General features: G+C 38.6%; 1 protein-coding gene and 1 non-coding gene across 2 annotated transcripts; both read right to left on the bottom strand.

Annotated features, from left to right (window-relative positions):
• Positions 1-47,936: 47,936 nt before the first annotated feature.
• Positions 47,937-49,344, bottom strand: LOC136203242 (transcription factor MYBS3-like). Its single transcript, XM_065994346.1, has 3 exons — positions 48,989-49,344; positions 48,710-48,906; positions 47,937-48,385 (listed from the first exon to the last, which is right to left on the bottom strand). The coding sequence occupies exons 1-3, from the start codon at positions 49,272-49,274 to the stop codon at positions 48,065-48,067; spliced, it is 804 nt and encodes a 267-aa protein (XP_065850418.1). The 5' UTR covers positions 49,275-49,344; the 3' UTR covers positions 47,937-48,064.
• A 19,945-nt stretch (positions 49,345-69,289) lies between these two features.
• On the bottom strand, positions 69,290-69,396 carry LOC136204960 (small nucleolar RNA R71). Its single transcript, XR_010675770.1, has one exon. It is a non-coding gene; the product is annotated as a small nucleolar RNA R71 (small nucleolar RNA).
• Positions 69,397-72,089: the final 2,693 nt, after the last annotated feature.

Genomic DNA, 72,089 nt, shown 5'->3' with positions numbered 1-72,089 from the left:
GTGTTCCCCACGTGGCGCTTATTCAGGAGCTTCGAAAAAGATAAAGGGTACGCGGGGCGTGGTTGGAGGGACGCCCCGCGTACCGTGTCTGTTTATTTAAGAATTAGGATCAGACACGCAGATACGCGGGACGTATAGGTGCGTACGCCCCGCGTATCACAAAATTTTTGGATTAAAGAGGGATTTGTTTTTCTTTTGGTTTTATAAAAATAATAGAAACTAAGCTAAAAATAAAAATGAAAGTAAAAATTAAAACACAAGCCAAAATAAAATGTAAAACAATAACTCAAAAAGGAAAAATTAAAGAGAAGAGAAAAGAACAAAAATTTATAATACATATAAACAAAAAGGTTCGAGTAATTCAAACCGATGCTACGTTTATAGTCGAAGTAGCTCGACTTTCTCATACGGTGGCTCATTGCAAGACGTCCGCGTTGGAGCTTGACAGGTCCGAACTTCCCCTATTCATGAGTGTGATCGCTTGTCCGGATTCCTGATTCTTACCCCTCGGGTTCTGCCCAGTGTTCGCCGGAAGGGTTCCTAGAGGCCTTTCCTGTTGTTGACGGTTCAGGTGGGCTACTTGGCGGCTAAGATCCCTGCAAAACACTTCGCTATCGGAAAGATGGGTTAATATGTCTTTCAATAAAGACGTGACCGATTGGTCGTGTACATTGTTGGAAGGTGGAGCGTTCCGATTACCGGGCGCGGCTTGTGATTGCCCGAGCCCGTTTTCCCGATATTCTTGCTCAAAGCTGGATGGGGGCCTCAACACGTTATTATTATTGCCATATGACAAGTTCGGGTGTTGGTACCGAGGCCTCCATCCGCCATTATTATTATTGTGGTGGTGATAGGAGTTCGGATTAGGATTATACCTTGGATTTCCTTCTACGTAACTTACACTCTCGATGTCGCCGGTGAAAGGGCTACCGGCTTGGCAGTTGAGTCCGTCGTGGTCTCCACCACAGTGATTGCACATCAGGACCTGTGCACTTTTGTTGAGGCTTAGCTGGGCAATTAATGAGTCAAGTTTCTTATGCATCTCTGCCATGGAGCTTTTCAGAGCCTCTTTCTCCACAGCAAACATTTGGTGTCGCGACGGGCCGGTAAGCCGATCCTTTTGCCATTGCACGCTTTTCCTCGCAAGCTCATGAATGAGCTCATAGGCCTCACTAGCTGACTTCCGAAATAGATCCCCACCTGCAGCGGAATCAACAGTCGCACGGTTAGTGGGGGTTAACCCGTGGTAAAAAGTGCTTACCAAGTCGTGCTTCGGGATGTCATGGTGGGGGCAGTTTCGGAGCAACTTCCGGAACCTAGCCCAAGCTGCATGAAGGGCCTTGTATTCCAATTGCCTGAAGGACGTGATATCGGTCCGTAACTTGACTGTTTTGGATGGCGGAAAATAGTAGGAAAGGAACTCCTTTTCGAGCTCCTCCCATGACGTGATGGATCCCGCCTCCAATGAGTGTAGCCATTCCAACGCCTGTCCTGTCAATGAAAAAGGAAACAATTTTAGTCTCACAGCCTCAACGGGAACACCATTTTGCCGAGAGGTATCGGCACACATAAGAAATTTATCCAAATGTTCGTTGGGGTTCTCATGGAGTTCCCCTCCGAATTGACCACATTGTTGTATCAGTTGGATCATGCCGGTTTTGATCTCGTATGTGTTGGCCGGGATCGTGGGAGCGACAATGCCAATCCGATTTTGGGGACGATGCGGAGCAAGGATCTCCATTATCGAACGCGTATCATTGCCCCCACGGATATTGTTCACGTGCGGCCTTTGGTTTCCGTTGGGTTGGTTGACCTCGGCGTTGGGGTTTGCCATTCTTTCTCTACGTAACCTACAAAGAGTACGTTCAATTTCGAGATCAATAGGTGCGAGAGGATCACTCTTAGATCGGGTGTGCATAAAGTAAAACAAGTATAAAAGAATTATCAAGAGGAAAGAATAATGTTAGTAAAAGTATATATAAACAATTTATACAAAAAGAGTGCTTAAACTAACAATGAAACGTTTTTGTCCAATATTGTAGGAGATTATAAATCCCCGGCAACGGCGCCAAAAACTTGATGGCGTGCGCGGAGCCTAGTGTAGAGCTTTTCTAATAACGACTAAATGTGTATTACGATGATTGTGCTATAACTATGGATATGATCTTTTGAATGTTCTAACTCCACTAGACACTACGACTGCTTAGGGGCAATTGTACCCCGTCGTATCAAGTAATAATCCGGTTAAGACCGGGTATCGAATCCACGGGATTTATAATTACAAGTATTAGACGACTCGGTTTCGTATGTTATTTAAGCGGTGATTACTTTGGGGTAAAGTAAGACACAACTACACACTATCCCTAACTATTGGCGACACAGATTTATGTAGCTAAAACCCCATGAAGTAGGATGAATAATGATAAGTTATAACCACGATAAATAACGACTCTAAATGTATACAGATAATAATTTACTCTTGTAAAGATGACTATGTGTAGTAGGACCGACCCGTGAAGCACTTAGACTACGTGTTTCCTAGTCAAGGCGTGTCTAATGTTGGGGAATTAGGAACTAGGGCCCGTAAGTTCCGTGGCTTGTCAATTCCTACGGTTTCCGGTTTGTCACTTCCGGTAAGGCAACACCTATATAACTCCCTAAGGATAGCCCGAATGGCGTCGGAAATAACGTTCTCCTACACAATAATCCATTACAAATATCAAAACAAGTAGCAAACACTAACACGTAAAGGGAAATAGAGATTATAAATCATGAAATTATAAATATGGAATGTATATAAACGGAATACAACCAAGCCTAGTACATTGGAAGAGTACAAGCTAATTAGCACGTAAAAAGGGGAGAATCCGCCCTTGAAACTAGCTAACCGGACTCAAAGTCGTCTCCTAGGTCGTGGAGGTGGAACTCTCGAGCTTGGTGACGAATGGTGGAACGAAACTTCGATGGAATGCCGGAACAACCGAACAAGCTCTTGAGGTGGAGAGTTTAGCTACAAAAACTGAATCTATACTACAACAATAATCAAAACAAGTATAGTTTGCTCTCTAGTGTGTAAATTGGGTGTGTGTCAAATGAAGTTCAAGAGCTTCCTATTTATAAACATCAAGCAAGGGCAATGTTGTAACTTCACAAAGCACAAGTATGGAGCAACATTATTTGGTGCAGAAATCCCATGATACGCCCCGCGTAGGGTGGTCTACGCCCCGCGTAAATGCCCATTCCGTCAGAAATCTCCTGCATGTGGACCAATTCCATGTCTTGTTGTCTCAAGAACGCCCTACGTAGCTAAAGTACGCCCCACGTGTTTGAGTCTCTGAAGTTTTATTGCTAGAATTGGAGCTTTTACGCCGTGTGTAGCTGAAGTATGCCCCGCGTAAAAGAGTCTCTGAGCTTTTATCATGGAAGAATTTGCCTGGTACGCCTCGCGTGTAGGATAATACGCCCCGCGTATGAAGAGTTGACTCAAGGAGACATTGCAGTCTGACTTTCAGGATTAGGCCAATTATTTCCGACATGTGTCATACGCCCCGCGTAGGGTGGCATACGCCCCGCGTATGCTGAGTCAATTCCACATGGCGTCTGCGGATAAGACAATTATTGCTGACACCATGTTTCACACCCCGCGTAAAGGATGATACGCCCCGCGTATTTGAGTAGATTTTTGCTCCTTGCTCGTACCTGAAATACAAATCTTGCGAGCCGAGTTAGCTTGACGTTTTTATTTCCTAAACTAATAAAAAACACAAAAAATTAACTGAAAGTATGAAATTTATTTTTATTTCTTTATTTTATCAAAACGCTTTATTTTTGTAATTAAACTTATTTATTTTATCTAAAATCAACCCGTAAATCACGCTAAAAGATATGGGTAAAATACCCCTATCAGGAACCTTTTAAGGTGAATGGGCAAAGATTGAAACCCTACCTAGAGAACGATCACTCAAGGAAGATCGATACAGTTCACTTCCAAGACCCCCCAAGCCAGTAGAAGCACAAACAAGGTGTTCGCTACAAACACCAATTGTAGCACAAGTAACTTTGCATTGAATTAGTTTGCATTTTAAAATTTTGTTAAATTTTGTTAAAAGTAGTTTAGATCCATTTTGTGTCGTGCAATGGTCCGTATTATGTGTCTCCGGCGCAAGCAAAGATGTAAAACTTACACCTTTCCACAAGGGTTAAGTTTTACGTTTTTACCTGTTCAAATAGGGGGGATGATTTACCTTTTTGTGGAAAGGCTATCCTTGGAAACTGGGAGGCGAACTAAAAGTCTGAAAACGTGAAGTGTCTCATCATAGGTCACTAGGTACTTCTTTCACATGCTCTCCTTTCCTCGATACAATCCAACGGATAGGGGAGTCATAAATTCAAATTTTGAAGCGTGACCGTTCGTCGCCCTAGGGTCTCTACAGAGAAACGCGCCTTTTGCCAACCACTTGTCCAGGTGGCGTCCTTTGGACCGCTCTCATAAAGGCGGGTTAGCAACAAGAAGTTTCATTCCTCTCCCTACTTAAGGAGACCAACCAAAAATACGGCCCCTCGTTCGACTTGTATTATTTTCACACTTTTATTTTACGATTCACCACATGCTCTGCGCTCTTTATCATTGGGAAACCCTATTTAGGCTTGAGCGCAGGATGAGAACTCGGGGATCTGGCAAGCAGGTAAAAATCGAAGGATCAACGAAGAAAGAAAAAGCTAAGGGCAAAATGACGGGAACAAGCACAGTTGCTTTCATTCCGGACGAAAAATTGGTGAAAAAACTGTCTCAGTTCAAAGATGCAGCAGTGTAGACATACTACGAGGAACTTGCGCAACTTGAATTCGGGCTTGTGAGAACAGTTTGCTGGGAGACCTTGAAGAAGCTCAAACTTGACGTGCGTGTGCGGAGACTCATGGAGGCAGGCCATTTCGGCTGTTTCTTTGAAATAACGGAGCCGACCTATAAAGAACTCACGTTGGAATTCCTGGCTACGTTTAAGCACCATCCCGAGATTACAGACCCGAACGAGGAAGGAAAGTTTAGTTTCAGGCTAATGACTCACACCCAGCGGCCTTCATTGAACATGTTCAACAGTCTATTGGGTGCCACGGATGACGATGACCTTGAGTCGGAAAGTTACAAGGAGGCGTTCACTCAAACCCCTGATGTATTTGACCCATAAGCTTTCTGGCAATCTATTTTGAACCAGCCGAGGTATGACGGTAGTGTTTCCAAGGCGTCGAATATTGATGACTATGCCGTTTGGTACCTCCATAAACTGGTCTCTGGCACCATCTTTGCCCGCGAAAACCAGGCCACTATTCCCCATGCCGACCTTACGGCTTTGTGGAGTATGACAACCGGGCCCAGAATGAATCTAGGCTATTGGTTTGGGGAGTACATTGCCAACTTTGGAAAGAAGAATTCCTCGGTCATTTGCTGTGGGAGTATCGTGACTCGGATTGCAGCCGAGATTGGAGTTTTTAAGCCTGAGGACCGCACCCGGCTCACTGTTATGAACCACCCTGACCAGATTGATTTAAGGAGCTTACAGAGCATGTTGTTTGGGAAAATGGTGAATGGGAAGTGGGTCTAGATGGCAGACTTTGTTGAATCAAGGAGAGTCGAAAGCCGAAAGAGAAAGAGTGAACCTACTGTCTCTGTCTCCTCTGAGTCTGAGCAAGTTGAGCATGAAAAAGACCTAGCCTTTTACATGAAATGTGCAAAGCTCACCAATGATGATATTGTCTGTAAGTTCAATGCCCTATTTGCGCAAAATGTAGCTAACCGAGACCAGATCCATGCCCTTGAGCATAAAACTGATATTCTACAAAGTGAGGTGGATATGCTGAAGCACCTCTCTGTAGAAGAGCATGGGTGGGAAAGTCCTTCGGGTGCCTCGGTCAAAAGTCCGGTAAGAGCGAAATCTGCTTCCCCTGAAACACATGCCGCTACCTCCTCGAAAGGGGATGGTACTGCTCCTGCTAAGGATCGAGAGGTTGAGTCCTCTCATTCCCCACTTGTCTAAACCTTCACACTTGTCGCTATCTAAGCATCTGGTAACACTTATAACCCTTCTTTGCATTTATTGTTACACTCCAATGCGATCATGTTATGATTTTTGTTTTTCTCCTGTTTTTAGTGTAACATTGGGGACAATGTTGATTTTTATTTGGGGGTGGGATGCATGCGTTTAAACTGCAAATTTTTTTGTGCATAACATGATAAAAAGATGAAACATGCTGCTGTTATAGACTGATATGTTTAGCAAATACCCTCTAATAAATCTCGACGTCCGCTTTAAGCAATTTGTCCGTTATTTGTTTTCTTGTAACTATCTTATTCTCTTGTCTTATTCCTAGCTGTTTATGCTTTTGTGATTGTGATTTGAGGTAATAGCTTTGTGTAATTATTTAAACTCCCAAATCAAGAAGTTCTAAATTTTTTTAAGTTTTAACTCAATCTTCACTTAAAGAATCTCCTGCTCCAATGCAAAAGCCCTAAAATGTGAGAACTTGAGCCTACATTAGCATGCAAATGCATTGTTTCTTCATCAGAGGGGTAGTGCATATTGTTCTTAGGTAGGTATTGCTTTGGTTGCCTAGTCAAAATGGTAAAATTGTGGAAGAACATAGGAGGAAAAAGGCATTTAGATCCCAATTTCACTCCACAAAAAGCCTACCCGTGCTTTGCACCCACATTTTTAGGATATCCAACTTGAGCCTTAGCCTATTCTTTCTTGTACACTACGTAATGGAACCAATTCCCTTCACTGAAATCCCAAAATACCTTGAATTTGTCTCATGCCTCAGAACAAGCTGCGTGAATTAAGGAAAATTACAATTTTTAAGAAATTCTGGGTGGATAAAAATAAATTTGTTGAAATGGTGACATCTGAGGAATGATGATTGAGTGAAGTTTTGTTGTATGCTCAGAACATATGTTCATATCTTGAGCCTGAAATGAAATGTTTGAATTGGTTGTCTCTTGTGTGTCTGAAGTTTAGCTTGGGCAATGTTGTAAAACAAACTGTGCAGAGTAATAAAGTGAAACAAGTTCACTAAATGTTTAAAATGTAATTAAGTTGAGTCGCTTGGCATGTGGACATAATTCTTACACTAAATAGACATTCTTTTCCATACCCTGGCCTTAGCTTAACGTTACAACCTATGTGTAAGACCTTTAGACTATGTTTGGAAAACTTTTGATCCATCGAGATAGGGCCGATAAGCAATATCATAACCTAACGATGATTGTACTAAGCTGAGGAGTGATGATCCCTTCCCTTTATGGCAACAAAGGCCATTTGAGAGTGAGTGAATCCTCCTGAACTTAGTGAGGCTTGGAGCAATTCAGGTGGTTTAAATGATGATTGAGGTTCAATTTGAAGCTTTGAGCAATTTCATAAGAAAGGGATAAAATTTTTAACTCTAGCGAAAAAACCTCATTAGCAATCATGATCTGCTCAAAAAGTCTTCTGTCGTAAATTCTTTCTGTTTCTGTTCATCTTTGTTCTATAAATATTCTTCCATTATTCATACCTAATCCCTTGTGATGTTCTTATCTTTTTGTTTACTTGAGGACAAGTAAGGATTTTATTTGGGGGTATTTGTTAGGCTTGAATATGACTACAATTAAACAGCATGTTAATAACAATTTGTGAGTGTTTTAGGCGAAATGTTCCTAAATAAAGAGAACTTATAAGTGTTTTATGCAGATTTGTATTGATTAAGTCAAAGGGATACCACACAGCCTGTTTTGCAACGAACCTTGAGGAGAAGAGCAACTTTTGATCCAGCGGATCTCCGCTGCGTACCTGATGACGGATAGCGACTGGACAAGTGGCAGGAGTGGCGTGGCAGTGGCAGCAGGTGAAGGAAAGGTAGAAAGCAACATGATGACAAGATGGATCACCCCCTTGAGTGTTCAAGGGTCAAATTAGAATTAATCATTTCCTAGTATCATTAGCTGTAGAAAAACAATCTTTTTGTAATATTTGGTGGTACGGCTCATATTTCTTCCTATATATAGACGTAGTGGACGGAAGGAGAGCGGTACACCTTTTGACTTGGGATAATAGTTTAACTAGAATTTTGGGCTTCTTGAAGAGAGGAAAGCTCTCTAAGGAAGATGGCTCCATCAATGGAGGTTTGTGGAACTAGCTCAGGCTGTTCACTCTATACCATGAGTGAGTAGTCATTTTGAATGGTTTTGACTTGGGATAATAGTTTAACTAGAATTTTGGGCTTCTTGAAGAGAGGAAAGCTCTCTAAGAAAGATGGCTCCATCAATGGAGGTTTGTGGAACTAGCTCAGGCTGTTCACTCTATACCATGAGTGAGTAGTCATTTTGAATGGGTTTGGCCAGTTAGGGCCGGTTATGTAAGTCTTCTATTATCTTATTTATGAATGAATGGTGATATATTATGTTGTGCTTGATGAATCTTTAACTCCATTGCTTAAGGCATGTATGTTAGTGTTAGATGCATGATAGGAAACTGCTTTCATCTTCATGGAACTATTTGTCAAGCATTCAACCCCGAAACAGAGATGTCAGGAGGTTGTATCAAGGGTCTTCTTAATAGAAATGTTGTTTCGATCGTAATGCAAGAAAGAACCAACTTTAGGGACGTTTAAGGTTGTAGTACGTCTTAGAATCTTAAGAACACACGAGAGTTGACTTAAGTGAGCATTAAAGTAGAGACCTTGACTTCACTTTACGTCATTCATGAATAAATAGGGTGTTTAGAGACTGAAAGTAACCAGTTCCGCTGTGCTTGACCTGTTCTGCCTTTTACCATCATTAAATACTTCTTTTAATCAACTAAATCATTGACTCTGTTACTGTTCAAACAACATCTCTCAATTTAAAGAATACACACACTACGAACACCCTGTTCTACAAAGTATTCCTCATAAACTTTGGTCCTCAATCCCTGTGGATACGATACTTGACTTATCACTTCATTACTTGTATCTAGTACACTTGCTAGAGTCCATTCAGGAGACAACAGGCATTGCTAATTATATTCTCTTTACTACAGATCAATGATCACATTGCATCTCTTTCCTTGCACCAAGCAACGAGTTTGAAATAATTGATGCCTTTGGTACGCCTCAACCTAATTGGATATTAACAACCTCCTCACTACGTGCACAACATGGGCTTCATCAAATTCCCCATCATCCTCCTTACAAATAAGCTCATAATAAACCTTATCATCATCATCATAATCATCCTCGTATCACTCAACAACATTGGTACTTCGCCTTTTTGGACATTCATTTGAGTGATGACCCGTTTCCTTATATTAGAATCATTTAAAAGGTGTCGACTTAGTAGGGTTGTTTTCCCTAGGAGGCAGTGGTGCTCCACTTAAATGGCCTCACATCCTTGGTTGATGCCTTACTCCTAATGGAAGCCTTCATATGAAGCCAAGATCGAATCAGCTCCTTAGCATCCATTCTTCTCTCCTTCCTCAATTCGTCCCACCAAACTGAAGCACCTCCCTTCAACCGATAAGTAACTAACCAAACCTTCCACTATTTCAGAATACTTATATACTCATAGAACCATTCTAGCTTTGATAACCAATCTAAAAACCCCTAAATGTCTAATTCACCCACAAATGAAGGCAAATTGACTTTCAGTTTAAAAGTATCACCCCTATCAAAATTACCCACATGTACATCCCTAGCACAATCAACACCACCATAGGGATTTCTCCCAACCAACTTAATATTTCTATTATCATTATAACCAACATGCTCAACATTCCCGACATCATCATACCCATCATTATCACTCTCTTCATTATGCACTAATACAAAGTTGGCTCTTTTACCTTATAAGTTCTTGGGCCCCTTTGATATGGGTTTGGTGGCACCGGATTCCTCCTTGGTGGAGGTGACTATGGTGGTGATAGTTGTTGTTGGGGGGTGAAGAATCAGAATCTCCTCATTTCTCCTTTGATGACCTCTCATGGGTTGTTGGAAATATTTTTTATCCCTATTTGGAATCCTTCCATTGATGATCTTATCTCTTCCACAAACACCCTTAGTTGCTCCCTCACTAAGGTTTTTCTGAAATCCTCAAGCTTCTTGTCAACTACTTCCATTGCTTCTTGTGGTAATTGATGCGCCTTCCGTAAGAAGGCTCACTAAGGGATAAGTGTACCCCGTCGTTATCAAATAAATCTGGAAAGTCCAGGTATCGAATCCACAGGATTTATTTACCACAAGTATCGAGCTACTTGGTCTCAGGTGTTATCTAGGCTTTGTGGGTTTTGAGTTTGTTTGTTTAAGTTAATCTACTCCTAGGTTGAATTACGCTACTCCTAGCTAAATTATACTAATTCTAACTAAGTTATTCTACGCTTAATTAAGTTAAACTACTCCTAATTAAGTTATACTACTCCTAGGTGATCTTTCAGTAATGCAATTACCCGAAGGAACATGGTATGAACGATAATAATGAAGTTAGGTTATTAGGTCTATTGATTAAAAACCTAATCTAAGTCACTTGTATTCAAGGCGATTAACCCTACTTACCCTCCTGAAGTTCCTAGTGCGTGATTCCCTTGTAAGGCCGAAACTAGGTCTAAGGCTCAGCAATTTGGGCTTAATCAACTAAGAGGTCGTCAATCTCCTAGGCTATGACTAGGTCAGATTCAGCTCACAATATGTGCCTACTAGATTTTGGGGCTTTTGAATGAGTTAAACCAATTGAATAAAGCGTAAGACAAAGATTAAACAAATAATCATAGAACAAAATAAGAGCTAAAATAAGGACGGACCTTGAATAATCCTCGGTGGAGATGCGGAGCTCCGGAGCTTCTTCAATGGAGGTTGGAGAAGATGGAAGAGGTGGAGAGGATTTCTCAAGGGGGAAAAGCTAAAGTAAATTACAATAATGAAAGATATCTTATTTACAATGGAAAAGTTCTATTTATAGATGTGGCTTGGGCCCTCCTTTTGACCTATTTCGTGTCCTTATGTAGGTGGGAAGTCGTGGGACCGGTCGTGGAGTCATGGGGGCAAAACTGATATTTTTGACCAATTCCCGCAGGTCAGCTCGCCGAGCAGGGCGCGCTGCTCGGCGAGCTGGCCTAAAAAGGCCAGTCCGACGAGCGGTTTTGCCCTGCACGCTTCTGCACGGTTGCTCGATGTCCCATGATGTAATTTTTGCCCGAACTTATCCCTGCGCATGCATGAAAACTCCAAATAGCATTAGTCTCAAGGTTAAATTGACCCGCCAATCACTCATTTTGAGCAAACGCTCCGTTTGGTGCGACTTTTGGCGGATCAATTAGCTATAAAAGATAACGGAATTATAACATACATGCCATTTTGGCCTTATTTGCCTAAAATGATCAGAAAACGAGCCTAAACAACGAAAAGTTAATAAAAAATTTCCAATTCCTAACTAACTCACACAAAAGCATATAAATGCGAGAATTGCTCGCTTATTCATGAAATAACACTAAAAACCGTCCTAAAACCGTACCCAAAGATAGGGGTTTTTGACCCCTATCAAACCTCCTCGCACTTAAAACTTTACTTGTCCCCAAGTAAACTAAAAAACTAAACCCGCAATCACAAGCAAGTTAGAAAACCTCCCGGTTTGATTAGGTGCTTGACACAATTTCGAGCATATGTAATCACATGCATTCGGAAATACAAAGTAGAGACACGATATCCAAAAGCCGCATTTCGATTATCATAGGTCATATGTTTTAAGAAAAAGGACACATGTTCAATTAAACGAGCTTAAGGGGATAGCTAAGTAAAACACCTCACCATAGGTAGTTCACTCATTTCACACAATTTTGGTGGCTAAAGTGTTTACTCTCGGCTTATGTTCTTGCTTAAGATTATGTTGATTTTGCACGTTCATCCGAGTTCCTCTACTATGCTATATGACTCCGATGATATCAAAAACAACCTCGAATTTAGGTTGTAATGTGGTTAGAGGGTTAAAGGTACAATAAGGGTTAGGAGTTCTAGCGCTAGAAAAACAAAGTTTAAAATGGTTTTAGCAAATTGTGAAGTGATTGATCTTTTTATTTACATATATTTTTTTTCTGAGACGTTCTGATTTTAAGAACTGGGAGATAGAGTTCTCCTTCTTTTGTTCGTCTCTTTTCTTTTCTTTTTCTGCTTTTTCTTTTTCTTTTTGGATAGTAATGCTCATTCACTTCTTAGCCTTTTGACTTTCTACTATGATGCCATAAACAAAGATGAAGCGCTAGAAGAAAACAAAGGCTCAATGTGAGTCTTGCAAAAACTCGGGTTAAGTAACAAACCAAGTGATGGTCTGCAAAAATTGGGTTAGAACGAAAGAAAAATCTACAAACTACAAAAATACAGGCTCAAAGGGGCTTCGTAGAGTGGATGAAAAAGAGAAAATAAGGTAAAGAAAAGGGTTAATTCTAGTGAGGCTGATTCATCGTTTACCATCTCAAATCATTGCATGTAGGCTCAACTCAGTATTAGGTGCAAAATCTGTAATCTTTCCACAAGTCAAAGCATTCACACAAAAATGTCAAGAAAAAGAGCTTTTTGATGTTCGCTCTTGGGCTCAAATTCAACTCACAGTTCTTGGGTTTCAATTTTGTGCTTACTAGTTCTCCCCCAAACTCAAGTTTAACATCACATGCCTTCAATTCTTAAGTTATCTACCTAAGTAATGATTTTAGCATTTCTTCAAAAGTAGGGTCTAAATGCAAACTTTAGCTCATGCTTTTACAGATACAAGGATTGTGTCCTACACCTAAACTAGTTGTCATGCAATCTTAGATTCGGTTCTCAGCCCTCAAGGACAAATAACGAAGTTTAGATTCGAAGGAGGTCCACGGTTTTAGGTCCTAAACATGCGAAAACATAGATAAAACCCGAAAGCGTTTAACTAAGCTAGACACGACGCAACAAAAATTTAAAAATTATACAAATTTTTGTAAGTTTGTCTACCCCTCCTCCTCACACTAAAAATGTGCAATAAGTTCCAACATTGCATATAAGACACTAAGCGCAAGTGAAAGAAGTTAGGGTGGAGAAGACAACTTACTGATCGGTCGGGGGGTATGTAGTTGTCTGCAGGCACAGAACTTGCACTTCCGAATTATCTTTGCCAAGATAAATCTTAAGGCGGTGCCCGTTTACTTTCTGGGTGATCCCATCCTTCCCCTCGATTTCAACCATTTGGTAGGGGTGCACGTTGATGACTAAGAATGGCCCATACCTATTTGAAAGGTTTTATTTTGTACTTTCCTATCATGCACCCTTTTGGTCCGCTCTTTGTATAGCTTGGCGTTCTCGTAGGAATTGTACCGGAGCTCATCCAGTTTGTGCAACTGAGTTAACCGTAGTTCACCTGAAAGCTTAGGGTCAAAATTTAGATATCAGTGCCCAGTATGCCTTATGTTCTAATTCAACAGGTAGGTGACAAGATTTTCCGAAAACTAAACGATAGGGGGACATTCCTATGGGAGTCTTAAAAGCTGTCCGGTATGCCCAAAGAGCATCATCCAGCTTAAGGCTCCAGTCTTTTCTAGCATTCCCTACTGTTTTCTCAAGAATACGTTTCAGTTCTCTATTCGACACTTCTACCTGACCACTCGTTTGAGGGTGGTAGGGTGTTGCAACCCTATGAGCTACGCCATACTTTTGGAGCAACATGTCAAATTGTCTATTGCAGAAATGGGACCCCCCCATCACTGATGATGGTCCGGGGGTTGCCGAATCTGGTAAAAATATTCTTTTTCACAAATTTCATCACCATTCGAGCATCATTTGTAGGTAGATCTTCTGCTTCTACCCATTTGGAAACATAGTCAACCGCCACAAGAATGTATTGGTTGTTGTGTGACATGGGGAAGGGTCCCATAAAATCTATGCCCCAAACATCAAATGGCTCACACACGAGTATGCCCTGTTGAAGCATCTCGTTCCTCCTAGAGATATTCCCTACTCTCTGACATGCATCACAGTATTTAATATAGTTACTAACATCATTATGCATTTGTGGCCACCAAAACCCACTTTGGAGGATTTTTGCCACTGTCCTATCTGGCCCGAAGTGGCCACCTGGTTCCCTAGAATGACACATATTAATCACTGAATCTACCTCCTCTTCAGGTATACATCTCCTAATTATGCCATCAGTGCAGAATCGAAACAAATATGGTTCTTCCCAAAAATATTGTTTGTTCTCAAACATAAACTTACGTTTTTTGCTTGCATCTAAATTAGGGGGAAGAATGTTACCGACTTTGTAGTTCGCGATATCTGCAAACCAGGGGAGAGTTCGTACCGAATTTAATGTTTCGTCCGGGGATACCTCTTTGATTGTCTCATGTTCTAAGGATTGCTGATCTGACTCTAACCTGGATAGGTGGTATGCTATCACGTTTTCCACCCCTTTCTTATCTCTGATCTCGATGTCAAATTCTTGGAGTAGTAAGATCCAACGGATCAGCCTAGGTTTTGCATCTTGCTTGCTCATCAAATATCTTAAAGCTGCATGGTCAGTAAAAACAATTACCTTAGATAGCACCAAATAAGATCTAAATTTGTCAAAGGCAAAAACCACGGCTAGCAATTCCTTTTCAGTTATTGAGTAATTCTGATGTGCATCATTTAAGGTTTTGCTAGCATAGAAGATTGGGCGAAAAAGTTTATCTACCCTCTGCCCAAGTCAGGCTCCTACAGCTAAATCGCTGGCATCGCACATCAATTTAAAGGGAAGGGACCAATCCGGGCTTACCATGATAGGTGCTTCGATTAATTTCTTTTTCAATAATTTAAATGCAGACATACATTCTTCATTGAAATTAAAATCATCATCTTTCAGCAATAATTGAGTGAGGGGTTTAGTGATTTTTGAAAAATCCTTTATGAACCGTCTATAAAACCCCGCATGTCCTAAAAAGCTCCTAACCAATTTTACACTGGTAGGAGGAGGCAGTTTTTCAATCACCTCAATTTTTGCCGGATCGACCTCGATCCCCTTTCCCGACACCTTGTGTCCTAGCACTATGCAGTTTTGGACCATAAACTGGCACTTTTCCCAATTGAGTGCCAAGTTCTTGTCTTCACAACGTTCTAAGACTCGGTCCAAGTTTTCAAGACATTGATCAAAAGTAGGTCCTACAACATTAAAATCATCCATGAAAATTTCTAGGAACTCTTCGACAATGTCAGAAAACATAGCCATCGTACAGCGTTGGAATGTGGCAGGGGCATTACATAATCCGAAAGGCATCCGCCTATATGCGAAAGTTCCATAGGGACAAGTGAATGTGGTTTTCTCTTGGTCCAAAGGGTCCACAGGAATTTGCATATAACCGGATAGCCCATCTAAAGTATAGAAAAATTCATGCCCTGCCAATCGTTCCAACATTTGATCAATAAATGGTAAGGGAAAGTGGTCTTTACGGGTGGCCTCGTTCAATTTCCTATAATCTATACATACACGCCAACCCGTAACCTTTCTAGTTGGGATTAATTCTCCTTTTTCATTTTCCATTACTGTTGTTCCTCTTTTTTTGGGCACGCATTGAACCGGGCTTACCCATTGGCTGTCAAAAATTGGAAAGATGATACCTGTGTCGAGGAGTTTTATAACCTCGGCTTTTACCACCTCTTTCATGTTAGGATTGAGCCGTCGTTGAGGTTGGGCAGATGGCTTAATCTCTTCCTCAAGGAAAATCCTATGCGTGCAGATTTTGGGGTCGATGCATTTGATGTCGTGGATTGACCATCCAAAGGCCCCTTTATGTTGCTTCAGCAACTCTACCAATCTTTCTTCCTGTTCAACTGTCAATAAAGAAGAAATAATAACGGGTAAATCTGTGGGAGGTTGAAGAAAAACATATTTCAGATTGTTGGGCAAGGGCTTAAGCTCCAATTCTGGAGGCTCCTCTAGTGAGGTTTTGGGTTTAGGTTTGATCTCACGATCAAGGTCCTCTTTTCGACCCTTGACCCAATAACATTTTTCAGGTGGGAGGTCTTCGAATGGTTCATTCGAGTTTTCACATTCCTCGCCACCTAGACCGAGTTCTAAAGAGGCATTTCTTATGCTAAGGTCAACTTCCTCAATACATTCGTCTATTAGTGCATCCACAAAATTACAGCTTTTGGAACGCTCTTGAGGAAATTTCATAGACTTGTAAACATTAAATGTTACCTCTTCGTCCTGCACCCTTAGGGCCAATTTACCTCCATAGATGTCTATCAATGTCCTACCGGTTGCAAGGAATGGTCTCCCGAGAAGAATGGGGACGGAGTCATCTTCTTCCATGTCGAGGACCACAAAATCAATCGGGAAGATCAGTTTGTCCACCTTCACCAATACATCTTCAACTATCCCTCTAGGCCGTGCGATTGACCTGTCCGCTAGCTGCAGTGTCATGTTCGTTGGTTTAGGCTCTCCGAGTCCCAATTTCCTGAAAATTGATAAAGGCATAAGATTAATACTTGCTCCTAAATCACATAATGCCCTATATATGTGCATGTTGCCTATCCTACATGGGATGGTAAAGCTTCCTTGATCTTTAAGCTTTGGGGGGCAATTTATGAGTGATTATGGCCGAGCATTGTTCTGTTAAAGCCACTATCTCATTCTCCCCAAAATTTTTCTTTTTCGACAACATGTCTTTAAGAAATTTTGCATAGTTTGGCATTTCCTCTAGTGCCTCCATTAATGGAATATTGATTTCTAATGTACTAAGGATTTCTGAAAACCGAGCAAATTTCTTATCTAAGTTGGCCTTTTTCTGTTTCTGAGGGAATGGCAGTTTTGGTGCATAAGGCCTAACTACTTTTTCTACAGCTACTCAAGGAGCTGGAGTTTCAGATACGGGACCGGGGTTGCTTACCACTTCCGGTTCCTTACTTACCTGTGGTGATGGTTGTGTTTGTGATTGAGGTGCTACGAGTGTGTCCACTTCCTTGCCACTCCTTAGGGCGATGGCTTGAACCGTTTCCTCTTATGAGAGGAAAGCCTCTTGGCATTCCCTTTCTTCTTGTCTGATTGCGGCGAGTTGGTTGCTCAGGGTCCTACATGCCTCCTCGTTGGCTGCTAGTCAGACGGATATCTCTCTTAAGAGGGTCATTATTCCTTCTGAACGCTCTGTTTGCCTGCCATAAAAATCAGAATCAGAAGGGGGGTATGGAAGGGTATCCATGGGTGCCATGTATGGCGCCGGTGGATATCGTGTGTGCTCCTGATCATAAAAGTTGTAAGTTGGGGGTTGAGAGTTATACCTTTGACGATTACCCAAATAACTTACATTCTCACCTCTAGGTACATAGTAGTTGACATGGCATACCTCACCGGGGTGATTCTGGCCACATGTTACGCAAAACGGTGTCCTTGTTTGGCTATCACGGCTGAGTGAAGCCACAAGGAAATCCATTTTTGTGTTGAGATCGGTCATGGACGGTTTTGGAGCTCTGTTGTCCATAATTGCTGGAAGAACGATTTTATAAGTACAAAAGTGTAATATTACAGAAATGAAGTAATAATATATCAACAAGTATTTGTATATGTAAGTATGAATATAAACAAGTATAAATGATATAGACAAAGGATATTCACAAAGGAATGCCTAAACTAACAAATCGACCTTTGGTTCAATATTGCAGAAGAAATAAATCCCCGGCAACGGTGCCAAAAACTTGATGCGCCTCACGGTAATCGCGCCGCAAGGCTCACTAAGGGATAAGTGTACTCTGTCGTTATCAAGCAATAAAATTCTGGAAAAGTCCAGGTATCGTCCACAGGATTTATTTCTGCAAGTATCGAGCTACTTGGTCTCAGGTGTTATCTAGGCTTTGGGGGTTTTGAGTTTGATTTGTTTAAGTTAATCTACTCCTAGTTGAATTATACTTCTCCTAGCTAAGTTATTCTAATTCTAGCTAAGTTATTCTATGCCTAATTAAATTACTCTACCCCTAATTAAGTTAAACTACTCCTAGGTGATCTTTCACTAATGCAATTACCCGAAGGAACATGGTATGAAAAATAATAATGAAGATATATTATTAGGTCTATTGATTAAAAACCTAATCTAAGTCACTTGTATTCAAGGCGATTAACCCTACTTACCCTCCTGAAGTTCCTAGTGCGTGATTCCCTTGTAAGGCCGAAACTAGGTCTAAGGCTCAGCAATTTGGGCTTAATCAGCTAAGAGGTCGTCAATCTCCTAGGATCTGACTAGGTCAGATTCAGCTCACAATATGTGCCTACTAGATTTTGGGGCTTTTGAATGAGTTAAACCAATTGAATAAAGCGTAAGACAAAGATTAAACAAATAATCATAGAACAACACAAGAGCTAAAATAATATTAAAGGCGAAGAACAATGTCACAGGATACAATTAGCCTAGGATTCATAGACTGTATCAAAGAGTACAAACAAGGAAAGATAAAAGGAGATACGAAAATCCCTTTCAGGGAACCTATCTACTCTGCAGCCGGCTTCCTAGGTCTTAAGGACGGACCTTGAATAATCCTCGGTGGAGATGCGGAGCTTCGAAGCTTCTTCAATGGAGGTTGGAGAAGATGGAAGAGGTGGAGAGGATTTCTCAAGGGGAAAGGCTAAAGTAAATTACAATAATGAAAGATATCTAATTTACAATGGAAAAGTTCTATTTATAGATGTAGCTCGGGCCCTCTTTTTGACCTATTTCGTGTCCTTATGCAAGTGGGAAGTCGTGGGACCGGTCGTGGAGTCGTGGGGGCAAAATTGAGATTTTTGACCAATTCCCGCAGGCCAGCTCGCCCGAGCAGGTGCCAGCTTGGCGAGCAGTGCCTGGGCAGTTCGGCCGAGCAGTGCCTGGGAAGCTCGTCGAGCAGTGCCTGGGCAGCTCGCCGAGCAGCGCCTGGGCATCTCGCCGAGCAGCGCTTGGGCTGCGCGCCGAACAGTGCCTGGGCAGCTCACCGAGCAGCGCCTGGGCTGCGCACCGAGCACCGCCTGGGCTGCTCACCGATGCTCAATTCGTCGAGCGACTGCCGGGGGTCCCCGAGACGCGATTTTCACCCGAACTCGTTCCTGCTTTAGCCTGCACATGCACGAAAACTCCAAATAACATTAGTTCCGAGGCTAAATTGACCCGCCAATCGCTCATTTTGAGTAGACACTCCGTTTGGTGCGACTTTTGACGGATCAATTAGCTATAAAAGATAATGGAATTTTAACATACATGCTATTTTGGCCATATTTGCCTAAAATAACCAAAAAACGAGCCTAAACAACGAAAAGTAAATAAAACATTTCCAATTTCTAACTAACTCACACAAAAGCATATAAATGCGAGAATTGCTCGCTTATTCATGAAATAATGCTAAAAATCGTCCTAAAACCGTACCCAAAGATAGGGTTTTTGACCCCTATCAGTAATCTCAGTTGAACCATTGTCGAATAAGTCTCGTGTTAGGAAAACAATCAGTTCTGATACCAACTGATATGGATCAGTAGCGATGATGAAGGTTTTGATCTTAAACCAACAAAGAAAATACTCTTTACTAGCCTAGATAGAAGGAAACAATCTCATTCAAGCTCAAAACCTTAGCTCCGATTGAGGAAAATATGTTTGATTGAATTTTTTTTTGTATCTCTTTATAAAAACCTAAGCTTATATACCTCCAAACCCTAGGTAATAAAAGACTAAGTAACCCCCACTAGGTATGACAAAATTATTCTAAACATTATGGGTAAAATGAGAGGAAATAGGATAATGGCAAACAAGTAAATATGACCTGTCGTAATGTCTTGAATCAGTATATCATGTTTCCTATTCAGAGTAGTATTGTGTTTCAGATTTCTACTTGGATTCGGAATCGTGGGTTCCTAGTTGGATTGGGATCATGGGTTCCTAGTTGGATTAGGTTAGATTGGGTATTATAAATACCCCATTATGTAAACCTAATCATGTAATCTGTTTTTCTGCCTCCTTATAAATACTATTCTCCTTCTGCCCGTGGACTAGCCAACACAACATTGGTGAACGACGTAAATCTGTGTTTTTTTTTATTATTTACTTATTTATCTTTCGTTAATTCTGCATAACAAACTGGTATCAGAGCCAGGTTTTCGATCGGTGTTTTGTTTTCTAGAGAGAAAGATGTCTGCGATGAACGTAAAGATCGAAAAGTTTACTGGGAGAAATAGTTTCAGCCTATGGCAGATCAAAATGCAGGCTTTGTTAAAATAACAAGGTCTATGGATGTCGTTGAAGAAGCCAATGGGAGACGTCACTGCTAAGATGGAGATTCTGGAAGAAAAGGCACATTCGACAATTATGTTGTGCCTCGCAGATGACGTCATCACTGAGGTCTCAGACAAAGAGACTGTTGAAACACCTTTCCACATGATTTTTATTTGACAAAATTATTTAACAAGAATTAAAATCTCCATGATAAAAATATTCCAACACATTAAATTTAAATGCTTTGATTTATTTATACTAATGTGTTTGTTCAATGTTGAGTTATTTAATTTATAAGAAATTAAGTTGTAAGGCCCAAAGGCCCACAAAAGAAAGTCAAGCCCAAGTCAACGAATGAAAGCCACTCGGCCCAAGCAGATCAAAATGCAGCTCAAGACTGAATGAAACGCAAGCCTAGCAAAAAGAAGGATCGAGAAGCCCTCGTCCAAAAGCTTCAAGACGAAGCTGTTGAGTTGTGTGACAAAGAAGTCAGGTCAGCAGCTGACCTGAATAAACTTGAAGACAAAGTATTTCTACTTTGGGTAAAGTTCAGAAGACACAGAAAGCTGTCTGGAAGACTTTTCCATAAATGTGGAGACATTCTGTCTAGTCTGCCGAAAAGCTGATGAGCACTGCCGAAGACAAGAGATACAAGAATTTGATTGGCCAAGGACGTTGAGCACGTACTGAGTGAAAGTGATAGGAAGCTGTTTCTCTCCAACGGTTATTTCGAAATTCGAAATTACCGGTGCATCAAGTGTCACTATAAATAGGCCACTCAAACGCTTCATTCGATGCAGATCTTCAATCAAGTCGAAACGCTGACCAAATTGATATTCGAAGTTCTGTGAGAAAAGCAAAGGAAATCTTACACCAATTCCAATCTTGTGTAAAAGTCTAGAATGATCTTATTCATCTAAAGTGTCTTAGCAATTGTTGTTTAGGACAAACAAACACTTATCATTTCTAGAAGTATATAAAGGAGAAGCTGAGTACTCGGTCATAGTACTCAGCGGTAGAAATAGGAGTGAGTAGAGGAATAGAGGAAGGTACTCTTGTATACTCAGCTTTCTATTGTAAAAGGTTTGTGCTCTACCTTTAAAGAGCTCAGTAGAGGATTCTGAAAAGCTCGGAAGGAATTCTGGGGACTGGATACGTCTACTGAGTAATATCTTTCTAACCCTTATCTCCTTAACTTATTGCTTGCTATAACACTGCCTAGTTAAAATGCTAAAAAGAACATAAGCTGAGTTGAGTGAACTGAGAAGCTGAGTTCAGGAATAGACTCAAGTGCTATCTCCTGACTCAAGGACAGATTCAGACTTAGTCACCTGTTGACTAAGCTTGTATCTAAAACTTACTTAGTATCACCGTGCTAAAAGACTTCGAGAAAGTCTAAGTTAAAAATTAACAGTCAGCCTAATGTGAAATTTTTTAAATAGTTCCTAACCCCCCCTGGAACTAATATTGTCACGTTACACGGGACCAACAATTGGTATCAGAGCTTAACAGCTTATTGAACAAGATATAACTATCTTGAGCTGATCCCCACAATGGCTGAGAACAGCACTCATTTCCTACGAGGAAATCAGACAACTCAGATTCTTCCTGAGGGACTATCCATTACTAGGCATCCTATGTTCTTCGGGTCTAACTATACCTTTTGTAAGAACAGAATGAAAAACTTCATTCAGGCAACAAACATGAGTGCATGGCTTTCTATAGTCCAAGGCTCGTTTGTTCCTATTGAAACTGTTGACGGACAAACATCTGTCAAAGCTGAGGCTAAGTGGTCAGAGGATGACCTCAAGAAACTACAAAATCATTCTGCTGCTATAAACATGCTTCACTGTGCGTTAGATGCTGCAGAGTACAATAAAATCTCAGGTTGCGAGTCAGCACATGAGATTTGGAAGAAGCTGGAGGTCACCTATGAAGGAACCAGTAAGGTCAAGGAATCCAAGGTAAACCAACACATGAGGCTGTACGAGCTGTTCGAGATGAATGATGGTGAAGGAATTTCTGACATGAACTTAAGGTTCACCAACATTATCAACGAACTCAAGAGGCTCAACAAAAACTTCATTGAGGAAGAGCAAGTGAAGAAAATACCGAGGAGTCTTCCCCAAAGCTGGCAAGCAAAGAAGACAGCCGTTGAGGAAGCCCAAGCCTAACCACCTACAAATATGATGAGCTCATTGGATCTCTGCTGACCCACGAGATATCAATGAAGAACTTTGAGGTGAAAGAGAAGGCTGAGGATAAGAAGCGAAAGTCTCTTGTCATGAAAGCTGACTCCACTGATGGTGACTCATCTGATGATGAAGAAATGACCATGTTCACAAGAAAGATGAAGAAGCTATTTCGCAAGAATGACAAGTACAGCAGAAAGCCATTCAAGAGAAATGACAAATACAAAGCTGAGTCAAGCGACAATAAATACAAGAAGGAAAGCTCAAAGCCTATCACATGCTTTGAATGTCATCAAACTGGCCATATCAAGTCAAGCTGTCCTGCTATGAGGAAGGACAAGAAGAGCAGTAGAAAGGCAATGGTGGCTACCTGGAGCGATAACGATGAATCATCCTCATCAAGAGCTGAAGCCACTGAGTCAGCAAACATCTGCTTCATGGCGGATGAGTCTGCTGACCCCTGTCCTTCTGAGCAAGCTGACTCCTTATGTGCATCTGACAATAAGGAACAACCAACTGAGGTAACAAATCTACCTTTGCTCAGGAATGAAATGATTAACGCCCTGAGTGATCTCTACACACTTGTCAAAAAGTGTAACAAGAAAGTACGAGCACTCAGCAGGCGATGTGATGAGATTGAGGAGGTCAAACTCAGTGACCTTCATCATCTTCTCTAGGACAATACCAGGCAAGATGAAAATCTAAAAATCATGCATAGGCATGTCATTGAGGTCCAATCAGACTCTAAGAAGCTGAGGAAGGACATCACATCTATTCAGAACCAGCTAAAGGTTCCGAATAACAAAAGTGTCCATCATTACGTTGAGTACTCAGGTACTAGTCAGCGGAATTGGACTCCCCAACGAAATGTCCAATGTAACTTTTGTGGGAAGAAAGGCCACACTACCAAGGTGTGTTGGCATGCTCAACATAATGGTGCTGACCCGCCAATAAGGCGTCCCCAAAGGAAGGTCCATTGTGACTTCTGTGGTAAGACTGGCCACACCACCAATGTGTGCCGTCATAAAATTAAAAATGATGTACTACCTGCTGTACCTAACAAACGAGGACCCAAAAAGACTTGGGTACCTAAAGATAACTAGCTATATTGTAGGTAGGCCTGAGGTGTGCTGAGAAGTCAAAGTTGTGGTACATTGACAGCGCATGCTCGAGGCATATGACCGGTGATGAAACTCAGTTCATCACACTTGAGCTTAAACGAGGAGGAAGCGTAAGTTTTGGAGACAACAAAAAGGGTAAGATAGTAGGGTCAGGAACCGTTGGTGGTAATCCTACTATTGAGTCAGTCTCCTTAGTCAGAGGACTTGAATATAACCTACTTAGTGTAGCTCAGCTGTGTGACAGTAATAGAAAGGTTATATTCGATGCCACTGGATGTAAAATACTCGAAGGGAAAACGAATGAGTTGATTTTAACTGCCCCTCGTGTTGACAATGTCTTTATGCTGAATTTAGAAAAGAAATTTTCAAAAAATATATGCTTAGTGTCAAAGGAAGAAATTTCCTGGCTATGGCACAGGAGACTTGGTCATGTAAGCATGGACCTCCTGGCCAAATTAGCAAGAAAGCAATTAGTTGAGGGACTGCCCGAACTTAAGTTCGAAAAGGATCAATTATGCAATGCTTGTCAGCAAGGAAAACAAACCAAAAAATCTTTTCAAAGTAACACTATGCCATTTTCCCTTTCACATGACACAAGATACATGTCAGACATTTGTTTTCATGTCGTGTGAATATTTTTCGTGAAAGTATTTTAACTGTATGTCATCTGAAAGAGAAATAAAAAATACGCTCGATTCTCAGATGACATTACGATTACATAATCCCGTCATCCAAAGAAAACGCGCGTTTTCGTTCAATTTCACTTACTCAACAGATGACACTTCTAATAAATGAATGTCAATGTTTGGCGAAAACAAAAAAGCGGCAAATGAAATTTCACTTACTCGGCCAATCCCCAAATTTTAAGCGCTCTTGTTTGACTGGAATTTCAGCTGATATATAAACCCTCTCTCTAATCCCAAACCCCAGTTTAGGTTACGCAAGAGCTTCGTCCCTCTCATCCCTCTCTATCTCCATGGCTGATTTGAACATGCTATCACTAGCTGAGCTATAAACATGGTACTGGTAAGTATCTATTGATTTTCATTGTTCCCTACTCTCTATTTTCCTCATCTGATTTGCTTTTGTGTGTGTCGATTTCAGCAGCTGGAATAAGGATCTATTGATTTTCAGAGCTATGATTTAAAGGGTTAGATCTCTCGCTTAGGTACTGATTTTATTGTATTCATTGTTAGATTCACCGCTGAAATTCTTTGGTCATTATCTTTTTTAACCTAGGGCAATATAGTGCCGGTTGCTGAAGATGTTCTGATTTCTTTTTATTTGAACATAATATTTGTAGGGATAGTAAGAATGCTACATGCGAAGGCTGACTAAAGAGATTGTCATTCAGTTCTTGCGTTTAGCATATGGGAAGATTTCTTTAACTTATTGAGTATATATTGTTGTTATGTTGGTTTGAACTGATTGGTTACATGTATGATGTTGTTGTGGGTGGTGCTACTGAGATAGGTTTGCAATATATCTTCCACTTGGATTGTTATCTGAATGAGTATGTATATGTATCTGAACATAGAACTCATTGATTTAGGAAACTAGCCTGATTTTGAGTATACATATATATATTGTTATGTTGGTTTGAACTGAACGATTACATATATGTATGATGTTGTGGGTGATGATGAAATGATTGGTATGAACTGATTGGTTAGATATAACTGATTAGGCATACTCTAAAGCTTTGAATGTTCATAGTGATTGGCAATACTCTTACACCTATGAGTTATACTGATAGAAGTGATTGAGTATGTGTATGAAACATGTTTATGTTTGATGTTCTGTTGATGTTTATGTTTGAGGTTTTGTATGAGTATGTGTACGGTTGTTCATTTGGGCATGTAGCTTATTAATCATGCATCAAGTATTAGAGGAACATTGTAAAAGGGTCATTGAGCATGTATGAAGCATGTATTAAAGGGTAAATTTAGGCTAATTGCATGTACTGATATGGCTTGCAAATGATAACATATATATCACCATTATCTTTTTTATTTGAACATGACCTATGATGATAAGTAAGGAATAAGTTGTATGCTTGTTATAGCATGTTCACTTGAATATACATGTCTGCTTGAATAAGTTGTCTACTTGTTATAGCATGTTAGGCATACTCCTAAATCTCTATTACTATGTATCATGTCACTTGGCTTGTTATGCTTATGAAAAAGTGTTTAACATGGTGATGAATTTGTATGATTCTAACAACACAAGTGTATGACTAAGCTTGTGGTGACAGTATCATACACTTCATTACCATGCTAACTTCATCATGAACTATACAATCCAAGTGGCAGGTACATAGTGGTGGCTTTATGATGCTATGAGAATAAGTTTTAGACATGCACGAATAAGTTGTCTATTTGTTATAACATGTTAGGCATACTCTTAAAGCTGAAAATGTTATGAAACCATTCAGGATGGTGATGAGATAAGTTTACAATATACCTTCCACTTGGCTTGTTATCTGATTGAAACCATTCAGGATGTTGATGGGTTTTCGATGCTATCAGCATATGAACTTGATATTATGTTTAGTAAGGTAGCTGATCATGCATACTCTTAAAGCTGAAAATGCTGATGAGACATATGTTTCATGTCAATTTAGCATGTTATGTGTTATGTGTCTATGTATGAAGCATGTTGGCTTGTTTTATGTTCTGTTTATGAAGTAACTGATTCAGGAATAGACATATGTTTCATATCAATTTAGCATGTTATGTGTTAGGAAGTAGAACTGATTCAATTTAATAGACATAAACGAATAAGCTGACTAATTTGTTATAGCATGTTATGATCCACTTGAATATACATATATATGTCTACTTGAATAAGTTGTCTACTTTTTATTGCCTATCAAAAAAGGATAGCGTGCAAGGGGGGCATTATGACGTGACGTGCGAATAGCGTACAAGGGGGGGCGTGATGCGCGATTAGAAAGGAGATTTTGATGCTAAAGAAACACTGGAGCTGGATGGATGGAGTGGAGTACTGGAGGGGCATGGAGCCAACATTGAAGATCAGATTGATTACCAAGTACATTTGTAATCAGTAATCATTTTGTTCTTCAAGAATGGCTCTATGCCCATTCAGTAGTCCATACCATCCAGCTCAGTGTTTCTTTGGCATCCAAATCTCCTTTCTTCAAGAATGTGCAGATGGTAAACAAGGATATCGGGATGATGGGGAACCATTAGAGTTAAATGGCGTCGAATACTAGAGGGGCATGGAGCCAACATTGAAGATCAGATTGATTACCAAGTACATTTGTAATCAGTAATCATTTTGTTCTTCAAGCTTGGCTCTATGCCCATCCAGTAGTCCACACCATCTAACTCAATGGTTTCCGAGCATCCAAATTTCCTTGCTATTCGCACATCACGCCCCCATGTACGCTATTCACACGTCACATCATAATGCCCCCCTTGCTTGCTATTTGCACATCATATATCCACTGCATGCTCTTCAGTCCATCTCCTGGAAGTTGCTACGTAACCTGCCCTGTTGCTGATGTATCGTTCAGCAGTCCATAAATATTCCACAGCAGCTATAAAATGGATAGATAAATTAAATTAGACCCCAAACATGAGTAGATAAACTAGACCCCAAACATGAATAGATAAATTTACGGGTAAAAAATACATAGATTTACATCTTACCGTGGCAATACTATGGGCAGGGCAATCAAGTAGCTGGGGCATAGAAACATGCCCCAAGGGACCGATATTAGGATGGTAAATTTTGGTCCTGAATATGACATGCGAACAATAGTAATATCATGAGTGTATTTACAAAGATATGAACTGATTTATGTGTAACAAGTTTATGAATACACCTCCTTCATAAGGGGTGTTTGGAGGGCCATTCATCACGGCAGTCCATTGCCACCAGTTAGGACCATGTATATTGACAAGCCACATAGGTGCCTCATATCGGAGTTGGTTAATCTGCAACTCAACATTACGATAGAGGTTCCTTACAAGTCTATCCATGCTCGAAATAACAAACTGTAAGTATAGTGTTAGGTTGCCCTGGGTGACTATTGAGAATTGGTAAACGCTTCCTATTTATAATGTGGGTGGGTAAGTGAAGAGTCTCAGAATGGAGAAAGGGTAAAAGGAGATTAATTAGGTCTATCTGTATACGGTATGTAATTAATGAGCATCATCAATTGGTTTTGAAGATATCAAGACTTTGGGGATTCTAGGAGATGATGACTTAGATATGCTTCAGTTCAAGTTGGATTTGGCTTTCCAATCAACACCACCACGCCTCTGACTATATATACAGATTTGGAGATGTACATTAATTGCTTTTTTTTACCCTACATTCATTCAGTTATTTGTAAATGTAAACAGATTATGAGCATTAGTCTCCAGTAAAATTAAAATCATTGATATACAAAAATTCTTGTTCATTTGACAATTCTTGTTAAACGATTATCAACCGAAATAATGAGGAACTATGCATAATCAGTTTTAATTCTCAAGTAATCAAAATATATTTATCTTTAGATTAATTGAACTAACCAATTAATTAATTAATCTAACAATAAATCTATTCAATCTGATTGAAAAACTCTTTTATTTACATATATGAAATAACAGATTAACATAGGCTCTAATACCAATGTAGGAAAATAGACAAGCCTAGGCGTAGCGGAATAATAAAATTTTATCTATTTTATCTATTTCCCTTTTCCAAGATCTGTTAATTGTTATTTAATACAAGGAAGGATAGAAAGTAATACCTTTAGTGAAGAACTATCTACGGTTGCAAACGAAGTGCCCACAACTTCTTATAATCAACCCGTGAGCAACGAACGTTTTGTTCAACACAGAAAAACAAAACTAATCAGTAATCAACCTTTAAAGTATAGCAATCGCAATGATTGCCTCTAACAGAAATCGATACGAGATCAAAGAGGGAGTAAGAAATAAAGTAAATTAGCCGAGACGAAAAACAGAACGATTCCTCTTCTCCTTCTTTTATTTGTGTCGAAATAATGGGGGCTAGGGTGTCTATTTATAGACTTCTCAAAACCCTAATCCCAGTTGTGTTAGATAATTAAATAATTAGAATCTTATTCGGAATAGGATTACTAATTAGATAATTAAATCAACACTTTAATATTATCTAAACAATAACTAATTATATCTAGATAATTATTATTAATCAAATTAATAATTTAATTATTGTTATGGACAATTAATTAGAGTTTCAATCACATAAAAAAACTTCTAATTAATATTATCAGATAATCCTTTAGTTTAATTTATAACCATAATCTAATTATAATTATTAAATCAAACTAATATCCCTATACAATATATAAATTTCGGCCCATTAATCAAGTCTCACTAATTTACAGTTTCGTCCTCCGATTCCAAGTCCCATATGCGACCCATTAGGTTCTTTATTGCCACTAGCCGTATATATCCTTTGAAATTATTCATCACGATTAATTCCAACATATATATAACAGAATCCGTCACGAGCTGTTATTAGCAGAACCTATGATATTCCCCCAGAGCAATTAAGAAGTCAGGTTGATAACTGACATTAACCTTTCTGCATTAGGTACACTATAATACGATCCTTCATCAACTATATCCTGTCGGTCAATTCCTTGTAACCATGGAACGTGTCAAGGTTACATATAACGAAGAGTCTGGTTTTACTTGTACAGGTTGAATTCACTCTGAAAGATAAGTTAAGTGAAATATTCATTTCTACTCTTAACTCTATCACATTGCAAGGATTTTAGTTAATTCACCACAAGCGGCCATTTGGATATATCTCCCACTTATCGGGAGTGACAAATGCTCAATCTGACATTAACTATTCTGCAATTACTTTGTGTGATACCCAACCCTGCTCTCACACACCCCAGGCTCTCACCTATTGAATCGTGCTCGCACAGAATCAAAGTATCAGACTCCATAATCCAGAATCACTAATTAACGAATGTTTCAGTCTGAGGATTAGTTATACCTACTAATACTAATGAGATGAACAATTGACATATTAGATAAATAAATCCATTCTGTTATCTCAAGTCGGGTCCCAATCCTAATGAACTCCTTCACCGGATCCATGTAACTGTCTAGATATCTGAATATCTAAAGCTTGTGAGATCAGCTTTCTGTCTCGATAGAAAACACTGTTACATGCAAGTCTCAACAGTAATATGCCAACCCCTATAACATATCACTTGACTTGCATTTACTTTAAGTCTATTGGTCTATTATAAAGTACAGTCTCACTTCATGCTTGTATGAATGATGGGTGTCGAGACCACCAAAAATAATTATAACTTTCCAATGACAAACTAATTTGTAGATAGGACAAGTAGAGATCGTACCCAAGAGATTATTGAACAAATTGAATAATAATGACAACCGATTAATAAAAAAGTAAAATTGGGGGTTTTGAATTGTGAAGATTAATTATGCTAACTAAAACTGAAATATGAATAAAAGAAATTGAATGAATTAAATCAATGGGTGAAAACTTCAGTCAAGGGAGATTCTCGCAGGCTAAGCAGTTTATTTTCTATCGATCACAGACATGTTCTTCATTAAAATAATCTGAACTAGTTATAATCGTTCCTTATTCATTCCTGATCTTATCTTTCCTTAATTTATAAAGTTAATCCAAGTATTCCTAAAGACTAACCTCTTTTCAATTAGACAGTTCCTCCTTAGCGGTAGGAATTCAATCAATCGAAAGCGTTAAAACCTAGAAAGACCTAGTTTAAGTTAACCGAATTCTTAGCGACTTCGATTTAAACCAATTTACACATTCATATGCTTAATCTTGTTAGAATATTCAGATGATTACAAATCCTATCTTCTAACGTTATTCAATTGAAGAAAAAGTGAAGACCCGGCCGGATTCTTACCTGAGCTTTCAATGGAGATCTGATCTTATAGATTAATAAATGTGCAAACAGATTATAATAACAAGAAATAAAGATGAAGATCAACGATCTCACGATAGAGAATAAAAGCTCGCCTTTGATTCAATCCCTTAACCGAATAAGAATTTAGCTACTCATAACCATGGAACTCGGCTACGATAGCTATACAAAACTGGAAGATAAACAAGTTCTCCCTGTTCTGGAATTCGAAACAAAGCTCAACCTAAAGAAAAACGTAAAGAAAAAGATCCCTGCCTCAAAACATAATGAGGCTTTAAATAGAGTTCTACCCTTCTTAGTCATCTAGGGCAAAGGAAAGGGATCTTAAGACTCCTATTCTAACAAAACTTCTTCATTCCCCACGAAATTAGGTAATTTAGACACTCCTTGGCATGTTAGGATGCTTGCTGGGAAAGTAAATCCCGAATCTGCTAAGTTGGCAATCCTGCTCCTATCGACCTTCCTTAGTCTTGGGCCAGTCTAAGTCGTCTCTGATCACAATTCTGCAGCTTTAGGTAAAAATGCCCAATTAAGCTCCAAATAGCTTTACTTTCTCCAAATTGGTTCCTGCAAGTACCTTATGATAATAACAAGTAAAAAGCTCTAAAATCAAGGAGTCAGAATGCGAATAAGTGCGAGAATAAAGCATGTTTACTTGCTACTTTTTGCACTTATCAATGAACACTTTATAACTACTTAAATAAACTTAGGGTTACTTTCTTTATGAAAGATTTGTGCCTTTATATATAGTTACATTTTAATGCTATATATCTAATTAAACAAATGATCAAATAAACAATTTATTCATTAATATTAATATCCTAAAACAATTGTCTTTAGGACACTAAACTCCAACAGAGAATACCCTGATGATAAGAAATCAACTCAGGAGATACCTCGGCAATGTAGCATTCGTCTCAGTTCTGGAACCAAAGAACTTTTCAGAGGCTGAGAACGACGAATTTTGGATGGGTGCAATACAAGAAGAGCTTGATCAGTTCAAAAGGAATGAAGTTTGGGACTTAGTGCCAAATCCAAGAAGACAGAAGACCATAGGAACAAGATGGGTCTTCCCCAACAAGCTAGATGAACATGGGAATGTGGTCAGAAACAAAGCAAGAATTGTAGCCCACGGCTACAATCAGCAGGAAGGTATTGACTACGGCGAGACCTTCGCCCCAGTGGCAAGGCTTGAAGCAATTAGGATATGATGTGCATATGCCAGTTTTATGAATTTTAAATTGTTTCAAATGGATGTCAAAAGTGCATTTCTTAATGGAGTTATAAATGAGGAAGTCTATGTTAATCAGCCTCCAGGGTTTGAGGATCCTAAGTTCCCAAACCATGTTTATAAACTCAAAAAGGCTCTGTACGGTCTCAAGCAAGCACCACGTGCTTGGTATGAGAGACTGGCCAGTTTCATGCTGACTAGAAATTATGTCAGAGGTAAAGCTGATACAACCTTATTCATTAAGAGAAAGGGTAAAGATACCCTGCTCGCTCAAATATATGTTGATGACATCATTTTTGGTGCTACTAATGAGTCTATGTGCAAGAAATTTAGTAAGCAGATGCAGACTGAGTTTGAAATGTCAATGATGGGAGAACTCAACTTCTTCCTTAGACTTCAAATCAAACAAGGCAAGAATGGCATCTTCATCAGTCAAACTAAGTATGCTAAAAAGATATTGAAGAAATATGAACTTGAAAACTGTAAGCCAATATCTACCCCAATGGGCACTGACATTGTCCTCTATGCTGATGAAAATGGTAAGTCAGTAGACAACAAATTATATCGAGGTATGATTGGCTCCCTACTTTACTTAACAGCTAGTCCGGACATTCAGTTCTCAGTATGTTATTGCACTAGATATCAATCTAACCCTAAGGAATCTCATTACATAGCTGTAAAAAGAATCCTTAGATATTTGCAAGGCTCAGTGAATGCAGGTTTATGGTATCCTAACACTCATGATTTTACATTTCTCAGATACACTGACGCTAACTATGGACGAGACAAGCTTGAGCGGAAAAGCACTTCAGGAGGATGTCATTTCCTTGGAAGCTGTTTTGTGTCTTGGTTCAGCAAGAAGCAGTCGTCAGTAGCCTTGTCAACCACTGAAGCTGAGTATATTGCTGCTGGAAGCTGTGTTGCCCAAGTCCTTTGGATCAAACAGCAGCTGGAGGATTATGGCGTTCAAACTAAAATGATTGAAGTCAAATGTGACAATAAAAGCGCCATTGATCTATCAAAGAACCCAATCCAGCACAACAAGATGAAGCATGTCAGCATCAGACATCACTTCATCAGAGACCATGTACTCAAAGGTGAGATAAAGCTAACCTACATCCCAACGGATGAGTAGCTTGCTGATATCTTCACGAAGCCGCTGGCTCGTGAGCAGTTTTGCATACTAAGAGAAGCTATCAGTATGTTTAATCCTCTCCAATAAATTCTAAGTATTATTCATGCTGAGTGATTTTTACATGCTGAGTTGCTATGCATGCTGAGTGCTTTTACCATGCAAAGTTATAAAACTGACTTATACACTCAGCACTTGAACTGCTGAGTAACTACATTTCTGAGTAAAGCAACTTGCACAATTAGGGTTTGCACACGTATTTAAGTAGCCTCTAGGATGACGTAAGCGTCATCATTAGTAAAACCATGCGCCGTTTCTCGCAATTAATGTCAGTAATAACTAACTATCGATGGTTCAAATTCCAACCGTTTTCCCTGACCTATCAAATCAATTCCTTCCGGCTATAAATAGTAGAAGATTTCTCACTACTTACTTTCTACGCTTGATTTTTGCACTCGAACTCTCTCTCTCTCTCTCTCTCTCTCAAATCCCAAATCTCTCGGCATTCTTAAGAAACATTCAAGAACACCATGTTTGATTCCTAGAATCTTTCCGATGACCAATACGAGGACAAACGATCAGATATCAATCCTCCTTCTCCACCTGAGAAGGAGTATGATGAAACCTCAAAAGAAGAAGCTCAAACAGGTCATGGTCAGCACGACCAACCCATGGATGAAGTCAGCATCCTTGGTGTTGACCCCAACACTGAACATTCAACTCCTTCAAAGAAAAAGAAGAAGGACAAGGCTAAGAAGCCTAAGGAAAGAGCCTTCTTGTCTGCGTTCTCAAATGTTGAGGACCTTGATGTCATTCCCTCACTATGGTTCTCCAAGAGCTTCGTTGAAGCTAAAAAACCCTATAGCGAATGGATATCTAAGAACGGATGGACGAAACTCTTCTCCCTCAATGGTCTGACCTATCCAAGAATTGTAATTGAGTTCTACTCCAATTTGCTGATTGCAATAGACAATGTTGACTTCATGGTAACCTACGTTAATGACAAGCAAATCATCATCAACCCCTCATACCTGGCCATACTTTTAGAGTTAAAAGAAGAAGGGACTGAGTTAAGGAAAACCAGTGATTATAAACGAGTCAAGTATGATACTGAGTTCTGTAAGCCAGAAGGACATGTAGGTGAAGTCTCGTGCACTTCACTCAATCACCAGTAGAGACAAGCTCACTATATCCTGACCAACTATCTGTTCCCAAAGGTCAACGCCACATCTTCCGCATCCAACTTCAAGCAGTGCTTCATCTGGCACATGCTGACTTACAAACCCCTGAATATGCCTGCGTTTTTTATCGGGACAATTCAACCAAAGCACTGGAGCTCTTCGAATGGGATCACTCATTACCGAGATCCTCAAAGATCATAAGATCAACTTCAAGGGTGAAGAACGTGTAGTGGGGACGGAAATCACTGTTGAGATCCTTACTGGACTAGCACACAGCCTTCCTTTCAAATCCAAATCAAAGAAAGGAAAGGAAATAGTGATAAATGATGAAGAGCAAATCGAGTGGCCTAGTAAAGGGAAAAAGAGAAAAGCTGACACATCAGCTGAACAGAAAGCTAAACCGGCGATTCAGACTGCAAAGTGAATTAAAGTGGTATTAAATAAACCTTCTCCAGCTAAGTCAGCTAAGAAGAAAGCTGAACCTGCTAAGGCTTCCCAAAAACGACTCGCCGTTGTCCAAGAGATTGAGGACGAACAGGAGGAAACTGAGCAACCCCTAAAGAGGAAGAAGGTCTCTGGAGTTACACCTTTGAACGCAACTCCTCTGGACTTTGTTGTTCCAAATGACTCATTCTTCCTGCGAGCTCAAGAAACTGATGGAATTACAACAACTCCTAGTAGTCAACAGGATAAGTCTGTCTCTATTGAGAAGACAAAGAAGAATGCACCCAGCAACTCATCTGCTGAAGTACAGGCTACTGAGCCAGCAACTGAGTCTCCTGTTAACGACACGACTGTTGAAGAACCTACTGAGGACGTCCATCTAGATTTCTCTCCTACGTAACACCATCACTGCTGACCAGACTCCTTCTCTAAAACTATCAAAGGATGGTAGTGACAAATGGTTCAAAAGGAAGTCACGCAAACCACTCGTGTTTGATGTAATGGATGACTCTCCACTGCGTGATCCTATTGTTGACCTGACTGCGTTGAAATTCAACTTCTTCTCCAAACCAATTGCACAACCTTCACCAGTCCAAGAAACACAAGCCTCTATTTCTCGTAGCCAGGAACATGCCAAAGCTGACGCTTCTAAGGGTCAGAAATCTACCGACACTGCTGCTCAAGCCTCAACTAAGCAAGTGATCGAAGAACCTGCTGTTCAGCTGAATGAACAAGCATCTGACGAAACTCCTGCTCATGACAATCTTGAGCTGACTCCTCCACAAGTAAATACTCAGCTCCAGAATGAAACTGAGCAGGTAGGCCCTACTGCTGCACAAACCACTCCAACCCAACCTGAGCAGCTAGTCAACAAGTCAGCTACAACTGACGGCTCAACCTCCCAGGATGCCACTCCCATTGTTCAACCTTCACTTAATCACGAGGGCACCTCCATTTCTGGTCGGCGACCAAATATCCAAATACTAGCTGGTAACCAGAATTCAGTTCCTGAGACTCCATCAGCTGACCCCTTAAGCTTTCTTACTACTTCTCATTCTAGGAAAAGAATTCTGCAAGCTGCTCAAGAACTGATTGCTGACATCCAACGCACTCATGCCTCTGAAACTGAGTGTCATTCTGCTGAGCCTACTCAACTGAGCACCATAATGCAACTTCTGACTGAACTCAAAGGTCTTAAGGAGCTTATGTGTGTGCTAACCAATATGGTTGCTCAGCAGCCAAAACAGGAGTTTGCTATAAGAATGGCTAACCTTCATTTACATATGGTGCAACACATGGACACTATTGAAGGAAAGCTCAATGCTTTATCTGCCGCAAACTTAAGTGTAGCTCAGTCGACTCAAGTTGCTTAGGTCTTCACTCAACTCAATTCTGAGCTGACTGCTACTAGAGACTTGGTTTCCTCTTCCTCTCAATGCACAATAGAACAGATAGCTGAAGTTGTTCGTATGCTCAGCTTAACTAGAGAAGAGATGCAAACCGACCAGGCGAAGTCAACTGAAATCTTCCAACTCCCCAAGTCTACTTATCAGTATGTCAAACATCAATCCAATCAACGCCACCACTATGATGCTGCACTGCTCAGGATGTACCATCAGTCCTACGCCAAAATGACGAACTCCATTACCTGGATGGGCAAGTCACTTGAGTTTATACTCAGTGTTATAAGCTCTCATATGGACATTCAGGCGTCCAACATGGCTGGTGGTATCTAAGTTTTTGACGGGCTTAAGCACAATACGGGTCAACTCCAACAGTATTCAACCTTGCTAACTCGTGCTGTTGATCAAGGGAAATTTTATGCTGCTGTCCCTCAGCCCTATAATGCTGGCAAAATGGGGGAGAAAGATAAACAAACGGCAGAAGGAACTCAACAGAAGAAACATCCAGGATCAACTTCTGTTGTCCATACATTGAAGCCTAGTCAGCAAACCAAACCTAAATCAAACCAAGTTTATGTCAACATTAGAAAATAGATGTTTTAACTTGTGTAATCTTAGTGTTTGCTACTGCCATGTTTCTTGCTTTACTGAGTTAATATATTATCGTATCTTCTTACAAACAACTGTGTTTTTTACTTATTGCTTTATGCTTATCTGTTGTGTTGATCTAGATGCATAACCTTTCTCATATGTCTCCTCACTTAAAACTCATTGAACAATGTAATCTGAAACTTGTGAACATAAAAATCAAACAAGTACTAGGCCACTGAGTAAAACTACTCAGCCCCAACTAATTTACCCAGTCTACTTCCACCCTGATAATTGAACTTAATCTTCCGCTTAACTGAGTAAAGTTAAAATGTTCCAAGTGCTGACCTTGCATTAAAAACTGACCTTAGACTTACTTAATTAAACCTTAAAATGTTTAAAGTAAAACTAAGTCAGTGGTTCAACCCTTACGGGGGAGAATCTTAAGAAATTAAGAAAAGGTCAACTATCATGGGGGAGCTCAACATTGAGTTCCTTATTGAATATTTTTGCCAACATCAAAATGGGGGAGTTTGTTGAAACACCTTTCCATATGATTTTGATTTGACAAAATTATTTAACAAGAATTAAAATCTCCATGATAAAAATATTCCAACACATTAAATTTAAATGCTTTGATTTATTTATACTAATGTGTTTGTTCAATGTTGAGTTATTTAATTTATAAGACATTAAATTGTAAGGCCCAAAGGCCAACAAAAGAAAGTCAAGCCCAAGTCAACGAATGAAAGCCACTCGGCCCAAGCAGATCAAAACGCAGCTCAAGACTGAATGAAACGCAAGCCTAGCAAAAAGAAGGATTGAGAAGCCCTCGTCCAAAAGATTCAAGACGAAGCTGCTGAGTTGTGCGACAAAGAAGTCAGGTCAGCAGCTGACTTGAATAAACTTGAAGACAAAGTATTTCCACTTTGGGTAAAGTTCAGAAGACACAGAAAGCTGTCTGGAAGACTTTGCCATAAATGTGGAGACATTCTATCTAGTCTGACGAAAAGCTGCTGAGCACTGCCGAAGACAGGAGATACAAGAATTTGATTGGCCAAGGACGCTGAGCACGTACTGAGTGAAAGCGACAGGAAGCCGTTTTTCTCCAATGGTTATTTCGAAATTTGAAATTACCGGTGCATCAAGTGTCACTATAAATAGGCCACTCAAACGCTTCATTCGATGCAGATCTTCAATCAAGTCGAAACGCTGACCAAATTGATATTCAAAGTTCTGTAAAAAAAGCAAAGCAAATCTTACACCAATTCCAATCTTGTGTAAAATTCTAGAGTGATCTTATTCATCTAAATCGTCTTAGCAATTGTTGTTTAGGACAAACAAACACTTATCATTTCTAGAAGTATAGAAAGGAGAAGTTGAGTACTCAGTCATAGTACTCAGCGGTAGAAATAGGAGTGAGTAGAGGAATAGAGGAAGGTACTCTTGATACTCAGCTTTCTATTGTAAAAGGTTTATGCTCTACCTTTAAAGAGCTCAGTAGAGGATTCTGAAAAGCTCGGAAGGAATTCCGGGGACTGGACGTAGGTGGAGAGGTCGAACCAGGATACGTCTACTGAGTAATATCTTTCTAACCCTTATCTCCTTAACTTATTGCTTGCTATAACACTGCCTAGTTAAAACGCTAAAAAGAACATAAGCTGAGTTCAGTGAACTGAGAAGCTGAGTTCAGGAATAGACTCAAGTGCTATCTCCTGACTCAAGGACAGATTCAGACTTAGTCACCTGTTGACTAAGCTTGTATCTAAAACTTACTCAGTATCACCGTTCTAAAAGACTTTGAGAAAGTCTAAGTTAAAAATTAACAGTCAGCCTAACGTGAAATTTTTAAATAGTTCCTAACCCCCCTGGAACTAATATTGTCACATTACACGGGACCAACAGAGACTGCTACTGGTCTGTGGATGAAGTTAGAGAGCTTATACATGATGAAATCTCTAACAAACAAACTTCTTCTGAAACAATGTCTGTTTGGCCTGCGAATGCAGGAAGGTACGCAACTCAGGGATCATTTAGATCAATTGAAAATATTATTACTAGAATTACATAATATTGATGTGAAAATTGAAGATGAAGATGCTGCTTTGATTCTGTTGGTGTCTTTATTGCTTTCATATGAGAATTTTGTTCAAGCATTTATTGTTGGTAAAGACTCTATGACTCTGAAAGAAGTTAGGTCGTCTCTTCATAGCAGGGAGTTGCGCCATAAGGCGAACAATACAGGTATAGATAATCAGGCCTCTAGACTATTTGCCAGCTGCAGTAAGGGAAAGGGAAACAGTGGAAAAAAGAAGTCTAAGAAGCCGTTCTCAAAGGGTCCCAAGCTAGACGACACTTGTAATTACTGTAAGAAGAAAGGACATTAGAAAACTGATTGTCCAAAGAAGAAGAAGAAATCAGAAAATCAACCAGGTTCTGCTGCTGTAGTAGATGGCGACACCAGCTCTGAAAATGACATTGCTCTAGTTGCTGATGGACACACTTATCACTCTGATGTGTGGGTTCTTGATTCAGGAGCATCTTATCATATTTTTCCAAGGAGAGAGTGGGTTTCAACTTATAAGCAGGTAGATGGAGGTAGCATTTCAATGGCTAATAGTCATGTCTGCAAGGCAGTTGGAATAGGCTCGATCAAGTTGAGGACATATGATGGTAAGTTCTGCATGTTGAACGAAGTCAGGCATGTTCCATTGATGACTAAGAATCTGATATCTCTGAGTCTACTAGACAACAAGGGTCTCAACTAGTGAGGAAAAGATGGAGTTCTGCATGTTTGTAAAGGTTCTGATGTGATTCTGGAAAGTGTGAAGCATGGTACTTTGTATTTCCTGCAAGGTTCCACTGTTATAGGTTCAGCTAATGCTGCATCGTCAAAGATTGACCAGGAAGATATGACAAAGTTATGGTATATGAGACTTGGTCATATGGGCGAAAGAGGGATGCAGATTCTATCAAAGGATGATCTTCTTGGTGGTCATAAAATCAAGAGTCTGGAGTTTTGTGAACACTGTGTTATTGGGAAACTACATCGCAGCAAGTTTCCCAAAGCTATTCACATAACAAAAGGCACACTTGATTACATCCACTCTGATTGTTGGGGTCCATCTCGAGTTGATTCTTTAGGAGGTCACAGATATTTTGTGTCTTTGATTGATGATTATTCAAGGATGACTTGGGTCATCATGATGAAGCATAAAAGTGAAGCTTTCAAGAATTTCAAACAATGGAAAGCATTGGTGGAAAACCAAACAGGAAAGAAGATAAAGAGGTTGTGAACTGATAATGGTATGGAATTCTGCTCATCTGAGTTTGATCAGTTCTGTAAGGATGAAGGGATTGTTCGGCATCACACAGTCAGGAATACACTACAACAGAATGGTGTAGATGAATGAATGAACCAGACACTACTAGAGGGGGCAAGGTGCATGCTCTCTAACACTGGGTTAGATAGAAGATTCTGGTCTGAAGAGGTGAACACAATATGTTATCTGATTAACCGCGGACCACACACCGACATACAGCTCAAGACGCCTACAGAAATGTGGTCATGAAAGGTTGCTGATTACTCAAATCTAAAAGCTTTTGGGTGCACAGTTTACTATCATGTTAATGAGGGTAAGCTAGAGACAAGAGCCAAGAAGGGAGTGTTCGTAGGCTATGGAGATGGAGTTAAAGGTTTCAGGATCTAGTCTCCATCAGAGAAAAGGGTCATTCTGAGCAAAAATGTAGTCTTTGATGAAAAATCTGTGCTTAGACCCATGGTGAAGCCTACAACTGCAACAGAAACTGATAGCATTGATAAACATGTGGAGCTTCAGGTCATTTCAGAGTGAGAGTGGTTTGAAGGAACAAGAGTCAGAAGCAGAAATTGAGCTACCAGAATCTACACCATCAGTTTCTCAACCGTCTGAAGCTACACATCGTAGCTTAGCTCAAGATTGACCAATGAGGGTTGGAATTAGACCACCTAAGAGGTATGGTTTTGAGGACATGGTGGGCTATGCACTACAGGTTGCTGAAGAGGTGGACACTCGTGAACCATCAACTTACAAAGAAGCTGTTTCATGCACCGATTCTGAGAAATGGCTTGCTGCTATGGGAGATGAGATGGAGTCCATTCATAAGAATCAAACATGGGATTTAGTCATACCACCTCCAGGGAGAAAAATTATTAATTGCAAGTGGGTTCTCAAGATGAAGGAAAGGATATCACCTGCAGAGGGAGTTAAGTATAAGGCTAGAGTTGTTGCTAGAGGTTTCAATCAGAGAGAGGGAGTGGATTATAATGAGATATTCTCACCAGTAGTCAGACACACCTCTATTAGAGTGTTGCTAGCTATAGTTACACACCAGGATTTGGAGCTTGAGCAACTTGATGTAAAGAAAGCTTTTCTACATGGAGATTTGGAGGAAGAGATATACATGACCCAACCAGATGGTTTCCAGATTCCTGGAAAGGAGAATTATGTTTGCAAGTTGAAGAATTCCTTATATGGACTTAAGCAGTCTCTTAGGCAGTGGTATAAGAGGTTTGGCAGCTACACGATGCAGCTGAGCTACACCAGGATCCCACAGGATTGTTGTGTCTATTACAATAAACTAGAAGATTAGTCTTTTATCTATCCAGTGTTGTATGTAGATGACATGTTGATAGCTCTAAGGAAGGAGCACGACATTCAGAAGTTGAAGGGTCTTCTCAGCGTAGAGTTCAACATGAAGGATTTGGGTGCAGCTCGGAAATTTTAGGAATAGAGATTTACAGGGACAGAAGCAAAAGGAAGCTTTTTCTGTCACAAAAGGCTATATTCAGAAGATTTTATCAAGATTTGGCATGTCTACTGCAAAGCCCATAGATACTCCTAGTGCCGCAAGTGCACATCTGTCTATTGTATTTTCACCTAAGTCAGCTGAAGAGAAGAAGTACATGTCTCGAGTTCCCTATGCTAGTGCAGTAAGAAGCTTGATGTATGCAATGGTTTGCACTAGACCTGATCTTGCACAGTCTGTTAGTGTTGTTAGCAGGTTTATGGGTGAACCTGGCAAGGAGCATTGGCAAGCTGTGAAGAGGATCTTTCGGTACCTAAAAGGTACATCTGACATTGGTCTCATTTATGGAGCTAATACAAAGTGTTGGGTGAGAGGTTTTTCAGACTCTGATTATGCAGGAGATGTTGACAGTAGAAGATCTATGACTGGTTATGTTTTCACTCTTGGCGGTTCAGTTGTCAGTTGGAAAGCTACTTTGCAGCCTATAGTGACTTTGTCTACTACGGAAGCAGAGTATATGGCACTGACTGAAGTTGCTAAGGAGGGGATTTCGCTTAAAGGACTAGTTAGTGACATTGGTCTACATCATGATCAGGCTATAGTGTATTGTGACAGCTTGAGTGCAACCTGTTTAGCCAAGGATCAGGTTCATCATGAGAGGACCAAGCATATAGATGTGAGGTATCATTTTCTGAGAAATGGGAAGAGGGTCAAGGTGAAGAAGGTAGGTAATGTTGACAATCCGGCTGACATGTTTACCAAGCATGTTCCACAGAGCAAGTTTCAACACTGTTTGGACTTGCTAAACGTCAGAGATTACTAGTTGTCTGTGGGCAACTCTAAGGCAGAGGGAGAAGTCTGTTCATCTGGCACTATCACGAGTGCATCTGTTATGTTTTCAGTAGAATTCAAGTCAAGGTGGAGATTTGTCGTAATGCCTTGAATTAGTATATCTTGTTTCCTATTCGGAGTAGTATTGTGTTTCGGATTTCTACTTGGATTCGGAATCGTGGGTTCCTAGTTGGATTAGGATCATGAGTTCCTAGTTGGATTATGTTAGGTTGGGTATTATAAATACCACATTATGTAAACCTAATCATGTAATCTGTTTTTCTGCCTCCTTATAAATACTATTCTCCTTCTGCCCGTGGACTAGCCAACACAACGTTGGTGAACCACGTAAATCTGTGTTTTCGATTATTTACTTATTTATCTTTCGTTAATTCCGCACAACATGACCAAATGGCAAAACAGTAAATAAAATTTTGCAGGCATGTGGTAGACTTGAAGAACTTGGCGATGAAGCAAAGTCACACAACGTGTGGTTTGAGTGACACGCCGTGTGGCTAAAATGAGAGCGCTCCACATGACAGTTCTTAGCACGAGTTTGGGGCTGACACCATTATGACTACACAACATGTAGTAGGAATGACACACTATATGGAAAATGCAAAATTGAACAGAAACTTCTCAAAGAATCCACATGATGTGTGGGTAAGGTCACACGTCGTGTGGCCTCTCCAACTCAGCTTCCTCCTTCCTTCGATAATTCATATGATGTATTGTAGTATCTACAACCATGTTGATGCCCTCATCACATTATATAATTAGCCCCCTCAACTTTCTTAAATTAATCTAATGGTCACCTGAATTTGTTTAAAATGATATATTGGCCCCTGAACTTGCTTAGAGTGATTCATTTGCCTCTTGAACTTGTTTAATTGCAATTTGTCTAAATCTTTAAAAATAAATCAAAACTTCAAAAATAAAGTCTTAATTCATGATTCTAAATCTTCTGTTATGACTTTTTTTTTTTTAGATTTATGGACTTAGGGCCCGTTTGTTTTACCTACTGTTTGATGTTGCTGTTTGCTGTTTGCTGTTTGCTGTTACGGTTTGCTGTTTGCTGTTGTCATTTGCTGTTACGGTTTGCTGTTTGCTTTTTGAAAAAGCTGCTTTTCTAAAAAACAGAGATTCTCTGCTTTTGTAAAAGGCTGCTTTTTAGGTGTGAAAGGTAAACAGGAGGTCACTAACCAAATACCTAGTGCTGCTTTTCAGATTTAAAAGGCAAACATGAGATCACTAACCAAACACCTAAAACTCTCCCTTTTGAAATGAAAAGGCAAAAATGAACATGAAAAGTAGCAACCAAACGGGCCCTTAATAATAACATTTCAAGTAAGTTTACGGGTCTCATAAGACACATGTAAGTTGAATGGACAACTGATATATTAAACATACAATTAATTAAGTTAATTATTAATATAAAATGCAGATAGTAATAAATTAGATTGACTTAGACTTAACTTTTAGCTATGAAAAAGCCTATGGAAGTGGTCCGTCATGTTAAATGAATAGGCCTTGAGTCGTCACTTTCCATATCTGTACGTATATATTAGGAAAGGATTGTTCTTTAGTTCTTCTATATTTTTTCTATTAGTTTTTTGTTTTTTATTCAAGGATTTACAGTTTCAAATTCTGATAACGGCTAAGGGCCATTTTCATATAATTATGTACAGAGATGTGTCACATATTAAATGTACCATTTCTAAAACTTACCTATCATATTTTTCTAAATGCTATTTTATTTTTATTTTTGAAGCAAATGAATATATTGTTTTCCTTTTTCTTTTTGAGAAAATGAATATATAAGTTGTTTTTTTATAGTTTGTCTAATTTCTCGGTTCGAGGCTTGTCAAGTACTCTCTAAATGGATCATCTTCCAATTAATTTTTTTTATATACGCTAAAATTCTAACTCGAAATCTAGTTAAAGCGATTTTGAACTTTTAACCGCTCAAACGAACCTTAATTAGTAATATATAGTTTTAATGACCTAATATTATCAAAACCATAATAGCGAGAATAAAAATGGATTTAGATTGAATACACTAAATAAATAAATAAAAGTTTAGGGTTTGAAATTATTTATTTGTTATTATTATTATTTATTTATGTGTCACAGTGGTTTGCTTTATCTAGATAAAGACAGTTGATGCTTGGAATGGATTGAAAGGAGGCTAAATTCATTAACTGGTCAGACCACCCCCTTGTTATTTTGTTTTATTTTATTTTATGATAATTAGTAATTAATTTTTTTTTGGTGTGGTTATATTGATAATTAGAGAAACTCTATTATAGTTCTAGATCAATACATTCTAAAATAAATTAGTTAGAGTTATTAATGAGGCTGGAATTTCCTGTTTCCGCAGGAGATTTATCCTTGTAGGGATCAGAAATCCCAAAAAGATTTCCCACAGAACGAGGATGAAGAATGTTTTGTTCATGAAATTAGTATATAAACAAGAATAGAAAATTCATTTACCACTATGTGGGAATTCGATTCCCAATTTTATTGGTATCTCTCAAATTATTAATAAAACTATACATAATAAGTTATTTAAATAATAATTTTTATACTTAATAAATATAATTATTAATATTGATTAAAAAATTATACATATTATTTGTTAATTAAAATTTGTATTATTAAAATTTGTATTATTATTTTGATATTTTATTTTAATTATTATTTAATATTTAAAATAAATAGAAGAAGATAAGAGATAAAATCCTCACATGAAATCTGATCCCTCCCTCCATGCCCCTTATAATCTTAGAATTGGTGTCATTTGTACACTTTTATTCTTAACACCAGTTATCTTCCAATTAGATGGTATGAATCTTTTTTTTATTGGTTAGATGTATTATTTAAAAAAATATGATAGAAAGTCTTTTAATAATTAATTATACAAATGACATACGATTTTGTTTTTGTATAAAAATAAAATAAAAGAACAAATTAACAGTACAATACATCAACCTTCTTCTTTTGGTTCGAAAAGTGAGAGAGAAGAGAAGAACCAGAACAGAACCTTCGTTTGTTCTGCTATTGCGGGTTCATTCAAATTGAACTGAGAGAGAACTTCTCGTTCTTCCGGTATGCTGGACTAGACTGGGGAAGGACGATGGAGAGAGAGTGAGAGAGAAGAAGCAGATTTGGGATTCGGGTTTTGGTGAATTCGAATTTGAAAGAGAAGAGAGAAATCGAGAAAGTAAAGAGATTATCTTTAGGGATTGAATTTTGTCTTTGCTGGAGAGTATTAAAATGAGTTTAGGTTAAATTTTTTAATTCTGAATCTAATTGCACAAAACGATGTTGTTCAATTTAAGTGGAGCAATGTTGTTTTGTGCAATTAGATTAAAAAAATAAAAATAAACCTAATCTTACTTATCTTCTTATTTGTAGGTGCAAAGAGAGCTTCTACTGGTCTTTAATAGAGTCTTCTTTGAGGGGCAAGCTTCAAAACTACAAAATTAATATATATTAATTTTATATTTTTAGATCTCAGTGTAGGTAAATACTTCCATTAATTCCACTGTAGATCCGTCGCTCAACATAAGAGTAAACTTACCCACTTTTAAAGGCTAAAGCTGGAATAAACTATAAATTTTGATAAAACAAAATTAAATTTTAATTAGACGAGGAATTCAACCTCCTACTTAATAAGCAGGAGCATCAACGAGATAACCCTTCATCTTCAAATGAATTAAAATCATAGATCCACAAATATATACATTTAATCCTTATAAGATTTAGAATTAATTATTTATTGCTTTTATCGTTAGCTGTTTATTATTAAAGTTAGCAATTTATTGTTGTTGTTAGTTGTTTTTATTAGGTGGTGAAATTGCTGAGCTGATTGGTGCGAATGGTGCTAGGTGGACTGATTATGATCGAGCTATGTGGTTTCCTCCATGTGCAAATTCATATAAATTAAATTGTGATGCCTCTTTTTCAATTATTTCCTGTTCTGCTTCCTTTGGCATGGTTGTGAGGGACTGTTATGGAAATGTGATGTTATCTGGTGGTGGGCCTCTTGGATCTTCAATTTCGGCACTACATGCTGAGCTTTTAGCAATATAGAATTCTTTATGTATTGTTCGTGATTGTGGGTTCCAAAATATTGTAGTGGCATCTGACTCAATTTCATCTATTAATTTGCTTAAAGGAGATCAAGGTTTGACAAATTGGTTGGGTGTTATTCGTGATGATATTCTCGATCTTCTTCATTCTTTTATGTCGATCGAGTTTGTGTTTGAGAGAAGACAAGCGAATACTGTTGCACATGGTTTAGCTGCTTGGGCTCGCTCTCTATCTGTTATGGAAATTCTTATTGAAGATTTCCCTGATTGTATTACTGTTTGTATTCAAAACGATTTGGCTTGTGTTTAATATAAGTTCATGTTATAAAAAAAAAGAATTAATATTGTTTAATAAAATTATAAACAAATGTTGGGGTAACCAATAATATGCATAGTTGTTAAAATCGGACACGTCAAAGAACTAGAAAAGATAGAGGGCCAAAGGTTAGAGGTTCAACGGTGGGATTCAACTGGTGTTAAAGAATCATGTGAGAATTATATTTCTAGTTACATTTAACCTTATAAAATAGTACAATATAATTAACAATATTAATAAAATATGTACTAATAATAATATTTCTTTCATATCAAATCATAACATTTTAAAATATCAAATTCCGACAAAATTAAAAATTTATTATAATTCAATAAATATAAAAATTGAAATAGAGATATACTTTTTAAACTAAATAATTATTATTTTTATTAATATCTTTAACACATAAATATAATAAAATAATAGAATAGGTATTTTATAATTCATTTTAAATTATATAATTTGTTAGATTTTTAAATTTTATTTATACGTAATTAAAGTTTAAATGCTAATTAAAATTTATTAATATTGAAAAGATAAAATAATTTTTTTATAATATTTATCTAAAAATAAAAAAATTAATACTAAATAAAATTTTAGTTATTTAATTTATCACATACTATATATTCTTAAATGGTTCATAATAATTATAATTGAAATGGTTGCGTAATGATAAACATTAGTGATTATAGTTTAAGCGTTCAAAGTTGAATCCTACCTCAGCTAAAATTCTCACATTTTCAAGTAAGTATGCTTAAAATCTATTGGGTCAAACCATTCAACCAGTATTGAGACAACCGGTCGCTGTTAATTCAGTTGGTTTGAGCGGTTCTGACCGGTTTTCAAAGATTCAAAATTCGAACCACTCCGGCCTGAAATTGGGACCAGTTCCATTCGAACTCGGTTGAACCGGTTGGCCGGGTTCGATTCTTACAACTATGGTGATATCAGTAATATTTGTAGATGTTTTATCATAATCATACAAAAGTGCTTTATAAACCTAAGTAGTTGGGAATGAAAGGTTAAAAGCTGCTTTGAAACACACAAACAAATACACTTGAAAGTTTAATGAGAGAGTTGAAAAAAGTTAGGTAAATCATACTGATACTTTCCAATAAAAGTGGAAGTGCAGATGAGAAGAAAGATTCCATTTTCCTGTTTTGTTTGACATGAATATTCTTTCTTTCTTTCTTTATCATTTTTCCCCTTTGCTTTAATATATAAAAAATATATCCACCAGTATTAATTAGGCCAAGAAAGATTTGCCTCTAGATTCAGTATAATTAATTCTATCAATTATGTATACTTAAACATGAAGAAATTCATATAAAATTGGTAAGTAAAAATGAACACATCTTTCATTCAGTATCTAAATTAAAGAAATACATAAAAGTAGATAGTTGGTGATGTGAGATTGGTTAATATTATTATTATTATTATTATTAATAAGGTACACTCGAGTTCAACTCGGAAAAAACCTTAATTAATACGCGTTTCTGAAACAAACTCAAACCGATTAATCAGACAGCTATATATATATATATATATATATATATAATAGAAACAATAAAAAAGAAAAAGATGAATGAATCAGGTAGCTCTAATGGAGATAAAGAAAGGAGAAGAAGAAGACGAGGATGAAGAAGGAAGAGATTGATTGTTAGAATTAGGAGAAGATAGAGTAAGCTGGAGAAGATCAGCAGGTAAAGAAGATGATGACATTGATTTGGGAATTTTTGAATTAGGTTTTGGAAATGAATTTTGGATGTTATATGGATCAGTTATTATTTCTTCTTCATCTTCATTTTTCATTAGACTACTCATAATTGAATCATAATTCCCATTTCTCTGCTTCAATTCATAACTCGGAACTGATACTGAATCCCTTGATCTGCTGCTGCTGCTTCCTACCTGCAATTCATATCCTTGAATCTATAAATAACGTCTCAATCAATGCTGTTTTTGGACTCAGAAAAAGTCTAACTACACTAAATTTGACTTTGGCATCAGAGTGTTTCCGGAAAGAACACTCTTCTTTTATTCAGCGTCAGAGTGTTTGTAAGAAGAACATTTTTCCGGTACTGTAAACCTAACTCGAAGGCAAAGTAATGTCTGACAATCATCTCATGATTCATCTTCGTTTCAAAATCATTAAACTCTCTTCCTCCTCTCGAAAATTTACTGTTGTGCTTAGACTACGAACGCGAAGTAAAAGAAGAAAAGAAAGGAGAATACCATGTCGAAAAGGCTGGAACGACGTTTCTTCTTGTGAAGAGTAGAAAGGCGAAGAAAGTATTTCTGAGCATGACTAGCAACTTGAGTAGGAGTTCTTGTTGTAACAAAATTCTTGGAAATTCCTCTCCAATCTCCCTTTCCTAGCTTCTCTAGTCCTATCAGAAATGTTCTATGCTCCTCTTCCGTCCACGGAACTCCTGCAACCAAACATCTATCTATCAGCTAATAGCAACAACAACAAACACTAAACAATAACATACGAACCAGATAGTTACAGACCCTTCTTTCTCTCGCGGAGGAGGCCATCAGAAAGGTAGCCGGTTCTGTCAGGATTATCGTCGACCGGAAGACGGTGAGAAGAAGAAGATGAAGAAGGAGAAGGAGAGGGAGAAGGAGAAGACAGGCAGTCCATACTGAAGCTCTTTTTGATGGAAAGATTGAGCTGAACACCGAAAAGGCGAAGAGTGGGAGTGGGAGTGGTGGGAGTCGGTGGTGGTGGAGAAATGGAAGTGCAGGTTCGGGAGTTATGGCCAAGGTTTCCGCAGTGAGAGCATTTTCTGCCCATTTTTGCCCACACAAACCCAACCTCTTCAACAAAACTTTATTAGCTACACTAACAAACTCATCATATACTTTCCTAACCATGGTGGGCCTTTTCGAAATTGAATTCACACCAAGACAAGATCCTTCATTGCTTTCTATTTTCTTTCTTTCTTTTTTTCTTTTTCCCAACTTGTCTTTTATTTTTAGGCATAAATATCTTGGTTCTCTCATTATTTTGTGATTTTGATAAATTGACTCTCTAATTATTTATGTCGTTTATGATTTTTTTTTCCCATAGTAAATAGATGATAAGAGATAGAGTACATACTCAAGGATAATGTTTACTTATCCCATCTTATTACCCTAATAAAAAGATATACTTCTTTATTCATTATTTCCGTCTCATTTAATTTGCGGTACCGCACAGATCTATAAAAAATCAATACATAATACAAATAAATTACGAAATTAATAAAAATATAAATTTAATAAATCACCCACAAATTTAATAAGTATTCTAAATCAGTCAAACTATCAAGAAATTAAAATACTAAAAATAAAAATAAATAGTTCATTTTAATACAATGATAATTTTCATTTTCTTGAAATACATGGCAAGTATTAGGTAGCGGTACCCGATGGGATTAATCTCATACCCGTCTTATATCCTTTTGCACAGGATTCGAGTAATTGCATTAGGATCAATCAAGGTCGGCCCTGAGCCTAGATTCAGGGTGCGCTGGCCTACGGCCCAGGGCTGGAGGGGGCCCAATTTTTTTTAGTGTTATTTGTATATATGAAAGTTATTTTTTTTTAATATAGATAGTGATAAAATCATACAAGATGACATAATTCTTTCTTAAAACTCATTGGCCTAATCATACAGTATCCGAAAAACCTGCTTGTTGTCATCCCTAACAATAAGCCCTTGATGATTAGAAAAACCACTTTGAACATAAAACTCGGTTACAGAATGTTGTTGTTATTCATTTCATTTTGCGTTTGAAATTTATATTTTTAACAATTCCAAGATAGTTTTTTTATTATATATATTTATAAAGACTATTTTTCAAACCGTAAAAAACATAATCATTTGAAACGCTGATAAAATGAGTAACTCTTTTTAAATGATTGGGATACACAAACAAAATCTTAATTTGACAAAAAAAAAAAATCATCAAATATTTGATATAATGAAATAAAATATTAGAGAAACTTAATCCACCAAAATTGAAATGATAAGAAGCTTCAAGCTGAATTCAATATTTGAGAGTTTAATATAACAAAAATAAATAAATAATTAACAACCTTATGCATTCAAATAAAAAATTAGAAGTTGAATTTACTAAAATCGAAATAATCAAATACCTCAAAGGTCAATTCAAAATTGAAGTTAGCTTGATAAAAAAAAAAATTGCAAATAGTTTCAACCAGTTTTAAATCGTGCTAACAGTTTCTAAAACAGTTTTAAACAATTTAAAGAAGTACTTTCAAGAGATAAATTTAAACAATTTTAAATTGTTTTAAACAGACTATATTTTAAGCTATTTGGACAGATAGTTTCAATCTATTATAATATTTTCCTCTCTAGTCACATCACATTGGTGTAAAACATGTTTGTTTGGAATTTATACATTTAAGATGCGAGAAATTTAATCCAAACATTTTCGGTGAAGTGTAGATTTGGATTTAACATATAAAATGATTGAAATTTAACATTAAGATTTGCAAGCAATATCAAATTTAACTTTATGCTATCGAAAATTTGAAAAAGTTGGTTTGACTGTTATTTAACTGTCACATCGAACCTTCCAATACATTTATGAAAAAAACATGTTAAAATGTTTTTTTTTTTTTTGAAACCTGTTAAAATGTTAACAACTAAGTCTTCCATATATGATAACTGTGTATCTGAACTTGCTATTGAGTGCCCAAAGTTCCTGATGTATTTTCCGAGGTTTAACCTGTAAAATAAAACAAGAGGTCAGAGAGGGGCCGAAGTCCAATAGACCCGCTCTAATGCCTAAGTCATTAGGTACTGAGAGGGTTTGAGGAATAAGAACTAGTTGTGAGATAGTAGTGTCAATGTACCATTTGGTGTAACCATACTTGTCTGTTTAAAAGGTTGGTTGAACCTAGAGGTGGCAATTTCTGACACGAAAATACGATTACAAAGTCAACCCGACTGACATGACACGATTGACACGAAAATCATTTTTCTAGCATTTATAACATATAAAACCATATGGAATATAAATATGAGATAACACGATTTTGACACGAAACACGATAATTGCCAGGTCTAGTTGAACCCTTCTTCTTCTAGGAGTCCCTTTTGTATTAGGACCCATTCTTCCATTACGAGCCTGGCTTCGGGAAAAGTCCTCCATGATATGGAGTCTTTGACTTAGCTATATGGGGATTTTCCTTAATGGGAAACGTTCCATGGAAGTCTTCGGCAGATATGAGGCCCGTGTTTTGACACATGGGTGTCTAATATGAGGGTCTTTATAATGTCACATGTCTTGATTCATTTAGTATGATATCATATGTCCCTCATTCTCTTTTGAACTCTTTCAAGGTTCGATAGAAGGGAAAAGAAGAAAAGGCCTTCGGCTTCGGTCTTGTTTATTCTCGTGGATGTCAGCATCCTTATTTGGCACGTGTCAGATGGGTTTTCTCAAAAATTGTTTTTTTATGTCTGGCACGCGTTAGTGTCCTATAGACAATTGTTCCAGGATATAAACCTAATATAAATGAATTGTTCTTTATGTCATTTGTTTTAATAAGATATGGTTTCATAACTGTATAAAGGCAACCTCTTTTAAAGAACTAAATAAGTCTAATAAAAGGAAATCCCTAAGTTTATTTAAAGTGATTATAAAGTGTTCATACAAGCATGAAGTGAGACGAAACATTATAATAAACTAATAAACTTAAAACCACCCCAAGTCAAGTGATATGTTTTGAATAGGGATTGACATAACACTGTTGAGACTTGCATGTAACAATGTTTTCTGTCGAGACAGAGAGCTGATCTCACAAGCTTCAGATATGCAGATATCTGGACAGTTACATGGATCCAATGAAAGGGGTTCTTTAGGATTGGGGACCCGACTTGAGATAACAGGATGGGTAGATTTATCCTTGTCACCTGTTCATCTCATTGGTATTAATAGGTATAAGTAATCCTAAGACTCAAAGGAATGTTAATTAGTGATTCTGGATTATGGAATGTGATGCTTTGATCCTGTTGTAACACGATCCATAACAGGGATGACTCTGGGGTGTGTACGGCAGACGTTGGGTATCACAGGAAGTAATTGCAGGAAATATTGGATTGAACATTTATCACTCCTGATAAATAGGAGATGCGTCCAAAGATCGCTTGTGGAAGACTTAACTCTAAATCCTTGCAAGGTGATAACTTAAGACTTGAAATGCAGATTTCACTTAACCTATCTAATTGGAGTTAACTCGGCCTGTACAAGCAAAACGAACGTCTCGATATAATGACTTGACATTATCCATAGTCATAAGATTCTGTTTAAGGATGTAGTTGATGAAGGGTCGAATTATACTGTAACTAATACGGAAAGGTCAACAACGGAATCAACATGTCTTCTTATAGCTCTAGGGGAATGTTTCGGATCTGCCATCACAGTTCGCGTACTCATTCTGTTATACAAAGATTGAATATAATTTTGAGAAATTAATTTAATAGTTGTATACGGCTAGAACCAATAAGAACCTAATGGGTCACACATAAGACTTGGAACCCAAAAGAGAAACATATGTTAATTAATTGACAGAAGCCCAACTGAGTCCACTAAGGCCCAGTAACAAAGGGGGGGGGGGCGATTTTTATGTGCTATGTCACATAAAGGAATTAATTTAATTTAAACAATTATAATTAGATTATGATTATGGATTAAATTAATTATAGGATAAATAAGTTAGGAGGTTTAATGAGATTAAATTGCTTCTAATTATTATCCTATTAATAAGTTATTATTATCTTTATATTTAGATATAATTATAGATAATAACAATAAGAGTTTTATTCCGAATTAAATTCTTATTCAGTAACCTAATTCTACCTGACTAGGGTTTAGATGGAAGAGGCTATATAAACCCCCCTTAGTGGTAAATTTCGGCCACCCCTGCAATCCCGGAGAGAGAGAATTTCGACCCCCTACTATAGTGGATCATCTTTCACCGCTTGCTTCCGAATCAATTGATTTTATCTCTTTTCTTTTACTCCTTGATCTTGTGTTGATTAATTAGAGGCAATCTATTTTGATTGCTATTATACGGTTGAGTTCTAACTTCGTTTGAATTGTGTTTTTGTTTTGTGCTCGTGAACTCGGAATAAGAGTTGAGGGCACTACGCTTGCAACAGTAGATAGTTCATCAAAATGTATTTCCTTCTATCACTCTTTATATGAAATAACGATTAACGGATCTTGGTTAAAGGAAATAGGTTAAAATTTTTATATTTTCGCTGCCAAACGTTTGCCTATTTTCCTTCAGTCTAGGTGGCCTATATTTTCTGGCTCTTTCTCCGTGTTTGTCAGGCTTCTGAAATGACACAATGATTATGAGTATGAGTATTAATTATACCAGTTTCTATCATTCTTCTTCCTTCCCTCTTCCTCTTCCTCCATTATAAAGGTGCTTTGGTCTCCATAGTTTTGTTTCTGTTGTTTTTGCGATTTTAGAGCTTCCTTTTTGCTTTTCTTAAGATCTTCAATCTGCTTGTTTTCGGTAAGTTTCCTTTTCCAGCTTCTTCCTTCTTTTTAGTTTTCTATTTTCTTACAAAGTTGAGGAGGTTTCTGATTCTGGAGATAAAAAAGGATTATTGTTCCTAAACCCATAAATTTTGAACATCCTTCCACTATAGATGGCCTTTCTCTGACGAAACTAGTTTTCAATTATCCAGAGTTTGACACATGGGCTTTGTAGTTCCTGACTCCGACCAAGTGATAACCAAGGCTCCTGAAGGATACCTAGTTTTACAAGCTATTTTTAGAGAATGAAGTATATCTCTCATTTTCCTCAAGCATTATTAATGTGCTGAAGGAATTTGACATTTGTCCTGCCTAGCTCTCCCCGAATGGCTTGGTAGATTTACTTGGGCTAGTGAAAGTATGTGAGGATCTGAATATCGAGCTGACTAGGTCCTTGTTTTGCAATAGATGGATCCTTTCTATAAGTACGAATGATGATTCCTTGTGGATATCAAAACTACCTTCAAACTTAAAATCCTTCATTCGGGATAAGAGCTCCAGCAAAAAAAAAACTTTAAACCACATTGGTTTTGGATCTTTCTTCTAGAGGGCGAAGAAAGAAAGCCTTTAGAGGGACTCTATATTCAGATTGGTTTCTTTTTTGGTCTTCTTAGAACCCTAATCCTGTAAACAGGGCCAACTGGCCTGAGTTGAATCCTTTGTCAGTGAAAGAGAAGACTTCACGTGATTTTTTGGTGAATCTAGACCTTACTTTCACTAAAGAGGACTTATTGACTCATCTAACTGGGAATATCCCATTTTTCCTTAAGTCTGCCAAAAGGGTTGTGTATAGAGAGGGGATTGTCGAATATGCTAATTTACTTAAAGGTATGGTTTAATGTTCTTCTATCTTGTTGTTTGATTTATTGGTTCCTTTGTTTGCAAGCTCTAATATGCCTACTCTCTTTCAAAAATTGCAAGCTCGTCAAGCTGCCGAACGACAAGCGGCTCAGGAGAAGGAGCAAGTTGCTGCTCTAGAAAGGGTGATGATTCTTCCTCCTCCCATCCCGAATGGTTAACTACTTCTTCCTCTACCGAAGATGGTGCCTTTCCTAGCTCCTTAGGAGCTTCTCGTGAAAAGGCTAAAGTCTCGGCTACTAGTGAGTGTTTTATTTTGATTTTTGTCTTTTTGCCTTTGTTGGTCCCGTGTAACTTAATATGATTAGTTCCAAGGGGGGGGGTTAGAAACTAATGTAACTTTTTCGCTTAATGATGCTGACTTAATTAATTCTTTGATAATTTTACTCACCTTTAGGTCAGCAAGGCTGAGTGAGGTGTGAGACAGCTTTAGTCAGACACTAACTAGAGCTGTTTCAATTGTGAGATGAGAAATAACACTTTAGGTCAGCTTCCAACTCAGCACTCTGATTACTCAGCGTCGGCTTGTACAAATTATATACTGAGTAATTTAAGCAAGCAACACATACATATATATCAAGAGAAAGGGTTAGAGATTACTCAGTAGTCTTATCCTGGTTCGGCCTCACCGCCTATGTCCAGTCCCCAAAATCCCTCCAGGCTTTTTCAATCCACTACTGAAACTCTTTAAAGGTAGCGCACAAACCGTTTACAATAGCAATTTAGTATGCAAGAGTACCATCCTCTATTCGTCTACTCAATCATATCTCACACTGAATACTATAACCGAGTATCCAGAATTTCTCTACCACTGAGTACTATAACCGAGTACTCAGCACAACTCTTTTAACCTTTACAATTGATACAGGATTGTTCTCACTAAATGAAGAACACTTTAGATGAATACAAATTCATCTCTAGACTTTTACACAATGATTGGAAATTGGGTGTAAGAGCTTGCTTTCTTTTCAGACAGCTTCTATTTTAAATTTTCACTCTTGTGAAGATTTGCTTTTCTGTCTGTATTTTCTTGTATGTGTCGTAAGGATCCAAATGATGAGCTTGTCCTTTTATAGTGAATTCTGAAGCTTCAAATCATTTGAATTCCCACATATCCGTTGGAAGTAACGGTCTTCTTTTGTCATTAAATGGTCAGCTTCCAGAATCGCAGGTCAATCCTGTCTTCTGATTTGCGCAGGAGGCAGGCTTGCCAGTTTCGTCTTCTTACATCAGGTTTCATCTTCTAGCGTCAGGTTTGTCTTCTTGCCAAACGCCAAATGGTCCATGCGTCTCGAAAAGGTCTTTGATCACATTTCCGAGGCTTCTGATTTGTTGCAGAGATCTATCGTATCTTGTCTTTTAGTAAACGGATCATTGGCGCTGTCCTGACGAATGCACAGCTTGAATGTTCGACTTTGCCTTTAAGATTTCCTTTGTCGAGACTGAGTTATATTTTACTCAGCTTCTTTGGTCGGCTTCGCCTTCAAGCGTTATTCCTAAGAAGACTTTTCTTTTAACGAGGCTGAGTTACACTCAACTCAGCTTCTGTTGTGTGTCTTTGCTTATGCTTACTTCGTTTTGTCTTTCTTTTTATGAACACTTAGTTCCTGTTCTCATTAGTTAATATACTCAACATTGAACAAACACATTAGTACAATTAAATCAAAGCACTTAAATTTAATTGTCTTAATCATGGGATTAACTTAAATAATTTTGTCAAATCAAAATCATGTGGAAAAGTGTTTCAACAAACTCACCAATTTTGATGTTGGCAAAAGTATTTAATTGAGAAACTCAGTGTTGAGCATCCCTCATGATTGATGACCTTTTTATTCTTCTGAGATTACTCCCCCGTAAGGGTTGCATCTGTTGACTTAGTTCAACTCTAAACCTTTTAAGATCTAATTGAGTGAAACTAAGACTTAAGTCGCTGACTTAGTTTAATTCTAAACCTTCTAAGATTTAATCGAAAAGAGCCTAAGGTCAGCTTCCGAAGAAGTTCAATACTTGGAACATAAGGTCATTACTCAGCTTTGATACTTATCTATTTTTAGATATCAGAGATATTGCGTTAATTTCAGGTATCAGAGTTTGATTCATTTATCAAAATTGGAGTGTACTGAGTATGATATCTTTGTTTAATCTTTATGTTCACAAGATTTAATTTGTTGTTCAATGAGTGGTCATGTGTTCAATCAACATATAAACACAGCAAGTAAGCATCGCATAACATAGTCAGTTTTGGATAATGATGCATATATAGATAGTCAGTTTCAACAAAGATATGCCAGATACAAAATCTCAAATCATAAGCTAAGACTATTGCTAATCTATTTCTTCATATTGACTTGGATTTGGTTAGATTTTCCCTTGGCTGTTCTTTGTTGCTGACTGGGATTGCTCGGGACAGCAGAAGTTGAACCAGGCTTCTACTGAGTTCCGGCGGTAGCTGGCTGTTTATCCTTAGCTTTCTCCCCTGGTTTCTGCTAAGTTCCGGCAGCTTGTTTAGCTTAGCTAGGTTGGCCTTTCTCCCCCATTTTTCCAGCATCAGTCGATTGTAGGGGAGGTACAAGGAACTTCTCTTGTTGAACAGCACGAGTCAGTATAGAGGAATAGTGTTGCATGTGAACCGTACTCTCCCTAAGACCCTTAAACACTTGCATGCCATCAGCCATAGTCGAAGCAGGGATCTTGATATTGGCGCTGAGCATGCTGAGTAGATACTCAAGAGATTTCCCAATCCAAGTAATTGAGTCCGTCATTCGGGCATAAGATTGATAATACATCTTGAGCAATGCAGAATCATACGACTGACGTTCAACATTAATGTGCCGGACATGTGCAAGGGTTGACCTGGTGCAGTGTAAAATGTCATTTGTCTTGACCTGGTCAGTGTCCATCTCTGCTTTGCTTAAGTTGAGTAGGTGAATGGATTCACCAATCTGTTCAATAGAGCACTGAGAAGAGGAGGAGATTAGTTCATGAGCTCCGATCAGCCCGGAGGACAGCTCGGAGAAAAGTTGATTGACCTCAATAGAGGTTGCAGACGTTGAGTTCGCAGCTGATAAGGCATTGAGCTTTCCTTCGATGGAGTTCATGTGATTCACCATCATCAGCTGGAGTTCAGCCAGCTTCATTATAAATTCTTGCTTGGGCTGCTGAGAAACTAAGGAAGTCATGACACTCATCAGTTCCTTGAGACCCTTAAGTTCGGTCAGAAGTTGAGTGACGGAGGAGAATTGTGTTGGCTCAGCAGGAATAGACCCAGCAGCATCGGCGTGAGACTGATGAATATCTTGAAGTAGAGCTTGAGTTGAGTCGATGATTTTCCTTCCAGACTCAGAAGCATTCAGATAAGTGTAGGATTCATCAGTGTTATGCTCATGGGCCGTATTGTTATCAGCACCAGATGGAGGAGTTGGGTGATGTCCTGAAGTAGAAGTGCCAGCCTGGTCAGCAGCTGCACTTTGTGTATGTAGACCAGCCGCAGGAGCTGACTGATCTAGGCACTGCTCAGAAGATGATGGAAGTATTTGCTCAGCAGTGTTATTTACCTACTTAGTGTCAGTATGAAGTTGAGTCGGAATTGGAGATTTAGGAAACTTAGCACTGTCTTTAGCAGGTTGAGTTTCCTTAGCTAACTCTAGATGTTGAGCAGCAGGAACTTCGAGCACTTGCTCAGTTGAAGGTTGAGCGGAAGTGTCGGCAGAAATGGGACCTTTGGTGGCTTGTTCCTCAGCTTGAGAAACAGAGGGTTGTTTTTCCTTTGCTTGGACTGGAGTAGGCTCAGTGATGGTGGCGAAGAATTGAAACTGGAGCCCAGTTAGGTCTGTGATGGGGTCCCTCAAGGGTGATTCATCCAGCAGATCTATCACGCTGGGCTTTAGGGCCTTTTTCTTAAACCTTTTGTCGGCACTTCCCTTTAGAGGAGAAGGTTCAGTTGCATGAGAGTCAAGTGACTCAGAAGATAAGTTGAGGCCTAAGTCAATGTGTAGAGGTTCTCCTCGACCTTGTCCTTTACAGGAGACTTAACTCCTTGCTCATCAGTCTGCTCAGTAGCAGCTATTTTACTCGGCTCTGCAGAGCCCATCTTATCACCTTGAACCTGTTCCTCAGTGCGGCCCAGTTCTTCCTCCTGATCACAGGGTGTCTTTTCCAGGTCAATTTCTTGACTTCGTACAAAGTGTGAATCTGCGGAAATCACAAAGTCAAGTGGGTTAGCATCTACTGGCTTCAACCCAGAGGTTTCTTCCTCTTTAGAGGCTGATCTGGTGTTTCCTCACTTTCTTCCTCAGGCTCAGCTCTCTTCTTATGGCCTTCGGCTAACTTAGGTTCCCCTTGAGCTGACTCAGCATGAGCAGCTTTCTTAGCAGCAGACACAATCTTGATCTTCTTTGGAGCTATGTTGATGTCTATGGTTTTATGGGTGGAGGATTGGTCGGCTTTCCTCTTTCTTTCTTGCCTAGTGCGCTCAGTCGGTGCTTCTTCAACCATAACTTTCTTTCCCTTCTTGGTTACCTTAGCATCTACTTCCTCAACCATATTATCCTCAGCAGCATCTTCTTCAGTCACAACCCCTTTCCCTTTCTTAGGTTTGATAGGCTGACTGTGGGCCAGCGCGAATAGAATTCCCGAGGTGATCTCAGTCCCCTCTATGTCAATTTCTCCCTTAAAACTGACTTGGTGATCCTGAAGTATCTTAGTGATGAGTGTACCCATCCGAAGGATCCCGATGCTCCGTTGAAAGGCTCCAATAAGGAAGACGGGCATATTGAGTGGCTAGTAGGCCAGCATGTGCCAGATGAAGACTGCTCAAAATTGGAGGCTGAGGAGGAGGAGTTGACCTTGGGAAACAAGAAGTTGGTCAGGATATAGTGGGCTTGCTTTTGAGCCTGGCCCATACAAGTACTGGTGATTTCTCCTTTGTGGTTCTTGGGTTTGCAGAATTCAACAATGTAATGAACCCTTTTGTAGTCATTCGTGCATCGCAACTCAGCACATTCTGCTTTAAGATTTAGCAGGTTAGCAAGGTAAGAAGGGGTGATGGTGATTGCCTTATTCTTGACTTTGGTGATCAAATGATCATCATCGTTCTCAGCGACCGCTAAGTTTTCATAGAACTCCTTCACCAGTTGCAGGCAAGTCATTGCAGGTATAGAGAAGAGGTCGGTCCACCCATTTTTGGAAATCCAGTCATAGAAGGGTTTCTATTCATTTATGAAGCCCCCAAAAAACCATCGGGAATGATACACGTTAAGGCCTTTAATGCTATTGAAGACCTTGAAGAACTTCCTTTCCTTAAGCTGCTTCTTCTTCTTCTTCTTTGAAGGAGTCGTTTGGTCAGTGTGAGGGTTTTCACCAAGGATGCTAACCTCGGGCATAGCTTGGTCATATGACCATGTATTTGTCCTTAAGACTCAGAGGAGGTCTCCTTATATTCCTGCTCAGCATGAGAGGGAAGCATGTTGGTATTTAGGAAACGAATTTCAAAATTTTTTCCTAAACAAACAATCAGTGTGATCCAATCACTCTGATAAACAGTCAAACATCCGATGTTTGACATCAAATCCTTAACCAAGATCATTAAGTTCTTTAATAATGAAATTGATATTTATACTACGAGATTGGTATAAATACCTCTTGTAGATTCCAATCAGGTATTAAAGCTTCTCTAGTGGTGAAGCATCTAGTCAGTCCACTAAGTCGATTAGATCAAGACTCGAAGAAACTGATTATTATTCTTGCTCAATTTAAGTTGATGACTTTTTCAAAATACAATAGTCAAGTGTTGACTGTTGGTATTGAGAGGTGTTTTAATTTAACTCCTCTACGATTTTGTTAAAGGATATAATAGTAATTAATTAAGTTATTAATTAATTATTATTATTATATTATATATATTTATTATAATAATAAATAATAAAATTAATTATTAATATTTAATAATAAATTTATTATTATTATTATATTTATTAATAATAATATTATTATTATTATTTAATATATATATATATATATGAAAGATGAAGTAGGACACTACGTGTCCTACTCATCATTCATATTCATATATATATAACTTTTGTAATGTTATCAACAGATAACATTTTTTGACAAAAGTTATATATATACATACAATCGTTGGAGTGGTTCTGGGAATCGCTAGACATGGTGTTCTTAAGGATTTGAGAAATGTAGAAGATTAGGGATTTCAGAGAGAGAGATCGAATGGGATAAGTTTCAAGCGTAAAGGGAAGTTAGTGGGAATTTATGCACTATTTATAGTCGGAGCGCGTCGATCTGATAGGTCAGAATGGCGGTTTGATTTTGAAATGTTCAACGGCTTTAAATTCTGACATTTATGACACGTTCGACGCATGGGTTCCTAATCATTACGCTTACGTCATCCTAGGTGGATACTTAAATTCGCGTGCAAACATTAAATTTCGCAAGTTGTCTTACTCAGCATCTAGCGTACTAAACGTTTGGAGTTCTGAGTGCTCAGTTTAGCGTAGAAGGGATTCATATCATGTGAGGTAACTCAGCATTTAGTAATCACTCAATATATATATGGCAACTCAGCATATAGTGATTTCATAGCATTCAGTTTTACTCAGCATATGATAGTTACTCAACATGTAATGATCACTCGGTATATTATAATCACTCAATATTCATTAAGCTCAGAAATTTATTGAAGAGGATTAAACATACTGATGGCTTCCCTTAGTATGCTGAACTGCTTACGAGCCAATGGCTTCGTGAAGATATCTGCAAGTTGTTCACCTGTTGGTACATAGGTCAGCTTTATCTCACCCTTGAGTACATGATCTCTGATGAAGTGATGCCTTATGCTGACATGCTTCATCCTGCTGTGTTGGATTGGATTTTTAGATAAGTCAATGGCACTTTTGTTGTCACATTTGACTTCAATAGTTTTGGTTTCGACTCCATAATCATCCAGCTGTTGCTTGATCCATAGGACTTGTGCAACACAGCTTCCAGCAGCAATGTACTCAGCTTCAGTTGTTGATAGGGCAACTGACGACTGCTTCTTACTGAACCAAGACACTAGGCAGCTTCCAAGGAACTGACATCCTCCTGAAGTGCTTTTCCGCTCCAGCTTGTCTCGTCCATAGTCAGCGTCAGTGTATCCGATGAGTGTGAAATCACTTGTGTTTGGATACCATAAACCTGCATTTACTGAGCTTTGCAAATAGCTAAGGATTCTTTTCACAACTATGTAGTGAGATTCCTTAGGGTCAGCTTGATATCTTGCACAATAACATACTGAGTACTGAATGTCTAGCCTACTTGCAGTTAGATAAAGTAGAGAGCCGATCATACCTCGGTATAACTTGCTGTCTACTGACTTACCTTTCTCGTCAGCACAAAGCACAGTGTCAGTACCCATGGGGGTTGATATTGTTTTACACCCTTCCATATCGAATTTCTTCAATATCTCCTTAGCATACTTAGTCTGGCTAATAAAGATGCCATCTTTACCTTGTCTGATTTGAAGTCCAAGGAAGAAGTTGAGTTCTCCCATCATTGACATCTCAAACTCAGTTTGCATCTGTTTGCTAAATTCCTTGCACATAGATTCGTTAGTAGCACCAAAGATAATATCATCTACGTATATTTGTGCCAATAGGGTATCTTTACCCTTTTTCTTAATGAATAAGGTTGTGTCAGCTTTTCCTCTGACATAGTTCATGGTCAGCAGGAAACTGGTCAGCCTTTCGTACAAAGCACGTAGTGCTTGCTTTAGGCCGTACAGAGCCTTTTTGAGTTTATAAACATGGGTTGGGAATTTTGGATCCTCAAACCCTAGAGGCTGACTAACATAAACCTCTTCATTTATAACTCCATTAAGAAATGCACTTTTTACATCCATTTGGAACAATTTAAAATTCATAAAGCTAGCATATGCACACAAGATTCTTATTGCTTCTAATCTAGCTACGGGTGCAAAGGTCTCACCATAGTCAATACCTTCCTGCTGACTTTAACCTTGAGCAACAAGTCTGGCTTTGTTTCTGACTACATTACCTTGTTCGTCTAGCTTATTGCGAAATACCCACTTTGTTCCAATGGTCTTTTGATTATTTGGTTTAGGCACTAAATCCCACACTTCGTTTCTCTTGAATTGATCAAGTTCTTCTTGCATCGCATTGATCCAGAATTCATCGTGCTCAGCTTCCGAGAAGTTTTTCGGTTCATGAACTGAGACAAACGCAACATTACTGAGATATCTCCTGAGTTGATTTCTGGTCATCAGGGTGTTCTCAACAGCATCAAGAATGGACTTCTCTGAGTGTCCTCTTGGGATCTTGATCTCTTTTGGCAGTGTTGAGTTTTCAAGAGTCGGTGTTTCAACAATCTCTGCAGGATTATATTGGTCAGCAAAGATAATTTCAGGCTCATTTTTACCTTTGGTCAGCCCTTGAGGAGGTGACTCAATGGCTCCAATTTGGTCAGCGGAAGCTGAGCATGGGTCATCTTCAGTAGGTTGGCTTATCTTCCCTGCGGGGTCAGTTTCATCGAACTCAATATGTACAGACTCTTCTACGACCTGAGTTCGTTTATTAAACACCCTATATGCTTTGCTGTTTGTTGAGTACCCTAAGAAGATAGCTTCATCAGCTTTTAAATCAAACTTAGCAAGGTTGTCTTTCGTATTAAGAATAAAACATTTACAACCAAAGGCACGAAAATATCCAATGTTGGGTTTTCGTCCTTTCCAAAGTTCATAGGGGGTTTTCTTAAGTATAGGTCTAACTAAAGCCCTATTGAGTATATAGCAAGCTGTGTTGGCAGCTTCACCCCAGAAATACTTTGGAAGCCTATTCTCACTCAGCATTGTCCTAGCCATTTCAACTAAGGTTCTGTTCTTCCTTTCAACTACCCCATTTTGTTGAGGAGTTCTAGGAGTAGAAAAATTATAGTCAGTACCACTGACTTCACAGAATTCATCAAACTGTTGGTTTTTGAATTCTCCACCATTATCACTTCGAATGTGAGTTAACTTTAGGTCTTTGTCATTTTCAAGTTTTCTAATCAGTGTTGAGAACGTCTCAAAAGCTTCATACTTGCTACTCAGCAAGATGACCCAAGTATACTGAGAGAAATCATCTACAATGGCCAAGGAAAATCTCTTACCACCCAAGCTCAGCGGCTGGACCGGTCCGAAAAGATCCAAGTGTAGTAATTCCAATGGACGCTTGGTTGAGACAACATTTTTACTTTGAAAAGACTTTTTGGTTTGTTTACCTTGCTGACAAGCGTTGCATAATTGATCCTTCTCAAATCTAAGTTTGGGCAAACCCTTAACTAATTGCTTTCTTGCTAATTTGGCAAGGAGGTCCATGCTTACATGACCAAGTCTTCTATCCCATAGCTAGGAATTATCTTCCTTTGACACTAAGCATATATTTTTCGAAAACTTCTTTTCTAAACTCAGCATGAAAACGTTGTCAACACGAGGGGCAGTTAAAATTAATTCATTTGTTTTACCCTCGAGTATCCGACACTCAGTGGCATCAAATACAACCTTTCTACCGCTGTCACATAGCTGAGCTACGTTCAATAGGTTATATTTAAGACCCCTGACTAGGGAGACTGACTCAATAGTAGGATTACCTCCAATAGTACCTGATCCCACTATCTTACCCTTTTTGTTGTCTCCAAAACTTACATTTCCACCTCGTTTATGCACAAGTGTGATGAACTGAGTTTCATCACCAGTCATATGCCTCGATCATGCGTTGTCAATGTACCATAGCTTTGACTTCTCCGCGCACCTCAGGCTCACCTGCAATTGAACTAGTTATCTTTAGGTACCCAATTCTTTTGGGTCCTCGTTTGTTAGATTTAACAGGTGATGCATCATACTTGATTTTGTGACGACATACATTTATAGTGTGGCCATCTTTCCCACAATAGTCACAATAAACCACCCTTTGAGGGTGTTTCCATTTTTGGTCAGCACGATGGTGCTAAACATACCAACACACACTTACAGTGTGTCCTCTCTTTCCACAACAGTCACACTGACTGTTCTGCTGAGTGTACCGTCTTTGCTGACTGGTACCTGAATACTCAGCATTTGGATAGAACCTTTTCTTAGCTGATGAACTGAGCTGGTTCTGTATTGAAGTGATGTCCTTTCTCAGTTTCTTAGAATCTTATTGGACTTCCGAGACAAACCGATGCATGATTTTTAGATTTTCATCTTGCCTGGTATTGTCCTGGAGCAGATGTCGGAGGTCACTGAGTTTGACCTCTTCAATCTCATCACACCGCCTGCTGAATGCTCTTATTTTCTTGTTACACTTTTTGATCAGTGTATAGAGATCACTCAGGGCATTAACTATTTCATTTCTGAGCAAGGATATGGATGTTACCTCATTAGAGTGTTCCTCATGATCAGACTCATCGGAGAGGTCAGCTTGCTCAGATCGACAGTCGTCAACAGCTTCGTCAGCCATAAAACAGATGTTTGCTGACTCAGTAGCATCAGCTTCTGATGAGGTTGAATCATCACTGTCACTCCATGTGGCCACCATTGCCTTTCTACTACCCTTCTTTTCTTTCTTCAGAGTAGGACAACTTGACTTGATGTGCCCAATTTGATGGCATTCAAAACAAATAACAGGCTTGGAGCTGTCCTTCTTATGTCTGCTATCGCTAGACTCAGCTCTGTATTTATCACTTCTTTTGAATGGCCTTTTGTTGTTCTTATCACTTTTCCTAAACAGCTTCTTCATCTTCCTGGTAAACATGGCCATCTCCTCATCATCCGATGAGTCAGCTTTGGTTGAGTCGGCTTTCATGACAAGAGATTTTTGCTTCTTGTCCTCAGTTTTCTCTTTAGCCTCAAAGTTTTTCATGGAGATCTCATGGGTCAGCAGAGATCCGATGAGTTCATCGTATTTGTATGTGGTCAGGTCCTGAGCTTCTTCAATAGCTGTCTTCTTAGCTTGCCAGCTCTTAGGGAGACTTCTCAAGATTTTCTTCACTTGTTCTTCTTCTATGAAGTTCTTGCCGAGTCTCTTAAGCTCATTTATGATGTTGGTGAACCTTGCATTCATTTCAGAGATCTCCTCGTTATCTTTCATCTCGAACAGCTCGTAGAGCCGCATATGCTGATTCACTTTGGACTCCTTGACCTTACTGGTTCCTTCATAGGTAACCTCCAGCTTCTTCCAGATTTTCTGTGCTGACTCACAACCTGAAATTTTATTGTACTCTGCAGCATCTAACACACAGTGAAGCATATTGATAGCCGAAGCATTATTTTGTAATTTTTTAAGGTCATCCTCTGACCACTGAGACTCACTCTTGACAGATTTTACTCCGTCAATAATTTCATAGGGAACAAACGGGCCTTGGACTATAGCCAGCCATGCACTCATGTTTGTTGCCTGAATGAAGTTCTTCATTCTGTTCTTCCAAAATGTATAATTTGACCCGAAGAACAGAGGAGACCGACTAATAGATAATCCCTCAGGGAGTATCTGTGTTGTTTGATTTCCTGGAAGGAAACGAGTGCTGTTCTCAGCCATTTACAAGGATCAGCTCAAGATAGTTTTATCTTGGATAGTGAGCTACTGAGCTTTGATACCACTTGTTGGTCCCGTGTAACTTAATATGATTAGCTCCAGGGGGGTTAGGAACTAATGTAAATTTTTCGCTTAATGATGCTGACTTAATTAATTCTTTGATAATTTTACTCACCTTTAGGTCAGCAAGGCTGAGTGAGGTGTGAGACAGCTTTAGCCAGACACTGACTAGAGCAGTTTCAATTGTGAGTTGGGAAATAACACTTTAGGTCAGCTTCCAACTCAGCACTCTGATTACTCAGCGTCGGCTTGTACAAATTATATACTGAGTAATTTAAGCAAGCAACACATACATATATATCAAGAGAAAGGGTTAGAGATTACTCAGCAGTCTTATCCTGGTTCGGCCTCACCGCCTACGTCCAGTCCCCAGAATCCCTCCGGGCTTTTTCAATCCACTATTGAGCTCTTTAAAGGTATAGCACAAACCGTTTACAATAGCAACTGAGTATGCAAGAGTACCATCCTCTATTCGTCTACTCAATCCTATCTCACACTGAATACTATAACCGAGTATCCAGAATTTCTCTACCACTGAGTACTATAACCGAGTACTCAACACCACTCTTCTAACCTTTACAATTGATACAGGATTGTTCTCACTAAATGAAGAATGGTAAGCCCAAAATATACCTAAAATATCATCAATAATTACATCAATATTGCTACGAATTTATGCTATTTATAACTGTTTAGAAAGCTTTTACTCTCGAATATGTTTCTTTCTTGTAAGGTACATAAATATTTGGTAAAATCCAAATAGGAACGAAAAGAGCTCAAAAACAGAAGAAAAACCCTACAAAAGGAGTCGAAGACGACGGAAATTAATTACGCCAAATCGAGGACGCGAACGAAAGCAGAAGAACCGAAAAACGTTCCGTGCCGCGACTGCGGCCCCCCAATTCTCGGTCGCGACACGCGTTCCTCAGTTTGCCCTTCCTTCCGTTTGAAGACCAATTAATGCTCCCCCATTCTCGGTACGAGCAGGAGTTTTTAGAAGCATAGTTACACACTTTCGTTTTCGACGAAACGCGATCGTTCGGGTGGATAAAGACGTCCTTTCGCAACGGACACGATCCTTCACAACGGACACGACACTTCAATCAAGACTCTTCAACATCTATAAATAAAGAGTTGATGGAGAGTTGAAGATATGTAGAAAAAAGAGATTAATATAGAATTTATGCAGAAATTCCGAGTCAAGTGATTCAGAAGTTAGATTTCGATTCTGTAAAAAGCAATATGCTGTACACACATTGTTTATTCAATAATAACAAGTTTAGTAGCGTTTAGACATTGTTCCAGTTTAGTTTTCATTTTGGTAGTAGACCGACCCAGTCTCTATTACGAAGATTCAACGAGAAGATTGAGTAGAGGATCCGCCCCTGAGCCTGACAAACTCTAACGAAACCCAAGGAAAGGATTGACAACCCGTTCAATTGCAAGTCGTCGAATGTTTCCATGCTCCATGTTCTCTGTAAACTTGTATCAATTTATATTTCATCTAATAAAGTCTGTTCTATTCGATAGATTTTTATGCAGCACTTATGGTAACCAATCCACTAAAGTGACTGCTAGTGTTTTCATTAAAACGTATTTACTCCAAAATCTTTACAAGGAAACTTTGTTGAACACTTAGGCAAATTATTATCGCGAAAGAGTTTTAATTTGATTAAGGGCAACTATCCCGAAAGGGTTTTGTCATGTTCAAAGCCAATTAATTAGAGGTTCCGTCATTTATTTAATCCTTATAATTCGTACAAAGTTTAAAGTTGTTTTCTTTGCTTAATGCAAACAAATACATCTGTTTACTTTTCTAAAAAGTACTAAACGTTCCTATCTTGCAAATTCATTCTTAAATCAGAATATTTTCTAACGTTTTCATAATCTAATCTAATTCTCATTCTAGCAATTTCACAACCAAAACCGATTAAACGATTTTTCCATATCATAAACCTAAAAGTAAATTTAACCGATTGTAAATAAGTTTTGTTAAAAAAACGTTCCCTGTTGGATCGATATCTTTTATTACTACAAGCGTATACCGTGCACTTGCGGAAATCGCTCAACAAGTTTTTGGCGCCGTTGCCGGGGAACGCCAAAAGTTTTGACAAAATTTTAAATTTTTCGTGTTTTATTACGAATCTAGGTTTATTCATACTTATTCAAACTTTTATATTTTATTTATTTTCAATTACTAACATATTTATTTTTCAAATTCTGTTTTGTAGGTAGTTTCGGTTCGTGCGAAATTTCAAGTTCATGCGCAGTTCTCGAAGTTCAGGCACGTCACCAGATCCTATTGACCCAGAAATTGAAAGAACTCTTAAAAAGAACAAGAAAGAAAAGAAAAAGAAAAAGAAAACCCCAATAAAAACTAGAATTACTGAGCTAGAAGTTATGGCCACACTTATGGATTACGCTAGGACATGAGTGGCCGGTGTAACAAACAGTATAGTTAGACCCTAAATTAATGCAAACCAATTTGAAATTAAGCATGCGTTGCTTAATATGTTGCAAAATAACGTAACATTTACGGGTTACCTAACGAAAATCCTAATACCCATTTGGCAAATTTCTTAGAAATTTGTGACACTTTTAAAATACCGAATGTGACTGCAGAAGCAATCAATCTTCGCCTTTTTCCTTTTACTTTGAAGGATCGAGCCAAAGAATGGTTAACTTCTATGCCAGCCGCAACATTTGAGAATTGGGAGCAATTAGCCCAAGCATTTTTATCAAAATTTTTTCCTTTAGCAAAAACCACAAGAGTCATTAAAGAGTTAACATCTTTTTCTCAAAATGATAATGAAACTCTTCATGAGGCTTGGGAACGTTTTAAAGAACTTCAACATTTATGCCCACATCACCAATTGCCCGCTGAACTTTTAATGCAAACATTTTATAATGGACTAAATCCTACGACTAGAGGTTCATTGGACGCTATGTCTGGAGGGTTATTCATGAAGAAAACATCTGCCCAAGCAAGAGAACTTTTGGAGGAGATGGCAATCAACAGCAGTATGTGGCCCGTGAAACGTGGACACATACCATCAGCGAAACCATCATCCTCAACTACTTCATCAGTTAAAGGTATAGTGAATCTTGATCCAGTAGCAATGTTGCAAGCCCAATTTTCTGCCTTATCGCACAAAATTGATAAGTTTATGGCACCGTGTGATCCCAATGGTAACTCAATCCATACGGATGTGGATTACGAAGGTATGAGTGAAATTGAACAGGTAAATTTTGTCCAAGGGCAAAACCAAAATAATAACCCTTACTCCAATACATATAATCCTGGGTGGAGAAATCATCCTAACTTTAACTGGAGAGATAATAATAATGCTAATGCTAATCAAAATCGGACTACTAATTATCAAAATCAATCAAGAGATACGATTAGCACTTTATCTTCTAAAATCGACAAATTTATTGATGCTATGAGCGGAAAAATAAGTAATCACGACGATGGTTTTAAACGGATCGAGAATAAATTCGATCAGCTTATTAAAAACCAATCATCTAGCATCCATAATTTGGAGATTCAAATTGGACAACTCGCTAAATCAATTCCATCCCGCAAAGAGGGAAGTCTTCCAAGCCATACGGAAGAAAATCCGAAAGAGCATGTTTGTAACACCCTGATCCAATACCATGTAGATATTGTCCGCTCTGGCCCAATTCCAACACATTGGGCCTCACGGCTTTTAAAACGCGTCTGCATGTATTGGATTCACATCTTACTAATAAGCCCCATTCACTCCCTCTCCATTTCCGATGTGGGATTCAGTTCATTCCTGCCCCCATCGCCATCCCTTAGGGCCGCTCCTTGCTCAGGCCTTCTACCCCGGCGCCACCCTCTCCGGACCGGGTCGTTACAGGCCCACCAGCTTCCGCCTGGTTCGTCCCCGAACCACACATCATACGTGGAGAGTCGGCTCTGATACCAATTGTAACACCCTGATCCAATACCATGTAGATATTGTCCGCTCTGGCCTAATTCCAACATATTGGGCCTTACGGCTTTTAAAACGCGTCTGCATGTATTGGATTCACATCTTACTAATAAGCCCCATTCACTCCCTCTCCATTTCCGATGTGGGATTCAGTTCATTCCTGCCCCCATCGCCATCCCTTAGGGCCGCTCCTTGCTCAGGCCTTCTACCCCGGCGCCACCCTCTCCGGACCGGGTCGTTACAATGTTAAGGCTATCACTCTTCGTTCAGGGAAAAAATACTTAGGCCCGGAAATGCCCGGAAATTCGACCTTACCTGGAACTGATTTACCGAAGCCCAAAGAAGATACATTAAAACAAAAAGATGCACCAATTGACTCTAGTACAAAAAAATTTTGTACCCAAACCACCTTTTCCACACAAAGTCCGCAATAAGGACTATGATAAACAACTTTTAACATTTTTAGACAAACTTAAGAATTTGCATATTAATTTGACTTTTATGGATGCGATTACACAAATTCCCAATTATGGTAAATTCCTCAAATTTAATTTCAAAGAAAATCAGTTGGGAAGGAATTTCATCCGTTTCACTAACTGAAGATTGCAGTTCGATTGTGTCAAGCAATTTGCCCACTAAACTCAAGGATCCCGGATGTTTTACCATTCCGTGTAAATTGGAAGATATTGAATTTCCCAGTTGTCTCTATGATTTAGGAGCAAGCATTAACTTGATGCCATTATCTATTTTTAATAAGTTAGGCTTAGAAGAAGACATCAAACGTACCAATATGGTTTTGCAATTAGCGGATCAAACCACTAAAAGACCATACGGTATAATTGAGGATGTTTTAGTTAAAGTTGACAAATTTATTTTTCCTACCGATTTCGTTATTTTAGATTTTGCTTATGACGTAAATTGTCCGTTAATCTTTGGTAGACCGTTCGTGAACACGGGACGTGCTCTAGTTGATGTGTCGGAAGGGAAAGTAGTTTTAAGAATAGGCGATGATAAGATTGAGTTTGATATGAATCAAGCGATGAAATATCCTATGGAGGATTTCGCTTGTATGAAGCTTGATTTAATTGAAGAATGTGTAAATGACATTATTCAAAAAGAAGAAATAATAGAACCTATAATGAGTGAGGAACTAGAAGATAAGGACCCAGAACCTTTGATTCGAGAAGATGGACCAGTTCCGCCTTCAATTATAGTTCCACCTAAATTAGAACTTAAAGAATTACCAAGTCATTTGAGGTACGCTTTCTTAGGCGAAGGCGATTCTCTACCTATAATTATTTCTAACAAATTAACACAAGTCCAAGAAGAGAAATTGAAAGAAGTTGTTAGAAATAGGATAGGAAGTATAGGTTGGCAAATTTCAGACTTAAAAGGTATTAATCCGAGTATCGTAATGCACAGAATTCACTTAGAAGAAGATAAGCCACCTAAAGCGGATAGGCAAAGACGCCTAAATCCGAATATGAAAGAAGTAGTAAAAAATGAGATTACTAAACTTCTGGACAATGGAATCATCTACCCTATCTCGGATAGTGAATGGGTTAGTCCAATCCATTGTGTACCTAAAAAGGGAGGCATAACTGTTGTA

Source organism: Euphorbia lathyris, chromosome 8 (assembly GCF_963576675.1).
Source record: "Euphorbia lathyris chromosome 8, ddEupLath1.1, whole genome shotgun sequence".
NCBI classification, from domain to species: domain Eukaryota; kingdom Viridiplantae; phylum Streptophyta; class Magnoliopsida; order Malpighiales; family Euphorbiaceae; genus Euphorbia; species Euphorbia lathyris.
Note: the sequence above shows the minus strand (reverse complement) of the source record. Positions and strands in the feature narration are given on the sequence as shown.

Coding starts and splice junctions, on each gene's coding strand:
- LOC136203242 (XM_065994346.1), bottom strand. CDS start 49,274: ATGGGCAGAAAATGCTCTCACTGCGGAAACCTTGGCCATAACTCCCGA. Junction 48,907..48,988: donor CCTCCGCGAGAGAAAGAAGG/GTCTGTAACTAT, acceptor GTTTGGTTGCAG/GAGTTCCGTGGACGGAAGAG. Junction 48,386..48,709: donor GTTCCAGCCTTTTCGACATG/GTATTCTCCTTT, acceptor TATGAATTGCAG/GTAGGAAGCAGCAGCAGCAG.